Source organism: Periplaneta americana, chromosome 16 (assembly GCF_040183065.1).
Source record: "Periplaneta americana isolate PAMFEO1 chromosome 16, P.americana_PAMFEO1_priV1, whole genome shotgun sequence".
NCBI lineage: Eukaryota > Metazoa > Arthropoda > Insecta > Blattodea > Blattidae > Periplaneta > Periplaneta americana.
In genome coordinates this window covers 136,038,517-136,099,464 of record NC_091132.1, presented here as the reverse complement: position 1 = coordinate 136,099,464, position 60,948 = coordinate 136,038,517, and the positions used below count along the sequence as shown (strand labels likewise).

General features: G+C 34.3%; 1 protein-coding gene and 1 long non-coding RNA gene across 2 annotated transcripts; both read right to left on the bottom strand.

Moving 5' to 3' along the window:
• Positions 1–4,602: 4,602 nt before the first annotated feature.
• On the bottom strand, positions 4,603–41,172 carry LOC138691240 (polyamine-modulated factor 1-like). The gene is made up of 3 exons (XM_069813049.1): positions 40,925–41,172; positions 11,410–11,619; positions 4,603–5,540 (listed from the first exon to the last, which is right to left on the bottom strand). The coding sequence occupies exons 1-3, from the start codon at positions 41,017–41,019 to the stop codon at positions 5,249–5,251; spliced, it is 597 nt and encodes a 198-aa protein (XP_069669150.1). The 5' UTR covers positions 41,020–41,172; the 3' UTR covers positions 4,603–5,248.
• An 11,343-nt stretch (positions 41,173–52,515) lies between these two features.
• Positions 52,516–56,428, bottom strand: LOC138691238 (uncharacterized). The gene is made up of 3 exons (XR_011329779.1): positions 56,148–56,428; positions 55,719–55,926; positions 52,516–55,418 (listed from the first exon to the last, which is right to left on the bottom strand). It is a non-coding gene; the product is annotated as an uncharacterized lncRNA (long non-coding RNA).
• Positions 56,429–60,948: the final 4,520 nt, after the last annotated feature.

The following is a 60,948-nucleotide window of genomic DNA, read 5'->3' as shown; positions in this document are numbered from 1 at the left end:
GAGGAAATTAAACGCAGAATAAATATGGGAAATGCCTGTTATTATTCGGTTGAGAAGCTTTTATCATCTAGTCTGCTATCAAAAAATGTGAAAGTTAGAATTTATAAAACAGTTATATTACCGGTTGTTCTGTATGGTTGTGAAACTTGGACTCTCACTCTGAGAGAGGAACATAGGTTAAGGGTGTTTGAGAAATAGGAAAATATTTGGGGCTAAGCGGGATGAAGTTACAGGAGAATGGAGAAAGTTACACAACGCAGAACTGCACGCATTGTATTCTTCACTTGACATAATTAGGAACATTAAATCCAGACGTTTGAGATGGGTAGGGCATGTAGCACGTATGGGCGAATCCAGAAATGCCTATAGAGTGTTAGTTGGGAGACAGGAGGGAAAAAGACCTTTAGGGTGGCCGAGACATAGATGGGAGGATAATATTAAAATGGATTTGAGGGAGGTGGGATATGATGATAGAGACTGGATAATCTTGCACAGGATAGGGACCGATAGTGGGCTTATGTGAGGGCGGCAATGAATCTTCGGGTTCCTTAAAAGCCATTTGTAAATAAGTAAGTAAGTATTTTTTCGTGACCAGAAATCAACAAGATTCACAGATTATTTTCTAAGAAAAATTCTTTGCACCTACTACTGCTTTGTGCCACTGATTCGAGATGTGGTTTTTACAGGCTTCTTGGATGATTTGATAGCATGTGAATGGTTTAATGATCAAGGAATCACAACACCTTGCACTAATCCAGAAGCAAAAAGAATGCAGTACAAACACAATGTTCGTTTTAGACATTTTGAATATGCAAGCCAAGGAGTATAGGTCTTCAGTCACTCGTGTTTGGAGTTTCTTTTCGACTGGATAGCATCTTCTGAAAAGTCGTATTTCCATCTGGTGTCCAACAACGTTTTAATATTTTCATCTTTAGACTTCTGGTTGTTAGTGACAAACGCCCTAACCATCTTTCAAAATCATGGTTGCAGCTTCTCTCGAGAGTGGAGCATTGCATATGTATTTATGATGCTGTAGAAGAGAAGACCTGATGGTCTTAATTTCACCAGAATAAATGAATGAATCAATCAATGATGATGTTGTTTTCTAATGCCAGACGTTTGACAATAAAGTCATTTGACCTCTTGCACTCCAATATTTTTCAAAGATATTATCATGTTCAGCCACTGAAGCACAAATTTTGAGGTGAATCAATCAATGTATAAATAAATAAATAAATAAATAAAACAAACAATAATGCATAATTTGGTTTTAATATAATTTACATTTCCTTAGAGTCCCGGATTCTTTTATATTTAATTTTAAGTTTTCAATTTGTTATATAGTTCTCTTATACTATATTAATCAATATGACCAGCCTCATGGTCTAGTGATCAGAGCTTCTGGCTATAGTTCATAAGGTCCCGGGTTCGATTCCAGGTTAGAGCACAGGAATTTTTCCTTAAAGGGGATTATTCCGGTGTTCGTCCATGGTCTGGAATTTAGGTTAAGTTTAGATTTAAGACCTCTCCTGGCACCACATTATCATAATCATCCTATCACATCATCGGGGTAATGTAACTCCGCCTTCCAGGTGCCACAACCTCATAAGATAAGTAAATTTATCATTAAGTATATACATAAATGATGATTTTTTTTGTATGGGGTTTTTCAAAAAGAATGAACCGATTTCAAAGCTTTATTTCGCAGTATGCAAGCAATGCAGCGGAACAAGTCGCATGTCATTTCAAAGAGCATATTTTCAAGTTTCGAATAGTTACCCGGTAGAGTCCTCTGTCGTGTCCCCTCCTCCTGACCCAACTCGACCTGCTGCTCACAGCATTTGCCGCGTGAATCTCAGAATGGCAAAAACCGTTGTGTTCTTGAGTTTGCGAGGACCAATTCTGTAGTCACAGTGCAACGTGCATTCCGTAGGAGATTTAACAATGTGCAGTACAGTCCCTCTCCAAGAACATCCGACGGTTTAAGGACAGTGAATGTTTGTGCAAGGGAAAAAGCCCTGGCAAACTTCAGAAGAAAAAGTGGGGAGAATCCAAGAGGCATTTCAGCGGAGCCCATGGAAGTCCTTATCTCAAGCTAGCCATGAGCTTCAGATGAGCGGTTCCACTGTCTGGCATGTTCTGAAAAGATGTCTAAACATGAAACTGTTATAGACTGTAGCTGGTTCAGGCACTGACACATACCGACAAGGGGAAATGGATAGAATTCTGTGCTGCGATGCTGGACATGGAAGGTGATGATATCATTTCATGAATAATTTTTAGTGACGAAGCAACCTTCCACATCAATGGCCATCTCAATCGTCACAACGTTCGGGTTTGGGGAACAGAACACCCACGTGAAACAATTGAGCACAAACAAGCTTCCCCTAAGGTGAATGTGCTCTGTGCAGTAACATCAGGGTTTATGGCCCTTTCTTCTTCCAGAACGACACTGTCACAGAACAAAGTTATCTCGAAATGTTACGAACCTTGCTCTTCCCTTTGCTGCAAACGCACTCATGTGACTTCGTTTTCCAGCAAGATAGAGCACCACCCCATTGGAGCTTACCAGTGCGAACATTTTTGAATGGAACAGTGCCTCAACGGTGGATTGGTCGCAGGAGTGCTCAGGATCGTGCTCTCTCTGCATGTCCTCCAAGATCCCCAGGCCTCACTCCTTGCGACTTCTTCCTGTGGGGATACGTCAAGAACAATGTTTATGTTCCGCCATTACCCACTACTTTGGATGACCTTACAGAGCGAATAACACGTGTGATCAACTCAGTGGATCATGATATGCTGCAACGTGTTTGGGAGGAATTCGCCTATCACCATGATGTGGTCTGTGCTGCGGGTGGTGGTCATATTGAACACTTCTAGGAAAGAGAACAAAACTGCTACATCAGTCAAATACATGTGTCATGGTTGCAATCTTGTACTACTGCCTGTTCGGGAAATATAACTTAATGAACTTGGTTCTTTCTTTAATGTTAGTGCAAACACTCGTGATGCCCCACTTTGATTACAGTGATATTCTGTTTACTGACCTAAGCGTTACTTTGGCGCAGAGACTGCAATGTGTTCATAACATGTGCGTCCGTTTCGTCTGCAATATTCACCAGGCTGATCACGTAACACCATCCCTCGAAATGTTGTCCTGGCTCCGTCTAGAAGATCATAGAAAAATTCACTGTCTTTCCCTTCTCTTTCACATATTGCATTTCTCCACTCCTGACTATCTTGCATCTCGTTTTCAAAATTTATCCACCCATCATAACCTAGACACACGATCACAACATTCCTCAATATTATCCATTCCCTCCCACCGAACATCCTCATATTCATCTTCTTTCACTGTGGCTGTTCCTCGGCTTTGGAATTCCCTACCAAGTAATGTCAGGGACTGTCAGACATCAAACCAATTTAAGAATAGACTAATGAAATACTTTTCTAACAATTCTTGTTAACAATAATAGCTGTTTCAGGTTTATGAATGTTTAATGGTTATATATATATATATATATATATATATATATATATATCACAGAATAAATATTTAAATTATCTCATTATTATTATTATTATTATTATTATTATTATTATCACTATTTCTTACCAATGTTTATTATTGTCACACTAACATTACTTATCCGACCAGCCTCATGGTCTAGTGGTCAGAGCTTCTGGCTATAGTTCATGAGGTCCCGGGTTCGATTCCCAGTTAGAGCACAGGAATTTTTCCTTAAAGGGGATTATTCCTGTGTTCGTCCATGGTCTGGAATTTAGGTTAAGTTTAGTTTAAGACCTCTCCTGGCACCACATTATCATAATAATCCTATCACATCATCGGGGTAATGTAACTCTGCCTTCCAGGCGCCCCAACCTCAGAAGTGGGTTACAACTAAGCCACGGCCAGGAGAGAAGACCAGAAATGTCGAAAAGACAACCTGGTGGCATTGGAGATATATATATATATAAAAAAAAACCATTACTTATCCAACTGTCATTATTTACTTTCATGTTGTTTTATGGTCTAGATATTAATGTAGTAACTATGTAACCAATTGTATTCTATTAGAATTAGAGTCTGGCTGGGCGGAAGAGAAGGCCTACTGGCCTTAGCTCTGCCAGATTAAATAAATAAATTATTATTAATTATTATACAAGTTCTTATTAGCAGTGCTGTAGTTAGGCCGGAATGCAGTTCCAGTAAAAATAATATTCAAGTTCCACAGTTCCAGTATAAATAATACAGGAAACAACTGATGAAGCAATTTGGGGACTTCTCAAATAGCCAAGTCCCAGTAAAAATTTTTTTTCAATTATAGCACTGTCTATAAGAGTCAACAATGGACTGGAAAAAATGTGTAAGTCATTTTAAGTTAAGAACCTTTAGTAGTAGACAATTGCAAAGGTTTTCTTTTAAAAGATCGTATGTGGATGTAATTATGTATCCAGGATTTTAATTTTCCAAAATTAATTTCACGATTTAGGAGAGTACTCTGAACTTTTTTTTCCTCCTTGAAATTCTATTTTTGGAGACTTACCAGTTTTCACGCTTCTTGCAGAAATGTCACAGTCAAATCACTAATCACTAAGACATTTATGTATATTATATTTTTATTATGAATAATAAGTCATTACAGGCCAAAATGACATTAACAAATCATAAATTAATAAGGTGTTCATGGAAGTTTCAAAAGAACATTTATAAAGATATTGACCTTCACAAAGTTGAGCATCCATGCATTACACAATATATTTGGTCTCTGAAAAAAACAAATTGTTTATAGCCTAGAGGACCACAAATCTCAACTCTTATCACGGATAAAACTAAAAGGGTAACGTGTACGAAAGAACTCTCACATTATGGAGAAACTGGAAAACTTTCACAATGAAATCACTCACTGCAATTATTACAGATGACACAGTATATGTAGAATGTCATAGAAAATACTAAAATAATGTCAGTCTTATGTTCAAAGAGCATAATGACGATATTTTATAATCTCAACATTGGAAGGAATGTTTGTAATAGTAGTAATGCTTTCTCACCAATGTCTATCACATGGACTTCACACACACAATCGTATTCTGAATAACAACAGAAGTTAGTAACTGGGATTTCCTGATGCTAAAACACATTTACTAACAGGTGTTCACTTTTTAGATGTAATGTTTTGCAGTGTATATTTTTGAGTTTCATCGTGTAAAGACAATTTTTTCTATTGGTAACTTAATTCTAGTATTATGAAAAATTAAAAAAATGTGTGCTTTCTTTGAAACTCTGTTGAATTTGGCAGTCTAATGACTCATTCATGGTCTTTTCCTGTTGTTGCAGAGAATGAAATTTATCTATTTCTGAATTTAAGTGGCTGTCAAATTTTTGTGAGTGCCTGCGTCCAATAGACACTTTTTCCATCAATAACCCTAATTCTTCTTCCTTTCTTTTCACAAGTGCTTCTAGTTCTTGCTTTCTTTTTATTTTCTTCTCCATCTCATGAGATCTGACGTGTTCTTTTGGGTTCCCTGGTGGTCTCCTGTCCAACAGAAACAAATTTTTTTATGAAACCATTAAAGTATTTTAAAGAAGAAAGTTAGAGAGAAGAATCCAAAAAGGATAGCTGCCTTTGAAAAAGGGGTACCGAGAGGTAACAGCAACTAAATTAATTGTAGATCAACAATATTCTATTTTAAATTTAAATTTTATTTTTATTTTAGCCTATTTTAATTTAATTTATTTTTGGGGGGCAGCTATCCTCGACATGAATAATTTATTTTTCATATATAGAGCTGTACAGATGGTTATTTACAATTAACAAGGAATGCCTTAAAACATTAATGGCTATATCTTGAAGTTCCAAAAGATCGATATGGAAACAATGAAAGAAATTGATACAAAATCTTGATATAGTGCCCCTTGCACCAAAGAGCAAGCCAATTACTTCCCAGCGACAAACGGGTATGCGGTATTTCTCTTCCAGATAAGGAAAGCAGGGTTCATAATGTCTTTTCTTTTCCAGATCTACTTCTTGTGGTTGGAATTCGGCACCCTCAAATCTTATAGTGGGATCGATTATGAAGCCAATCTTTTGATTGTTATCAATTGTTATGATGTCGGCACGTTTGGTGGAGCCAGTGGATGAAATACAATGTACTTCTTCATAAATATCAAACTTTCCAGACTTCTTGAGACATTCAGCAATTCGGCTTCTAACCCAGTGATGACGATTGTTCTGCAACAGTTCCCCTTTTCTGCAGAAACCAAGAACATACGGAAAGGTTTCGTACTCGTTGCAATGGTGGCAAAGGGATTCTTGGCTCCTACCAGGGACACTATGTACTGCGATGATATTGCAATTCATTTTTATAGCATTAGTCCATTGAGAGGTGGAAAGGCCTTTCTTGGTTGATATCCAGGAATTTGACTTCGACCATTCTGAAAAATGCAAAACACCTTTACCACGGTGGTTAAGTTTTTTCCATTCTTCAAACTGTTGATTTCGTAGTTTCTTCCGTAGATTCCGCACATTAGGCTGTTCCTCGGAAGGGAAACCAAGGTGTTGTATACTGGCTCTTATTTCTTGTGCAACATTTCTTGTAGTCGCAAGAAGAGGATCATCAACGGAATCTAACAGTTTGCATACATTAATTATGTTGCAAGAATGCTTCCCACGAAGCTTTCATAATGCTCAGACCACGAACTTTTCTGGAACTATAAAGCATACTATCTGGGCTATTGATTGGCAATCCAATTATTTCCTTGACAGCACTTCTTATCAATTTATCAATATCAAGCAAAAAAACTATGTTTGAGCTTTGATAATGGAGCACCTTGTAGAGGATAAATCAGACTTGGCCATATATATTGGTAGTCTTCCTGAAGACATTAAGAATCATAGCCAAAACCCTGCATTATTTAAGACAAAACTAAAAAATTACTTAATATCTCACACTTTCTATTCTGTAGATGAATTCTTGACATTTCACAGTACTGTGTAAATATTATAATACTATTAAATGGTAAACATATTACATTGTATAAAATATTATTGTTATTAAGGTATTAATTCTGTACATATTTCATATTTGCATTTTATATGTATTGCATTTTATTGTTAAACGTAAGAATTGGACATGTTCTTTATTCTATGCTATAAAGCAAATGTAAGAATATTATGGAACAAATAAATCTATCTATCTACCTACCTACCTACCTACCTATCTATCTATCTATCTATTATATTTATCTTTTGATCTGGTTTGAGAAGTGTTGAATGTACTAGTTTGGATATACTAGTATGTAATTTATTCATAATGCCTTTCTCAGCTAAAATGATTTCATCTTTATATGTGACCCCTAAATATTTAATGGTGTCATTGCTATTTGTTGACACTATATTCAAACCACTTATCGTTGTAATGTCAGATGTTTTTAGATTTCCTTTTTCTATAACAATGGCTTTGGATTTAGAGGCATTAAGTTGTAGGCCTGTTCGCTGTAAGTATTGATTAGTAGTGTCAATTAGAAACATAGCTGATTCAATATTATTTGATATGAGGGCAATATCGTCAGCAAATCCTAGAGCTGTTAAGCTCTGGCAGTATGGACTAAGTTGGTAACCAAATTGAGAGGCATATTCAGGATCATTTAATTCCTTAAAAATGAAATCAATAGCCAGATTGAACAGAATGGGCAAACTCCTCTACGAACGGGGATGTCTTTTGTACAGGTAGCTACATCTAATTCAATGAAGACAGAGTTATTAGTTAAGAGAGATTTTATTAGGGATTTCATTTCCTGAGGAACAGAGGTCGAATTAATAGACTGTTCAATTTGTTGATGTCCAATATTATCAAACACTTTGGAAACGTCCAAAAACCTGATACAACAATCTTTCTTCTTTAATTTAGAGTGTTGAAGACAGCTGTTAACCAGTGAAGAATTAATAAATGTTCCCGGAGTTCTTACAAATCCTCTTTGTTGTTAATTTCAGCTGCAAAGGTTGTTCAGGATAAGCTGAATGAGTACTAGACAGTAAGCCTACATTATCACCATCATATGGGGACCAACAAAATGAAGTATGAAAACAAGTGAACAAAATCTTCTGGTGCATGGTGAAAAGGGCGTAAGTCAGAAATTGATGGTTTTGAGTTATGATCTCCATGTGAATACAAAAAATGTACTTCTTCAGATGACAGAAAGGTCATATGTCTATTCTTTTCCATAATGATGCAGAGCATCAGATTTCCAGCCCATAATGATATTGGTCCTCATTTCGAACTTTGCTTTTACTTTACTGAAAACTGCAATTTATGGCTTATGCCCTTTTACCGCGCACAATAGAGTTGTACATATATTTAAAAAGATGAGAACAGTAAAATAGTTAGAATAAAAATAGAATACTTTGACAATTGAGATGGGCAGGGCATGTAGCACATATGGGCGAATCCAGAAATGCATATAGAGTGTTAGTTGGAAGGCCGGAGGGAAAAAGACATTGGGGAATCCGAGACGTAGATGGGAATATAATATTAAAATGGATTTGAGGGAGGTGGGATATGATGATAGAGAATAAAAATAGAATACTTTGACAATTGAGATGGGCAGGGCATGTAGCACATATGGGCGAATCCAGAAATGCATATAGAGTGTTAGTTGGAAGGCCGGAGGGAAAAAGACATTGGGGAAGCCGAGACGTAGATGGGAAGATAATATTAAAATGGATTTGAGGGAGGTGGGATATGATGATAGAGACTGGATTAATCTTGCTCAGGATAGGGACCAATGGAGGGCTTATGTGAGGGCGGCAATGAACCTCCGGGTTCCTTAAAAGCCAGTAAGTAAGTAAGTATGACAATGTTTAATGTAGTATGTAATAATACTGTCTGAAGGAACACAGAAGGAGAGAGCAAATATATCTGCATCTTAATTGTTACTGGAAAGTGTGATGGAATCACTTCATTACAATTTCGTCGATTCATGCTGTGTTTATCGGTGACAATCTGGAGATCTGTTTAGACTGTTAAAAGAGTATGGTGGCAGTATTGGATTGAGTTTAATAATTATTATGCTGTTGTGTGAGAGTGTGCTAACATAAACACGAGTGGAAACACGTAAAAAATAATAAAAAATTAAAGCTAAGTGTAGTATCTGAGTATCACATAAGGAGAAATACGTATACCACCTGATAACTCATGCAACCCTTCCTGCCTCTATGCTTAAAATTAAATCGGCATCAATGTACATATAACAGAAATTAAATGTTATGTTACATTTGCGACATTAATTCTGTTACGGTACATAAAATTTAGCATTTCGCCAATATTGTGAAATTAAAAAATAATTTACAATGAGGGTTAATGCAAAGAATACATCTATGAGGTACATTTGAAAAGTTCGTGCCCTGACACATAGATGACACTGAAAATGTGTCAACAATGCCGCCATTGTTAGCAGTCATTTCACAATAGCTCAAGTACAAAAAATTATAATTTTCTGTTGACTACATTTTGCGTAGTTTAATTTTGAAGTTCGTATGCCAAACAGAATGGCAAAAATGGAAAATATCGAGGTTTGTGCTATCATTAAATATTTCATAAAAAAAAGGAACGAGTCCAAGAGAAATTAAAGCAGATACAGATCCTACACTGGGAGAATGCGCTCCAGTGTTTTCCTTATTTTTTAGGTAGTTTGTGACCAATGATGAAACCTGGATCCACTACTACATACCAGAGACAAAACAGCAGTTGAAACAATGGAAGCACAGTGATTCTGTGCCTCCAAAGAAAGCAAAAGCTGTTCAATAAGCTGGGAAAGTCATGACATTCGTGTTCTAGGATCCTAAGGGGAGAATATTATTCAAATCTCCTGCAGCAACTGAAAGGGAAAATTCGTGAGAAGAGGCCGGTAAGGCCAAGAAGAAAGTGCTGTTTCATCATGATAATGTACCTGCTCATACGTGTGCAATCGTGGCTGCTAAACTACATGAACTACAGTTTGAATTGTTGCCACACATCCCCTATTCACCAGATATCACATCCTCAGACTTCTTTCTTTTCTCAAAGCTCAAAACTCACTTGACTGGGAAAAAATTTTCGTTAAATGAAGAGGTTATCACAACAGCAGAAGACTTTTTTTACAGACCTCAAGGAATCTGTGTATAAGGATGGTATAGCAGCATTGCAGCAGCAGTGGACCATGTGTGTGAATCTCAGAGGAGGATTATGTTGACCATTACACTTTTACTATGTCATACTACTTTTGACCAATAAAACGGTAAGAAAGGACGTCTTTCAACCAATAATGACTGCTTATCGCACAATTTTATCGCTCCCTAGCATTTGTTTAATTTTATCGCGTCCCTAGCATTTGTTTATTTTTATCAATACCCTAGCATTTGTTTCTTTGTTTGCCAACATTTCAAACTGCACAGGTCTGGACGTCAAAAACAGAAAATTACAGTCGATGCACAGCACTTTCAAATATGACTTGCATTGGCATTCAAGAACAATAATTAATAAAGATCACTGGTCATAGCTATGCATCTTCCCTGAAATCCTATTTACAAATAAATGAAGAGCACCATTCTGAAATCCTGAATAAGTTGAGGAATACACCATGTACATCAACGAGTTCCACTTCTTTTACACACACGTCCAATATAACATCAACTGAACAACTAATCACTAAAATATTCGAATTTGAAAATTGTACATTCAATAATGTTCCTTTTAAAATTATTGATGTTTATTTTTTTTCATCATCGTTAATTAAAACTTTTCTTGTTTATTTCATCATCCCTAATTAAAACTTTTCTAACACTTATTTATATTATTTAGGTTATGTTATAGCTTCTGCTATATGATATTATGGATAGTCACGTATCAGAGATTGTTTAATATACTAAGATTTATTGAAAATCATCTGTCAAGTGACATTGATTACTGGGATCCGGATAATTGAAGTTGAATGCAACTCTTTTAATAAAAATGAAACTGAATCAACAAAGCCTTCTTGACTAGTAACCGTCCACAGATTTCAATGAAGATTCCATAGTTGCCACAACTGATAACAAGAAAATAGCTAATCATAACACACTACTGCCATCTAGCGTAATATTTGTAATGTTGAGATGGTACAACAATACATTTGAAGACAGTTGTATTTTCGTAAGTCAATTAATATTTTATTGTATTGGAGTACTTCGTTACTTCCAATCTTTATATACTTTCTTCTAATCGTGTAATAGTCAATTAAATCCCACTCGAGTTTTGATTTTCTCTAGATAAATCAAAACCTCTAGTGAGATTACTGTTGATAAATAAAGACTGTTTCAGAATAATCCAAGTTTAATTTATATGTAAGGCTATAGACTTTTCAAACAACCCTGGTATCTTTATTATTACCATGCTATTGTACATTTATCCTCTTGACAGTCTTCAATCATTTTTTCTCGCTTCTTTAGATGATCATCCAGCTTCTCATCTGCAATAACCTCATCAAAATCGTTTACCATTTGTTCCAATAGAGTATCCTGCCATATTTTGTGAATACGTCTTGCTCGTGACAATCGTCCCTCAAGAACTTCACCAAACAATTCTTCAAACTTCTCGGCACTAGATACAGAAAAAAAAAAGGGATTAAGTTTACAGTATCTCATTTCATTATGTAATATTCAAACACTCAAGAAGTCAACATTATCTTCCGGGATTTCTTATACAGTAGAACCTCAGTTATCACCGTTCTGCATGGATTTTGTTGTTTTGAAATAAATTAGCGTTTCTGATTCACAATTTCACACCGATTCCAAAAATGAAATCCGTTTTCGCGTACTACGTCAGAATTTTTTACAATTCAAAATTTTATGTTTTCAATATTTTTCGTAATATAGTAATATTACAGTGTGCTTGTCGTTTGTTAAAAAGGCACGACAGCTTATAATTTAAACTTTATTACTTAAAATGTATCATAATATATTCCATTATGTTTGTATTTGATATTTATTAAAATCTACTGACTGTATCCGCCCTTAGGGGATGTACAAAATTATACCCTTCCCCTTAAAATGAACCGACGAGGTTAAGACGTCCGTTGTTTATTCTTGGAGATTTTTATCTGTCTGCACCCAACGTTATCTATAAACAGGAAGTTGAAATGTTTAGTGTCTCAGGTCATAAAAAATTATGAAGGAAATATTTACTCTTAGAGATTGCTATTAAAACTAACAATGAATTAGAGAAATGACATAGGGTCCCTGTATATATATTTATTTATGGAAGTGCAATCCAGCTTATGAGGCTACAGATTTCCTTACCGAGATAATAAACCTATCCCCTTTGAAAAGTTGTTTTAAAATTAGAGGTTCAGTTTTGTGTTGTTGGTTGTCGTGTAAAAATGAAGTGTGTAAGTTCTCATTTTTCTCGAGAGTACAAAATAATAGTGTTGTTTCATAGAAATGTCGAAATGTGGTTGTGTAAATGATTCAAATTTGTTTTGCTATATATGTGGGTTGGTCATATATGTTAGTAAAACAGAGACAGAATATAACAACTTTTGTAAAAAATACTTACTTTCAATATTTTGGCATTAAGTTAGGAGACCAGGACAAATCCTGGTGCCCCCATAAAGTATGTCGTAATTGTGTTGAAGAGTTGAGGCGTTGAAAAAATGGAAAAAGGAAGTCATTGCCCTTTGGTATCTCTATGATTTGGAGGGAACCTACAAATTATGGAGACAATTGTTATTTTTGTACAGTTAAGGTAGCTGGATATACTGCTAAAAACAAGAAATATATTCTATATCCTAACATTCCCTCTGCCATTTGGCCCATACCTCATGGTCCTGATATTCCCGTTCCGCTACCCCCTGAATCAGATACAATGCCATCTGGATCCAGAAGCACTGAAACTGAATCTCCAGTGGATCATACTTATGAACCAGGCAATACTGGTGATGATAGATGTTTTAATCAAAATGAGCTTAATGATTTAGTGAGGGATTTAAATTTGCCTAAATAATCAGCAGAACTATTAGGTTCTAGGTTAAAAGAAAAGAAAGTATTGGCTGAAGGTACATATTTTTCATGGTACTGGCATCGTCAGAAGGAACTTGTCCCTTTTTTTGCTGAAGAAGAAAATTTAGTGTATTTCCAAGACATCCTTGCCATCTTAAAATTTTATAAAATAAACTATAATTCCAAAGAGTGGAGGTTCTTCATAGATTCTTCTCAGAAAAGTCTTAAAGGTGTTTTGTTTCATAATGGAAACATTGCGGACTATTGCTGGATGTTAAAAAGGGACTGCTCTGTACAACATGCGAGGAGATCAAAGAGGAGAAAATTTGAAGTGCAATATTGAGGTAAGGTTATGAAAGTGTTTATAATTATTAATTAATGATATTAGTAGCAAATAGCAAATTGTGGCCTAGTTTTTCTCATAAAATTCTTGTTGAAAATAATTTTTATGATGTTTCACAAAGCTATAATTTCATTTCTAGTTATTCATGAATTGTCTGAAAACCTGATGTGATGGGGGAAAATGGAGGTTATTTTCGAATTCAGCACAAAAAATCCGTTTAGAATCGCCTATCAGATTGAAAACAACAGAAAATAAGTTCTGAAATGCAGAACGGTGTTATCAGTCACCCTATTAACCAATTGCCAGATTATCCAACTGTCTCTCGCTCTTTTCTTTCTTTCTTTCTTTGCTGCGGTAAAAAAGTAGTACTATACCTTATATTATTACTTATTTTTTCTACAGTGTATTATTACAAGCCTTTACCCTTAATATAGTACTACTGCCGGCAATAAGAACAGTTACTTGAAGGTGTTTTTCCCAACTTTTAAAATAATCACTACCTGCCTTCAAAGAAATGGTCCCAAGAACTTCCGCACAATTTATAGCAAACCCGTGCAGCATTTAGTCCTTGTCCTATTGTTCGAGTGCCCGTACTTTATATTTTCAATGCAAAATATCTTCCACAGATGTCAAAAGTGTTTTGCTAAGTATCGAAATAAAAATGCAAATAATTGAGAGCTTTGGGAAAAGAGAAACCGTGGCTCATTTCGCATCAGAATAGAGATTCGTGTTAAAACTGTGCGCGATTTAATGAAAGACAAGGATAAAGTGTATAAAGTATGTAAATCTACAACCTGAGACTTCTATTACAGTCTAGTATATACAGTCACGAAGCTTGTGTTGATGAGGGTACTAGGAACAAGAGACTGTGTCGGTACTGTTTCACATTGTATGTGATGAGGCGATAGTAGCGATCCTAGTGGTTAGCAACTATCTATGCATGCATATTCCCTACATATTGAACTTCGTGACTGTATATACTAGAATGTGCTTCTACTATTCCTATCTTTCTGCGAACAAACATTACAAGGAATTTTCTTGGCACTTATAAACCTATCATTGACAACCAGACTTAAATTAGTGAACTTCTGGTTCACTATCTAGCATGTTAAACGTAACATTACGGAGGAAATTACAAAACTGTAATATGACTTAATTTATAAAAATATTTTATGCTACGGATTATCTGATTTTTTCGATTATCCGTCCAGTCCACTCTCATCATTACTACGGATAATAGAGGTTCTACTGCAGTTAACTTTTTCTTGGAACATTTACCACAGGAATTTTAAAAAAAGGCGACAAAAAACAATAACTTCTCACTAATTTCCGCATCAGTGATAAAAATTATAATAGATTATGGAGTAATAGAATGGTGGCAGAGGAAATGGGAGTACATAGGGAAAAATTGCCTGAATACTATTTCTGTCCATCATAAATTCCACTTGAGCTAACTGGATTTGAACCTATGTCTACAGCATGTGAAGTTAAAACATTAGCCTTCTGGGTAACAGTGTGTACAGATAGTTCCTATGCAAACCGGTCCCAGTTAGTCATGTTTCACCAGATTATATATGACCGTAGTGTGGAGTGCCTGCTCAAGAAGCTAAGCAGTAAAGGGTAAAGTGGGACAATAGTGCTGCAGTTAAGGCATATCACTTTAAAGCCGGAAGGTCACAGGTTTGACTCCCAATGGAGTCACGAATTTCCACCACTGATCTAATCTTTCCAGCCACACTATGACTCTGGGTTCCACTAAGCCTCTAACAGAAAAGAGGTATTTCCTGGGGGTAAAGGTGACGGGCATGTAGGACTGACATCCCTACTGTCATTAATACCGACAGTCAAACTGTGGGAGCCTTAGGCCCGTAACACACTATAGCGAGAGCTATGAACTTTGTAATGTGTGGACAGAACTTAGCTTAACCTAACGTCTTCACATCACATCGAGAAATAAGTTGCTACACAATGGAGCCATTTCTGTATAGACAATTAAAACACGAATTTAATTACGTCATGCAGATGGTAAATAATACCATACAAGGTCTTTGGGTTTGATATGCACTGATACAAATAAAGTTACATAAATTTTAACATCTCACTTTCTATTAACTGTTCAATTTCATTCACGTAATATAAATTTTATAAGCTACAATTAGTTAGGTTACCTGTGGGAGCAGGAAACACAGATGGTGGATAACTATGTTTTCAAAAAATCGCTAGCTGACCAATGTAGCTATGTCGTATTTTGAGCATTACTCTGTACTAAAGGAAAGCATTTTTCATAGCTTGACAAACGCATTACATATTTCTTGCTGTAGTGTGTTACAGGTCTAAATGTCCTGCAACCTCTTTACCTTTTATAAATAAATGTTATACTTAAACTAGCTGTAAAGGAAACCAAAATCATTATAAATCTAATATTAGCAAGATGACTGAAGCACATTCATTCTTCTCTTCTGCAGAAAGGCGACAATACTAGAGTATTGTGTTGTCACAGTAATGTAAACAAAATGCTTATAACAAAAAAACAGGACAAGTTCTGGACATTTTCCGTCCTTACCTTTACAGCATCTGCCATAGCCATTCTTTTAGTGGTATAAGCAGTGCTGTCATGGGAACCATATGGGACCATACAGTGTATGGGAACCTAATTTTTTTTAGTGAATTGTATGGGGGAAGAGAAAATTTTGCCCACACGAAGCCATATGATGTATGGGTGCCTAAGTTTTGTACAAGGAGATCTATGCTGATCTTAGATTATTTTTTGCTATTTCTAATATAGCTTTTTTGATGTTCATAAACATAAATGGTCCACTTCTACAGTGCTGGAATTCAGAACCATATAAAAGAATGGTTACAGTAATCCTTAAACAGAGCCAGTTTAATTCTGAGTAATAATAATAATAATAATAATAATAATAATAATAATAATAATAATAATAATAATGTTACTGATATTATTTAGTTATTATTAATAGTTGCAATGATAATAGTGTTCAGCAAGTCTGATGATTGATGTTACTATTTGAGATGCCAGCATACTGTAATCTTGTTGTGCTAGCATTGTTTATGTACCGGTGATTCTTATTCTCTACTTTGTAAATCTGTATGTCTTGATATTTCACATCTCATAGCACAGACACACACGTAGTGTAATCTCATGGAATTTTTTGTAGTCTTTATACAAGGGTTGGATAAAAAGTTATGGCAACACTGCTGTCACATGATGATGGTGCGTTCGAGAGCTGTATGAACATGAACTAGGACTGTTAGATGAGTTAGTGCAGGCAGCAGCGACAGTACTCTGTCAATCTACTACAGTGTGTAGAACGTTGACTTTCATAGGGATAGTGCTTTGTTGGACCAGTTGGACGAAACCTGGACTCACTCGTATGAACCAAACTTGAAATGCCAATCAAATGAATGGAAGCATCTAGGTTCTCCTCATCCAAAGAAAGTGCACCCTACACAAAGTGCTTGGAAGGTGATGTTCATTGTGGCATATGACATTAATAGGATAATACTGCACCACGCTATTTCTCCAAGGTAGACAGTAAACGCAGACTACTACTGTAGGTTCCTGCAGAACCAGCTTCATCCAGCACTCAGGAGAAAACGACGATACTTGGTGGTACAGAACTCCATTCTTCATGACAAAGAAAGGAGTCACACCACTGCTGCTGTCAAGGATCTCTTGTGCCGCTGGCAATGGGAGATTCTGGAACATTCACCGTACTCACCCGATATGAGTCCATGCGATTACGATCTTTTCACCAAAGTGAAAGAATCACTGCAAGGGACCCGGTACAATACCAAAGATGAACTTATCTGTGCTATAGGGCGGTCAATATGGAACATCAACAAAGATGGACGTGCTGATGGTGTACGCCACCTTCCAAACATTTGGAAAAAGGTGATAAATAAAGGGGAGACTATATTGAAAGTACGTAAATGTTGTACCCCTGTGAATAAAACCATATCAGAAATATCGAACTGTTGCCATTACTTTTTATCCAACCTTTGTATGTTAAGTATAATACTGTACTCTCTGAATTAAACTAATCTTATTATTTTGTTTATTTTGGTACATGCAAGGGTGCGTATTCTTCAGGCATAATACTAATAGGCCAATTAAATATTTAGAGCATTCTTGTACATTCTTTGTAGTCTTTACCATATATGTGAAGTATTCAACTGTTGCCCTAGAAATTGAATGTAATATTCAACCACTCAGACACTATATATTACAAAAGGATCTAAAAATACATTAAAAATTGCAAGCCCCATCCAGATCTCAGATGTTCTTCAAACTGTCAGATGATATCCTGTGTAATTTCTATAAAATAAAAAAAGAAGAAATGTAATCTATATCACAGACACACTCATTGCTAAAATTCCAGTTGTGAACGAAATTCCTCCATGGAAATGGGTGATTCCAGAACATAGCATACAAATTCCAGGAAATCATTCCAAAAATGACATACATTCTTAAGTTAGATACTATGGAACTACTCTGCATTAAATAAATGTTGAATCTTATATTAGTGACATTCTTTAACAAACAAAAAAGTCTATTTTTTATTTTATAGAGCCTAAATAAAAGAATTTAAGAGCCTATTTTAGGCGTAAAATGCCACTTTTTAGGGCCTAAAATTCCGCTCTCTAGTTATCACTTTTATGAAATCCCATATGGAGATACTAAAACATTGCAAAAAGTTTGTTTATTGTAATCAATGATTCCGTTATGTTATCACTTTTTTTTTGTCAATTTAAGAATTTCGCCCCTGAGTACTTATCAAAAATGCATTACTGTGACACATGTCTATGGTCAACATTACAATCTGTCAAGGACAATCACCAGTTGTGGGTTCCCTCTCCACCGAAAAAACATACATTGTCTGGACTGCACAAACTTTCAAGAAAGGGATAGAGATAGAGGTGATTGAAACACAATGCAGTGGCATTCGCCTCCTCCTTACATCTTAAAAATCTTGAAGGCTATAGTAGCTTTGTTTTTTTTAAATTATGTGCTAACAGCTGTAAAACCAAACTTAGCAACAGTTCAGCTTCAGCTTTGATTTACGAAGGCCATATTGTTGCAGTGAAACTACGATAAGTAAGAAAAATAAACTTAAAAATATAGACATTAAAAATAAACATTCAATTATTGAACAATATGACAAATAACTGGAAATGAGTCAACGAAATGAAGCAGAGCAATTACAAATTTCACAGCCACTTTTGTGCAAGCTGTTAAAAACCGAGACAATATGCTGAGATTGCCAAAGGCAAACGGAAACATAAACTGTAAGAAGAATTGTGGTGGGGAAGACAGTCAGGTGAAGTCAGCTTTAAAATTACGGTTTACCAATGTTCGTGAAAAATATGCTTGTGTTGATGGACCCCTCGTGAGACAAAAATTAAAGAAACTTGCTAAGAAAATGGGAAAAGACGATTTTGTAGTAATAGAAGGATGACTCTATCAATGGAAAAAATGGGAAAACATCATGAAGGAAGCAGATTTCTCAGTGGCAGAAAATGGATACAAGGAGAAGTGGCCGAAAAGTACTTAAGAAATTCCTTCTAATTGTGTTTATAATGCAGATGAAACTAGACTTCATTATCGTGCCTTGCCTGAGCACACATATCTGTTCAAGAATGAAAGTGATAAAGGATGTAAAACTGCAAAGGACCAATTGACAATTTTGTGTTTGTGCAAATATACGTGGTGAAAGAAAAGGCAATATAATAATAGATGATTTTTCAAGTACTGGTAGAATAATACTGTCTTTCAGATTTATACTGAGAATTAAAAACAACTACACTGTTATCCAGTGAGGTAAATGGGAAAAAAACCAGAGGTGGTATGCTACCCAGTCACTAAATTGGCAATGGCGACCACAAGCTACAGATCACAGTCTTCTATACTTGAAATGCTATCACTGTAGCATTCCAGGGGTTGACTTGTCAAATAAATGTGTCTAAATACACGTTGAATACAGTTTCAGAAGACTGTGCTTTAGATCTACGAAGCAAACAATACTTTTTGCTGTGAAGGAATGTATAAACAAATTTTTGAGGATCACATTCTTTCAGTGACGGTATGATTTTTTCACTAATGGTATGTTTTCTGGCTATAGAAACCAGTAGCAGTATTCCATACCAGAGCATACTGCCTCACTTCCATCAGTGCTGTTATCAATCGGTTAATGTTATGAGATTAGTAGCATTCCAAAGCGATCATAATAAGCGGTGAGCACTGTACCGTAAAAGATTAGTTTCAATAAACCACTCCACGCAAGCAACACGATGCTGTATACTCCAATAATCCATTTTGATTGTAGAGTGTTGTCAACCAATCCCCCAAATCTTCTCTTCAAGCCTATAACCCCTTCAACAACTATCACTGCTCATGCATATCTATTATTTGGCCTGAAAGTCTTTCATATTTCAGTGCCTGACCCTGTATTAGGTTGCTAGTGAATTGTTGAAAGACGGATAAGATGACGAAAGTGCAGAGTTCTACTATGAGAGTAGATTTGACAAGCATAAGCATTACAGAATTAAAACACAAAATAAACAGAAATAATATTAAACAAAGCTGTATTTTTTATGAACTAAATGGAAGGACTAGGTCTACTTCCAGAGCTTCCATTGCTGCCTCACCACTGATATTTCTTAAATCTCTTAATTCAGCGTTTCTCAAACTATGGTCCGCGGACTACCTGTGGTCCTCGAGGTCTGCACTTGTGGTCCTTCAAAAAAGGCAGAAGAAAAAATAAAATTCAAACGAATTGTGTATCACTCTATAGCTGAAAATCTCAGAGTTTGGAAATGACACATGGCAATAGCCTTTCACTTTTTCTCCTAGTACTAATATTTTATGAAATTTCTTACCCTACTCCTCTACCCACTTCCCACTTTACTCTTAGCAACAAAAGAGGGATTTAAAGCACTATGAACGTGGTGTTTCTCGCCATACAACTCTGAGGTCACAATTTGAAACTTATTTTCCAAGTAAATATGACGAATTTCCATGGGTTCGTGATCACTTTCATTGCGATATTGAAACTAACGAACTTTCATTGAGTGAAATAGAACAGTTAATTGAACTCTCAAATGAGACCGGACTTAAAATGGAATTCCAAGCGGAAGGTATGGTTAATTTCCGGCCTCATCATAAGTGAACTGTACAATGGTGCTTTAGAGATTATAATTCGGTTTGCTTCTACGTATCTGTGTGAGAAAGGGTTTTCATCACTAACTCTAATAAAAACAAAGTAGGCTACCAAAATCTACTTGATGTATGTGACAATCTCAGACTTAAGCTTACCAGCATACGTCCAAATATAGAACAACTGTGCAAGAATGGGCAGGCTCATCCATCTCATTAATGTATCAACATTTATTTATTTTTTTTTAGTTAATAAGTTAAAGATTATCCAAACTCTAATAGCCTTGAATTATTACGGAAACAAAAATGAATTTTCTTCTATTAACATTAGCTTAATTAGTTAATACAAATAAACAATTAATTTAATTATTTTAATTAATTAATTCTATTTTAAAATATAAGTATACTGGTATTAAAATATGCTACAAAAATGATAAATTTTCTTTCAAAGTGAAGAAGAGTAAAGTGGTCCGCGGAACTGTTCTGACTTAAAAAAGTGGTCCCCACTTCAAAAAAGTTTCAGAAACGCTGTCTTAATTAATTAAACTGAAAGCAAAATTTATTGGCAGGCAGAACTTGATCAGACCTCAGTGCAAGACAGATTTAAGAAAGAAAATATTTTATTTCCTTAAACTCCTGGGAAAATAGAGGCTTTAATTTGTTTCATTATCAGTGATTGTTGAAATATTACAAGTATTTATCAAGTAATATAAAATTTCATCAGTAGGCCTATTATTTTGCTGACACCAAATGGTAAATCAGAGAAAATAACCAATAATTACTTAGCCGAGTCTGTAACTGGCTCCTTAAATTTCTGGAACTTAACCATTCTTTTCTTTTTCCATTGTCTTCAAAACCCTAGCAAGGTATTTCCTATGTTCACTTTTAAGTTTCTTTCAACCTGATACTGAACGATCAGTAAAACATCAGTAACATAGGACTAGCACAATATATATTAAGTCATCATAATGACAACTGACAAACATCCATGCCAGGCAGGATCCAGACACAGGACCATGTCTTCAATATACAGCAAGAGCTATATTCTAATCATTGCATATACTATTCAGCTGAGACTTGAAATCAAATCTGACGTAAAACATATCTATGACAGTTGAAATGTAAGAAAAAGAGTAACAACTCATGTAGGCTAAGCTGTAACTTAAATTATTACAGAAAAAAATTCATACACGGCATTACAAACATGAATCACTTACTACTATAGAAATCGTGAGTGGAAACACTATTTTATTACGTCATTCCATTTTGCTGTCCATCTGAATTATATGAATAGCACAAGGACCATCAGGCCGGGACAAGTGCAATTTGATCAAATATCACAAATTTGCCCAAGTCACAGCCTAAAAGTTGCTTGCCTAATATTGTGTTGCTTCATTATATCCTTCATAATCACCAATCAGCACTATAAGAGATATATCTATAGATATATAAATTATTAAATGTATTAGCCGCAGACCATGTTCCACAACAACTTATAGCAAGCATGCAAATCTAGTTTTTCAGGTAAAGCTCCGTGTTAAGCAGATTTGAATAATTTCAAGGGAAAAATTGTTCCGGGGCCGAGTATCGATCCCGGGACCTCTGGTTGAACGTACCAGTGCTCTGCCAACTGAGCTACCCGGGAACTCCACCCGACACCGTCTCAACTTTTCCCTTTATATCCACACAACTCGCGTGGGCTGACGAAGCGCCAGAGACCCACATCGAGTGCACACAATCTCTGTGTGACTTGGAATTGTGGTTTTCTGTTAACGTACACAGTGACGTATGTATATATTATGCAAATCTAGTTTTTCAGGTAAGGCTCCCTGTAAAGCAGATTTGAATAATATGAAGGGAAAAATCTAATTGCAGTAAGGTGTGACAATAAATTATCGCATTGGACAGAAATTCATACAGGAGTAAGACAAGGCTGCGGCCTTTCACCATTGCTATTTATCATATATATATGACTATATTTATTTATTTACTGTGCCACCTTTGCTTATCTTAAAAAGTTAATAATTTACATTAACGTTTTCGATACATGTGTATCATCTTCAGATGTAGAGTGTTAAATAAACATTTATGATGAAAATCTTGCCTGATGGTATGAAACTTATTATGATTTTCGGATCTTGCTAAGGTGAATTGCTCTAACTTAACCTAATTTGGTTTACAATTCACATGTTACATAGAATTAAAATCATTCGCAGTCCATGTAGTACAATTTAAAAAATTTAAAATTATTTAAAAGTGATATAATAATCAGAAGAATATAAAAACGTTTTAGGACACTTTAAAACACTGTAAGCACTTGAATAATTTCAAGGAAAAATTGTTCCGGGGACGGGTATCGATCCCGGGACCTCTGGTTGAACATACCAGCGCTCTACCACTGAGCTACCCAGGAACTCCACCCGACACCGTCTCAACTTTTCCCTTTATATCCACACAACTCGCGTGGGCTGACGAAACGCCAGAGACCCACAACGAGTGCACACAATCTCTGTGTGACTTGGAAATGTGGTTTTCTGTTAATGTACACAGTAACGTATATATTATGCAAATCTAGTCTTTCAGGTGAAGCTCCCTGTAAAGCAGATTTGAATAATTTCAAGGAAAAATTGTTCCGGGGCCTGGTATCGATCCCGGGACCTCTGGTTGAACATACCAGCGCTCTACCACTGAGCTACCCGGGCACTCCACCCGACACCGTCTCAACTTTTCCCTTTATATCCACACAACTCGCGTGGGCTGACGAAACGCCAGAGACCCACAACGAGTGCACACAATCTCTGTGTGACTTGGAAATGTGGTTTTCTGTTAACGTATACAGTAACGTATATATTATGCAAATCTAGTCTTTCAGGTGAAGCTCCCTGTAAAGCAGATTTGAATAATTTCAAGGAAAAATTGTTCCGGGGCCAGCTATCGATCCCGGGACCTCTGGTTGAACGTACCAGTGCTCTACCACTGAGCACTTGTTGGCTGTGTGTGCCAGTTTTTAACATCGTTAGATGGGGCTGCTTTTGTTGATCTTGATTTTAACAACGAACTAAAACCGAGTACTGTTTATATCACTAACATGTCTATAATTATTAACGATGTGTATTATTAAAGCATTTCATTCGATTTTGGTCAATAGATTGATGTGAACATCATAGATATATGTTGCTATGCTGCTATGTGTCTGAAGATGATACACATGTATCGAAAACGTTAATGTAAATTATTAACTTTTTAAGATAAGCAAAGGAGCACAGTAAATAAATAAATATAGTCAAATATTAATAGCTTATCGGCATACCACAATATGAAATTGATATATATATGAATCAAATAATTTGAGAATGGAAACAATTGCCTCATGGATATATACAACTCAATAGATATTTACAACTAGATTCATTACTTTTTGCAGACGATTTAGCTCTGGTGGCATCCTCAGAACATGAATTACAACGTTCAATTTTTAATTTTAACAAAATTGGAATTAACTATGATATGAAAATCAATAAAGAAAAAACTAAAATTATGGCATTCTGCGGAAAATACCCTGTGCCTAGCAAAATATGTTTAGATTCAAAAATATTAGAAAGGATAAATTATTTTACATATCTCGGATACACATTATCTTTTTTCGATAAAGTAGACATTTCACAGAAAATTTCTAAATACACCAAAACAATGGGGATAATTAACACCATTATGAAACCTTCCTTAGTACAAAGGCATACTCGAATTTGCCTTTACAAGACCTTGCCGAGACCTGTACTTTGTTACGGCAGTGAGGCACGGGCATTGAGGAAGAAAGACGAAAGCAGAATAACGGCTAATGAAATGAAATTTATGAGATATACAGCGAGATATATGAAATGGGATCACAAACGCAATGAAGATGTAATGGAAGAATTACAACTAGAACCTGTAATTAATCACATAAAACATTATCAGAACAACTGGATAAATCATCTGCATCGCATGCATAGAGATAGAATCCCAAAAGTCATGCTCCACTATCGTCCAAACGGGAAGAGATCTCTCAGTCGTCCAAAGAAGCGCTAGATTGAAAATTCAACTGTGAGATCGTAACAGGTCATTTGGCCTAATACTTGAAGGGAAGAAGAAGAAAAAGAAGAAGAAGATCTATAGACCTACTTAATATGAAAGCAGAGAACTGTAGCATGCATGCTGTTAAGATCATAAATATTCAAAGAATGATCCTTTCTGAATACCAACATTAATATACCTTGTGAGGCCATACAGGACTAGAAAAGCTTTTAAAGGGATGATTAGTGACCTTAACAAACCACCGATTTCTAATACTAGGTAGGAAAATAGGTAGGTATCCCCTATAGACACCATGAAGGCGTTTGGGGGGGCATGGAGGTAGATGTACGAGATCTTAGGTTGGCTTACATCTTACTTATTAAATAGGAAACAAGTGGAAATAAAATATATCAGTCACCACGTTACTCACTCAGAATTTTAAAATATTAATCATGAAGTTCCCCAGGAATAAATTTCAGGTCCATTACTGTTCTAGTTTACATTAATGATTTAACATCAACCATAAAAAATTTATCCCACACAATCTTACTTGCAGACAATAGAAATCTGATTATCTCAAACAATAAGATCACTTTATAAACACTTCTAAAATGTACAGTGTTAAATCTAAAGAATTAATGGTTTAGAGCAGAGCTGGACAAACTTATTTACAGAAGGGCCAAATTAAAAACCAATATTTGCAGGCCAAGGCCTTTATTGTTATTATAGATATATTAATTTGTCCTACAGAATTTATCTGTAATATTGACACTTAATATTTTAGGAGAAAAATTCGCTCCGGTGCCGGGGATCGAACCAGGGTCCTTGGTTCTACGTATCAAGCACTCTGACCACTGAGCTAGCAGTGCATAATAACGGCGGATTCCTGGCCAACAAGTCACTCAGTTGAGTGCGGTCCTAGTATAATGGCAGTTGACATTGGACATATACGTCAACATATATGCCTAACTTGGAGTCAGGCCACAAAGGGAAACATCGAAGGAGGAAAGTTTGATCCGGTGCTGTGGATTTAATTCGGCATAGCTCAGTGGTCAGAGCGCTTGGTACGTAGAACCAAGGACCCGGGTTCGATCCCCGGCGCCAGAGCGAATTTTTCTCCTAAAATATTAAGTGCCTTTATTGTTAATTTTTCTAAATTCATTTTTAAACATCTGAAAACGCACATTATAAGCCTACATTGTCATGAACTCAAGAATAAGGTTAAAGTTATAAACTCCTTTTCAGAACAATGCAAATAATCATACACATCTAAAAAAATATATATATTTATTTTTTTAATCATGTTTAAAAAACATAGGCTACAAGATAAACATGCTTATTATTGTATGATGTGAAATAAATACTTCCACAACCACTCATCTTTTTAACACTTGACATTCCGAGTCAATTTTTCGTTTTCTACAAACACTGGGTATTGTTTGCAAATCAGATAGGCTATTATAATACAGTTACAACATGAATACAAGACAATGTTTGCATGCAAGCGAGTGAACTAGAAGTTGTGTGTTAACAGAGAAGTTGGTTTGGCATTGTGGTGAAATGCTTCAAGGGGAGAGGTGTCAGATTGGAAATACAGTAGAACCTCTATTATCCATGATAATGAAGGGGGTGGACTGAATGTTTCATCGAAAAAATCGGATAATCCGTACCGTAAAATATTTTCGTAAATTAAGTGAATATTTGCATTTCTTAATTTCTTCCGTGCTTTTGTGTTTAACACGCTAGGTAGTGAATCAGAAGTTCAGTCATTGAAGTCTGGTTGTCAACGACGGGTTTTTAAGGGGCAAGAAAATTCCTTGTAATGGCTGTCAGCGGAAACATAGGAATAATACAGGTCTCATGTTGTAGATTTACATACTTTATACACTTTATTGTTGATTTTTATTAAATCGCGCACAGTTTGTAACATCAATCTCGTACTTTGATGCGAGATGAGCCACAGTTTCTCTTTCGGTTCTTAGCACAATACGTTTTCTTTTGACACTCATGGAATATATTTTATATAGAAGTTGTATAGTATGGCAACTCAAACAGCAGATCATACTTTGTAAGTGTCAAGGTTTGTAATAACACACTCTAGAAAAAATACGTACTGGTACTAATATAACGTATAGTAGTACTTCATACATATGAAGAAGATAGACTATATATGTGTCTGTAGCAAAAAAAGAAAGAAAAGAAAAGAGCGAAAGAAAGATAGTCGGATAATCTGGCAATCAGTTAATATGGTGATGGATAATCGGAATTCTACTGTATAATACAACTCAATCACCAAACCGCAAGTAGCATGGAATGCAAGCAATACAGCAAGGATCAACTATCTCTACATACGTTATTTTTGACAAACAATAAAGAGTGAAAATTCTCATTAATTTACAGTTAATTTTGTCTCTTGCCAACTTCTGTTTAAAATTCGTATATTTTCAAAAATAAAGAAGCCATTGAAAACTTATTTAACCTGAAGGCTGCATTGAACACATTAGAGGGATGTATTTGGCTCACGGACCATAGTTTGTTCTCCCCTGGTTTAAACCAAATAAAGTAGCACTTAATGTTGATAAAAGCAATGTAATCAAATTTAGTACATGTAATAGTCGTGCTCTGTTCTCTTACAAAATTAAATTAAATTAAATGGTTCTGATCTCAAAGAACCTGTAAGCACAAAGTTTCTTGGTTTGGAATTGGTTAATCACTTGAACTGGAAAACATACATACAGTAGAATAATATTAATCTAATTTCAGTTATGCTCCAAGATCCTTATCTTTTGTCGAATTGAACATCCTTAAAATGACATTCAGTCGAACCTCCATGCAATAACTTTTTGAGGACTAGAAAAATTGTATTGTTATATCAAGGTTATTGATGTATTGAGAGGATATGAAATCGTATCTAAATTTATGTTCTGGAAGAGACCAATAGCCTAGTAGAAATAAGTATAAAACACTAAATTGTCGCCCTACTGGTGAAACACAAGTCAGTTTTTAGCAAAGTCAGTTTTTAGCAATTTCAGGTTTTGAATGTTCCTTAAGTAAAATTTCGTGACCTTTCGTCTGATGAAATCCAGTGTCGTATCTACAGTTCTTTATGAGATAATCAATAATTTCAATTCCCACTAAGTGCGAAATGAGCAAAAATAAACACGTCCAGTATACTAAGTCCCTTAGTGGGTTTCACCTATTAATTTCCACCTTGTTTTATGCAGTTGAAATGGAAACTTACATTTAACACTTGACATAATGTTTTTCACGTGACTTATTGGTTACGCTGAAGAGGTTTGAGTTGTGAAAGTGGAAATTCGCGTCAGATATCTTATTAATTATGTCCATTTTCGTTTGTTAATTGCACTAAAAACATGCATGTGCATATTATTTTACTCTTTATTGGATAATAATAATAATAAGAATCATATTTTTTAAATTCTTTATTGGTACTTAAAAGATGACATTAACTATCTGTGTTGATAAGTTGTATGTGTGTTTATTTCAATTTAAAAAAACTTGTTTTCTGTAAGGGATGTGACATGGATTTGTAACGATTTGACAAGTAGCACATGATGCATGTTTTTACTTTATTTTACATGGAAAATTAATGCTTAAAAAAAATTCTGTGAACACATTAAGCTATGAGATATTCAGACATTTAACTACACATTAATGTTTTATTTTCAAATCAGGGTAAATAATTTTACTTTTTTGTTTTTGGTATGTCTACTTAGGTGTCTATTATAAAAGAATAGCTGATTTACTCGTCATTTGATTATCGATTTAAAGACATTAACTGGACTATTTTTTTCATGACTTCAGCCATTTTAGGGTTGACAGCAATTCGGAAGGTGGTAGTCTGCTAGCTTTTGAGTCGAGAGAGAGAGGGCCAGCATACAACATTGCCACATCGTACTTCACACGCACGTGCAATACAAATAGTGCAGGAGAGAATTTAAATTATCAAAAGACAATAATGACCGTTAATTACTGTACGCATGACATCAAACAAACCCTCTTTCCTTCACTAACAATATTCCTTGCACGGTTCTCAATCCCACACCACATGCTTCTGCAGTCGTTTCTTGCGCGCTGGCAACGTTGCAGCCAGCATCAAGATGGCCACCAGCATTCTGCTCATCAATGTTTTTAAAATACTTATACACCTTAAACACTATTTTCTGCACCTGCCTGTGCAGTACGTGTCTTTTTACAGTCTCTTCTTTCATTTATTTATCTTACACACACACACACACACACACACACACACACACATACACATACACACACACACACACACACAGAGTAAATGAGCTGTTCAGAGCAGAAGTGGTGTAAGTCAAAAATGGGTAATGAGGGTTAAAGTAAACATTCTGTAAAATACAGCGCAAAGTAGCAATTAATATTCAATTTATTTAAACTATTAGTAGTCAGTGGATAAGACGAAGGCCATATTAATTGCTACTTTGCACTGTATTTTATAGAATTTTTACTTTAAACCTCATTACCCAATTTTGACTTACACCACTTCTGCTCTGAACGACTCAAATGTTATAGTTCTTATTCAATGTATTGAAACACTCACACATGAACAAACGAATTCGAGAAGTACTTGTTACTGACTGATTCCGATTGGTTCTACTGTACGAGCTTGTGATGTCACATACCATAAATGCTATGGCGCATATAGTAACTGACCACCTTCCGAAATGCCGTCTAGTCTAGTAGCATATCAAGAATTAGCATTGCCAATGAGAGCACATTTTTCTTTTCCAGTATCATTTTTAAAATAATCTCAAGTCTGTCTTTAAAATGTTGTAGCTAACCATTGCATGCTTTGAAATTCGAATCATCAAGCGAAGAGTCCAGGGGGAAAAACACGTTCAGTCATGTTTTTCAATTTTTTTTCAGGAGAACATTTACAGACTGCAGAACTGACAGTTTCTTTCAGTGTAAGCCTTTCCTTAATATGCTTATAATGTGGAACCAAGAGAGTCTTTCCCCTGTATGATTACAGGATCTTAAAGATCTCAACTTTAACTGCCAGATTGAATTAATTTATAAAATTAATAAATGTAGACTAAACGTGTTTTCCTCCTGGACCCTTCAAGAACAATGGCGAATTAAGTGCTTTTGACACACTTCAAGGTAGCAATGTCAGTGTCTTCTGCTGCCGTAATTTTAATTAAGTTTAGGCATACCACTTGTAGCACTGTCCTCTATATCCTTGTGTTTCTTTATGAATGTTGTGAGTGTTGACTGCACAAACCCATACTTTTAGCCACTTGAGTCTGCTTCAATCCCTTATCTAAATCACTAAATGCAGCTAATTTAGTTTCCAAACTGATTTGTTTTCATGTTACACCTGCCATCATTAACAACTAACACTCGAACATGAAACACGCTAGGCCAGTGATGTCAACTGATGCCCATAGGAGCAAGCGCAAAATCAATTGCAAATCATTTTAACGACTTCTATATAAATATTATTCGGAACTTAAACATTCAAGATTGTGCAGAAGATGCTGCACTTGGTTACCTAACTGATGCATTTAACACTGAGTTTTTAGGTCTCAAATTTATTCCCAATACCGCAGCAGAAATCATGCATGTGATAAAACAACTAAAAACAAAATATTCCTCTGGATATGATGAAATTCCAAGTAAAGTTCTGAAAGCTTGTTCTGAAATATTATCCCATCCGTTAAGCTATCTATGCAATTTGTCAATGCAATGTGGTATTTTTCCAGAAAGACTCAAATATTCAATAGTAAAACCAATATACAAAAAGGGAGATAAATGTACTATTGCTAATTACAGACCCATATCTTTATTAACAACATTTTCAAAAGTGTTTGAGAAAGTTATGTATAATAGATTATATCATTACCTGGAGTCCAACAATATATTAGTTTTAGAACAGTTTGGATTTAGAAAACAAAAATCGACAGAGAATGCTGCTTTTAGTTTGGTGGATGAAATACTAAATTCATTAAATTCGAAACTACATGTAGGTGGGATTTTTTGTGACTTGGCTAAAGCATTTGATTGTGTAGACCATAGTATATTAGTAAAAAAATTGAAGTTTTATGGTATTAAAGATGAGATGTTGGGTTGGTTTACATCGTACTTATCAAATAGAAAACAAAAAGTAGAAATAAATGTACCAAATAGTCATAAAGTTACTTATTCAGAATTTAGAAATATTAAACATGGTGTTCCGCAGGGGTCAATTTTAGGTCCATTGTTGTTTCTAGTTTATATTAATGATTTAGCCTTGACCATAAACAATTCATCCCATGTAATTTTATTTGCAGATGATACAAGTGTAATTATTTCAAGCAAACAATACGATCATTTTATAAACACTTCTAATACAGTGCTGAATCTAATGAATGAATGGTTCCATGCAAATAAACTAGCACTTAATGTTGATAAAACCAGTGCAGTCAAATTTAGTACACACAATAGTGCTCAGGTTTCCTACAGTATTCGATTAAATGGAACTCATCTCAAAGAATCTATAAGCACAAAGTTTCTTGGTTTAGAATTGGATAATCACTTGAACTGGAAAACGCATATAGAATGTATTACTCGTAAATTGAGCTCTGCCTGTTATGCATTAAGATCCTTATCTACTATTGGTGATATAAACTTACTTAAAATGTCATACTTTGCATATTTTCACTCTGTAATGAAATATGGATTAATATTCTGGGGTAACTCGTCTGAAGCTAAACACGTTTTTGTTTTACAAAAGAAAGCTATAAGAATAATGACCGGTGTGCATAAAAGGAAATCATGTAAAAATATTTTCCGAAACTTAGAAATCTTGACTTTACCTTGTGAATACATTCTTTCCCTAATGATGCTGTATATTAAGAACCAAGATAAATTCAGTACTAATCAAGACATTCATCATTTTAATACAATACATAAATCAGATCTTCATCTACCCTCTGCTAGTCTAAGCTGTTTTAAAAAAGGAGTTCGCTATTCATGTATAACAGTCTTCATTGCACTGCCTAATTATCTTAAAGATTTGAAGAATAACGAGAAAAGGTTCAGAAAAGAATTAACCAAATTTCTACATACTCATACCTTCTACACAATTGATGAATTGTTTATGCTTGTGAATTGAATTATTCTACTTAAATTACATGTACAATTTTTATATAGCTCAACTAAAATATGTTTTTATATTGACTTAATCTGTTTACTATGTATTGTATTTTTTGTTTAGCATAACTGATGAATTGTATGTACTGTAAATTGAATAGTATACTGTATAGGTCAACTGATGAATTGTTTAAGCTTATAAATTGAATTAATCTACTTCATATGAATTGTATAGCTTAACGAAAATAAGTTTGTAAATTGAACTAATTTAATTGTATATGTTTGTATAGTTTGGCTGATGAATTGTATATGTTCTTAAAATGATTACTAGTCTGTGTAGCTCTACTGATGAATTGTATATAGACCTACTGTAAATTGAATGGTAATATGTATAGCTCAACTGATTAATTGTTTATGATTATAAATTGAATTAATCTACTTGATATTAATTGCACAAATTTGTACAGCTTAATGAAAGTATGCTACTTTGTATTGTATATATTTGTATAGTTTTGGCCGATGAATTGTATATGCTTTAAATTGAATAGTAATCTATATAGCTCTACTGATAAATTGTTTGTGTTTGTAATTTGAAGTAGTTTGCATGATATGTATTATCAATTTCTGTATATCACAACTGGTTGAATTGTTTATGCCTTAAATTTAATTAAATTGTTTTGTATTATAATATAGCTCAACTTATGAATGATCGTTTGCGTTTGTAAACTTAATAATCTGATTGGCTATGTATTGTATACTTTTAGTAGAGCCATCGATGTAGCTCAGTCGGCAGACTTGCTGGGCTGCTGATCCGGAGCTGCGTTCGGGCTTGGGTTGGATCCCCCTTTGGACTTTGGTTTCTTCCGAGGTTTTCCACAGCCGTGGGACTGAAGCCGGATGGTCTATGGCGAGTCCTTGGCATCAACACCTTTGATTTGATTACCTCCTTTGATTTGATTACCTGGTTGGGTTTTTCCGAGGTTTCCCCCACCGAAAAGGCAAATGCCGGGTAATATTTTGGCGAATCCTCGGACCTCATTTCATCTCACTACATCTCGCCAAAATGTAAAAAAAAAAAATTGTACAACATTGTAAAAATTGTAGAAAATTACTAAATTGTAAAACTATAAAAATTTGTAAAAATTGTAATTGTAATATTGTAAAATGTTGACATGTTCCACATCTTAAAGCTTCATTGCTCATGTAAGATCTATGGAATAAAATAAATGAATGAATGAATGAATGAATGAATTAGAGCTCAGGAGAGCCTGAGCGCTTTACAGCGGAAAGGAAAGAGAGACGAAAGAGGTAGTATATGCCGCTTGGTCGAGCTATATACAGGGATGGCCAGCACTGATTCAATGGATAAAGGGAAGAGAACTTATTAAAACTGTATCCATGTTAATTTTTAGATTTTTCTGAGAAGTATAAGTGCATTATAAGAATGTAAGTTTTAATTTTAATGCTCATTTTTCACAAATTTGCTTTTTTATTCAAAAGGAATATTTTCTCAAGTTTTTTACAGAAAAGTTAAATTTTCAGATATGTTTGTTTAGTAGCCTTACAGCTACTAAAACAATGTTTTCGTAAATCTAATATATCGTAAATACATATTACTGAAGATAGTGTATTAAAATGTTTGAAAATATTCGCATGGAAAATGTTTGTAAGGAAATGAATTAACAAAGCAAATACTGTTACATCATAAACAAAAGATATGTGCATATATGTTGGTAAAACGTCAGCTCTATAGCTTCAGCAGATTTCGAGATAATTTAATATTCTGATAACAGAAAGTTGCGCACCAATATCACCTAAAAGCATAATGCGATAAGAATTTTATTATGTAATATTAGTTACAGTTAAAACATATAGGCCTACCTAGGCAACATTGCTTTGTACTATAATATTGTTTTGATTACTTTTATAAGGCTAAAGATATCATCAATATTAATTTCAACTTATCATGTCATATTCAGTGTCTTTCTTTGGGATAACACTTTCTTTATGAATGATGTGTTTAATTCACTTAGTACAGTATAGTTGCAGTTATTATGGAATTTGTGTGAATATTCCTTCTTTACTCTTTATTATGTTATTAATGTTTAAAACATAACTGCAATATTAGGCTAAGAAATAGGTGTTAGTACTTTTGTTTTACAGACAATATAGAAAATAACAAACAGAAAGAAGCCATATAAAAATAACGGCATAAAATTTCACGTTCCGTTTGAAGTTTGTGCACCACTGTTTTCTTAATCCAACAGGCTGCTTATTCTTCCTAGCATACCTAGCGCTTTATGCTCGCGCACAACATCAAGGTCCGAAAAATGCGCTTGCTTTGACATCACTGCGCTAGGCGGTCAGAAAGACAGTGGCAGGAACCATAAAGGCAAATTCTGCTAAAGGTCACGTGCCTTGAGGCAGGTAGAGTTCTATTGTAACACACTCCTTGCTCAGTATGCCAAGACTAGCAAAAGAAGTATGAAAAAAGGTAGAATAAATTATGGAAAACATCTGTAAGAGGGCAATACCAAGTGAAAAGTGAAATATTAAACATGAAAACCAAGTAAATGAAATACAAGTTGTAGGCCTATATTATAATGTTTCTATCGTTCCATCATGATTTCTTCAAAATTTGACCATCGTTGTAATGATTTATAACACATTTAAAAAATAGGATATATGCCAGTACCAATAAAATTTATCACTGTAACAGGGTTTATCATTATATCAGTTTTCGTTGTAGGGAGGTTCAATTGTATCCTACTTCACTTATTTTCATTAGAATGAAGGATTACTATTCTAGGGCAACTCACCTCAAACTTTACATATCTTTGTTCTACAAAAGAAAGCTGTAAGGATGAGAAGTGTCCATAAAAGGAGACGTAAAAGGTTTTCCAAAATTTAGAAATAATGACCTCACCATGCAGGTACACGATAAAAATTAGATATCCATCTACCCTCTGTTAGTTTCAGCTGTTAAGGCGCAGCTCATGCTATGTGTTCAGTAATTCACTGAACAGCCTAAAATTTTCTTTTTAAAAATTCTATTCTCATTCGCTTGTAAAAACCGAGAATAGGCCTATATGTTTTAACGTTAATCTGCATAATACCAAAAATTAGTTGAGTTGTTCTCATAGTGATATGCACGCAAGTTACTTGCCAAGTAAGAATCACTGAAAGTTACAATTGAACAAACTGGTGAGTGGTTTCAATGAGAAACAGATGGGGTATTATATGCTGTTATATATAGTGAAATACATTTCTGAAAAAGCTCGTAAAAGATTCTCCCTTCTAAAAAGATTAGCAGGAAAGAAATGGGGATGCTCTAGGAATTCTTTGAACACTACATACAAAATGTTTATACAGCCAGTGATAACATACTGCGGAGAAATTTTAATTAATTCACCTTTCATAAACGAAATAGAATATGTTCAAAACCAACCTCTCAGACTCATTACTGGTGGAATCAAAACAACTCCAATAGATTCTATGAGATTCCTCACTAATATTAACAGCATCAAAATGACAATAGAAGAAAAAGCACTGATTCAATATGAAAAATTTATCAGATTACCAGGAAACAATTGGCATTCATACAGTCCTCTCTGTAGATTGAAAACTCAAAAAAGTTTCATATCCATGGTTCAAGAATTAAAACAGAAAATCAATATCCCGAATTTAAAAGAAAGCTTACAAATTAAACCAAACCCTTTATCTCTATTAAATATAGAATATAATCTAAATTTAATACAAGAAATACTGAAATCAGAAGTAAACACTGAAATAATGAAACAATTGTCTTTAGAGACAATTAATATTAGGTACCCTCCACAAAACTGGCTTCATTTATACACCGATGGATCCTTGATCTCCAGAGAACAAAGTGTCGGTGCAGGTGTTATGTGCTGTCTCTTCTCACTTTATAGATCTCTTGGATATGGAACAACAAGTTTTGATGGAGAAATCATTGCAATAAGTGAAAGTCTCAGAAATATTCTATGTCACATCAATAAATTTAAAAATGCAGTTATATTGTCAGACTCCAAAGCAGCTATTCTATCAATAGTCTCTAAACACACACCTTCATCTCAAACAGCAGAAATAACTAAAATGCTCTCTCAATTAATATCACTCAATACAAGAATTGTATTCCAATGGATATCATCCCATTGTGGAATCCTGGGAAACGAGGATGTGGATGCTTTCGCAAAGAAGGGCAGCACTGCTACTTACAGACCTGTTACTAAATCTACGTATTACTCTGTGAAAAGATTTATTAAATCTAAATACTTTGACATCAACAAACAAAATTTGATAACACAATCTCAAGGGAAAAAATACAACTCTCTGCATCATAATCCACAGTCAATTCTCGATTTACCACGAAAATCGTCTGTACCTGCATTTAAATTGGCAACAGGCCATGATTGTTTGGCCAAACACCTGCATAGAATTGGAATATATCAATCCCCTAACTGCCCATTGTGCAACTCAAACCAGGAAATGGATTCGGAACACCTCAAAATCTGTGCTTCAGTAGCTGACCATGATAATATCTTTGAAAAATATTGGAGTGCAAGAGGTCAAATGACTTTACTGTCAAACGCTTGGCATTAGAAAACAACAACATATGGTGAAGTCACTACAATGCACTCGTAGCAATAGAGGCAAAACTACTGGACTGCGACCACTACATTCTCTCATCATCCGTCTCTTTCTACTCAATCCCCCTTTCTCTCTTTTTCATCTCCTGTGCATTTCGCATTCCAAAACTGCAATTGTGCAGTGTATTTAAGGTAAGTTTAATAATGCAAAATTGAGGACGTAACTGCAATAAGGGCCCATACTCCAAAATGCTGTTCTGAGATATTAGGGTTGAAATTTTTAAAGCACTGCAACTAAATGCACTCACCAATGAGTATGAAACAGCTGGATTAGTAGTATTGTTTTTTCTACATAATATAGGACCTAAGAGAAATGCCAAAAGCATTTTAATCCAATGTTATATATTTAAAAAATAATGTATAAAAGTAATGCATGTTATGGGCCCCTTTTCTGGAGAACGTACTTTCAATTCCAAAATAAATATAAGCTGTGTGTAGTCTTTATAAAAATTTTATTTGGCCTATATTTTTATGGTCAATTCCACTGTGACGGGTGTTACTTTCAGAAAGAGATTCTTCGAAATTTAATTGGAATACAATAATTAATAAAATATTTTTACTAGTTCTTTTATACTCCAATGAATCTCCACTTCTTGCTTGTCAGACACAACTAATTTTTTTTTTGTAACCATTATTTGCCAGGTGATATAAGTGAAATAAACAATGTGACGGGTGTAACATGAAAAAGACATGCATAAATTAATGATACAGTTTAACTGATAACTCTGTGAAGTTCACAGTTTGAATTAATTGTGTTACCTATTTTCAGTGAGAGGAAAGTTCAAGGAATCGAGTGATATAATGGATGTAATTAAAATATTAAGCCCTACACTTACAATTTAATTAACCTTATGTGACGGGTGTTACTTGTCTGAAGAAATTTCACATTTGGTTTTTTTTTTTTGGTTCAAATCATAGAACATACATTTTCTGTAGTTCACTACATAGACTTAAGAGTACTGGTAGCCTAATATCAATGGTAGACATATGTTTTCAAAGTGTGCAATTTTTTTTTAAGTTAACTTTCACTTAGTAAATTACAAATATGATGTTTACAGCTTCAAAATTGTACTTCTGACGCTCTAAAGTAAATTAATACAAATATTTAATAGAAACAATAAAAATACAGCCATAAAATCAAAATAGTGTGGCTAGAAGTACAGATTCGCTTTTGATATTAAACTGTTGTTCCTAACATAAATTTACTTTTTAGTAGGCCTATATATGCTCACTTCAACAAATGCTAAATATAAATTTATATTTCTCACAATGGAATTTAATAAATTTTACTAAAACTGTAATTACAAAACAAAATACAACAACTTAAGCAGCATCATACTCAGAGCTGTCTCAATTTTTGCTATTTGGACAGCTTTTCCTAGTGACTGGAATTTCGTTTCACTGAAAACACTAGTGTTTATTAATGCAGCTTTTCTTGCCCTTTAGTTTTAAACTTTCAGTTTTGTTTTCTTACTGTGAGCAGTAAATTCTTTTCTTGATAGCTTCTTTGTTCTCCTAAGCTTGTCCCTCTCTCTCTCCTTCTGCAAATAGTCTTCATATCTGTGTTGTTTGGGTAAAGGGAGATGTCATAAAATGAGCTTAGTGATAAGTGAAATTTAAACTTGGAACTCTTACTGAAAATACTTTTCTACACAAAACACAACAACTGCTAGTATTCTTTTCATTTTTGCACACTAACTTGTATAATTTAACTTGTGTGTTCATCTGGGGAACAAAATTCCATCTGCACAAAAAATTACTTATTCCCCTTTACTCGAACACTACAGAATTTTATCTTTATTTAATTTTCTTCGCCTAGGGCATTCAGGTTGCCTCTCAGCTGCTGATTTCCCCATTCTGCAATTAAATATATACGGTATCCAGCTATCTCAAAACGTTAAAATAAATAATTGCATGGTTAACATGCAGCTTCGTGTATCCTAAAAATGCAGCAGCTTAATCTACATTTATTTTTAGGTTATGCTAGTGGTTAATATCTTCAGTAATTCATTCCTTGTTAAGTAAGCAAGAAATAATGTTATAGAATAGAAAAGTACTATGATTAACTAAAATGGAACATAAGTACATTTACCTTTGTAGCCTATAATTTTTATGTAAATCAGAACTTTCGACCAAACATTCAGCTTAATGTAAATTTGGTGGGAAATCTTTCAGACAAGTAAGATTTTGGAGGAAACAGGTATTGACGACTGTTGATAACTTAAACTTCAGATTTACCAACATTTGAAACCTATTTAATAATGTGTTGTGGGAACTACCTGCAATAAATCAAAATACAGAATTCCTGTGTTCTCCGTGCTCTAATTTTGTAACACCCGTCACATTAAAACACTTGTTATTTTTAGTTTTAAAAAAATTTTAAAAATACTGTACTTTTGGCATCATATTTCGACTTTGCTTTCAAAAATTGGTGCCTTCAGGACAAAAACTGAGAGCAAGAGAGTAACTTTAAGCATATTCTGTGACGGGTGTTACATAAAAACAATTATTTTGAAAACAGCAAATTTTTAAACTCACTGACATTCATAAAAGTAAATTGACACTGATTTTAAAGTCTTCTCTTTCTGTTAATAGAATTACAACAGAGAACAGCCTTGTTTATTAATTTTAAGTTATGGTTTGGCAACAAATTGCCAAAGTAAATTTGACAGATCAAAAGTACACACTAAAAATATTCACTTCGGATGTATGTAAAACAAAGATGAATTAAATAAATCGAACTTTTCTGTTAATTTCTGAAAATATGAACTTTCCTGGAGAAAATGATATAAAGAACATAACTGAACACGGAATTTAATTTTTAACTTCAATGTCCAACCTATCGTGGAATTGACCTTATATAAAACACTGCAATATTGTTAATAATATTCATTAACATTATTAGAACTTGAGATATTTTCCACATAATATAGCAAATAACGAACATTTCGAAAAATTATAAATGTTTTCAAAACAAAATAACGAATCATGAATATTTAGGAATTATGACTTTTTCCCACACAAAATAACAAATCACGAACATTTCGAAAAGTTAAAAATGTTTTCAAAACAAAATAAGGAATAGAAGTTTATCAAACAAGATAACATATTATGAACTTGTTGAATAGTAAAAAATGTTTTTCAAAAAAGGTAGGACATTATTTTTGTTCATTCCACATCCATATGTTCCTCACGATTTCTCTCCTCATTTGTCACCACTTTCACTCTCCTCTTCATCTTCCATAGTCTCAGAAGATTGAAAAAGAGACTCATAAAATGAGAGGTTTTCCTCTTTTACATATGGAAATACGTCTCTGTCTTCCCTAACCTTACTTTTCTTCAATGGAACTCGAGATGCTGATTGAAGATCTAGTCTTGGTGGGCAGCTTTTCATGTATGAACATGTTCTATAGATAAAGGGTCTATAACATAAGTATATTAAAATAACAGGTTTACTAGCATTGTTGTTCAAAATTTCTCAACGAAACTTTGTGGGCAAAACAAAGAAACTGTAGAGAATCGATTTATGCATTCTCCGGAAAAACGGCCTATGGTCCCTTACTGTAGCTAAGTCATCAATTATTAATTTTTCCGAATTAGCTGAACCTCCAAGAAAATTGGTCACGAGTTGCAAATGCAGCTGTTATAATAATAATAATAATAATAATAATAATAATAATAATAATAATAACAATAATACCGATAATAATAATAATAATAATAATAACAACAACAACAAGAGTTAACTATTCGTGTATTATGGTCATCAATGCACTGCCTAATTTTCTTAAAGTTTTGAAGGACTAAGAGAAAAGATTCAGAACAGAATTAACAAAATTTCTGCATAATCAACATAACTCCTACTCAATTGATGAATTGTTTAGCCTTGTAAAATTTGAATGAATTAACACTTCTATCTATCGTATACTTTTGTAAAATTGACTTGATCCACATTTCAAAGTTACAATGCTGATGTAAGATTGGCCTATCTATGAAATAAAAAAAAGTAGTTACTCAATACCACGAAGTGATTCCCAACTTATGGATCTATTCAACATTTCTATGTAAAATCCGTAAGAAAATATCAAAAGCTTGAGCAAATATTTCAACACAGACCAGTTCTTAAGAGCAGTCACAGAGATTGTGCGACATGGTGAAAATAAACTACATTTTCACACCTCTATTGTATAGGCCTCGATGTAGCAGTGTGAATTTTACGATCAAATTCAGTAATTGGTAATTATCCAGAAAAACTACACTACATTTACATACGTATTGTTCTGCCCGATGACAGGTCTTTCACTGCAAACCCAACATTCTCCAATCTTTTCTATTTTCTGCCTTCCTCTTAGTATCTGCACATGATTCATATATAATTAATGTCGTCTATCATCTGAAAGCTGCACTAAAGAAGGCATGTCACTATGCATGTCATTCTTCTTAAAAGTAAACAAACAGTAGCATAAACTGTTAACCTGTCTACTTATAGACAAACAGTTACATATTACCATAAATATCAACAAGACCACCTAACCTTTCTTACCTTACACCATCTGCAATTTGTTTGAAAATGCCTCGCAATCGAACACGAAACAATTGAATGCTCCTCCCTTCCTGCGAACTTGGTATATCTGCCATTCTCAAATAATGTTACACGATAATTTTCTTCAAAACCTTCGAAACGTTTCAAAACAAAAGAATTGTAATCACATCACAACCTTCTCGAATCTCGATATATTTATCGATGTAGATGAACATCGCTATCTGCGATCATCACTGTTCTTTGTTCTCAAGCCCGGTCGCTTTCAGTAAACTTCAGTTCGCAACGATTTTCTCTCGTCTTGAAGCCCTACAAAATTATAAATTAATTAATCTAAGTGAATATTATTAAATATGTCTACAACAGCTTATAACATGCTCAGCTTTCATCCGCGTTATCACGTATCATCTACATTATTATTCACGAAAAAAAGTCCAGTTTCTCATATAAGGCAAATTTCACCAATGTTCGTTAAATATTATTTGATAACATCAACATCAAGTTCTAACAGATCGTTTAAATGATAACCATTAAACAGGCACAGATCAACATACAGGATGATTCAGAAGGAATAATAACTACCTTGACTCGCCAGAGCTATCTAGCGGCAGGGATTGTAGGCAGCGAGGATGACGTGACATAACCGAGCCCCTACCACGCTGTAGCGGAGAACTGACAAATATGTTCCCAAATTAAAGCAGCAGAAAGCCGCCATTTGTTTGTTAGAAAACACGCGGGATTTCGAAACCGCTATTTGAATACGTGTTGTATTGCGTATCCGAAAGCTAAATGTTTTTGTTTAAAGGAACAATACTACCTTTGCCATATATCTTTAATAACGTGTGTCTCCTGTCAGCAGAGTTGCTAGGTTTTCTGCGAGGGAAATCGGGATATCAGAAGCAAACTTAAGACATTATATTTATCATCACTTTATCAAAGAGATTTATAGTTGTTTTCTGCAAAGTAGTATTCGCGTGCTTTTAATGTAATATTCGCCTCCCTAAGTAACACTAAAATACGAAAGACACACAGTAGGCTACAGTGATTACTACAGGCTAATCGTTTTTTTTTTCTTTTATTAACCATGAATATGTTTTAACCATTCGCTACTAAATTAACTTTGCAACTTTTCTTTTTCGGAACCGGTACTGCAACAGTACATCGACGATGAGTCCATGTTTAAACATAGTTCACTGCACTACAAAACGCAGCAATTGTATGTGTCTGTTATTAGTATAAAATACAATATCAAAACGCTTATTTTTTTTTATTTTTTTTTTTTTGGCACTCAACGCACCTAAAATACACAATGTTGATTACTTGCGAGAATAGCAACTAGGTACCGAAACGGATTAATCAACAATGTGGTAGAACTAGGGGAACTATTATCTTGCGAGTAGAGTTTACCTTACGGCAATCAGCTGGGTTACCTCACAGACTTACTAAATTTCCGCGGGTTACCTCTATGTTTACAGTGTAACCATCTGAGTCAATATATATAAATAAAAATATCGGATATTAGGAAATGCAGACTAACTTGTTTAAATTGCGTTAGGCTATTATCACTCAAATCGGGATTTTTATCAATCTCGATCCGCTTTATCGGGACTCAACCAGGCTGTCAGACTTGCATCATTTTCATAGGAACTCCGAATGTGAATATTCATAACCAAGGTTAATAATGTCTACTTTTTAATTTAATCTGTGGGTTAAACTGTTGTATAAAATCAAATAGCATTGCTATTATTATTATTATTAGTAGTAGTAGTAGTAGTAGTAGTAGTAGTAGTAGTAGTAGTAGTAGTAGTAGTAGTAGTAGTAGCAAGTAGCAGGAGCAGCAGCAGCAGCAGCAGCAGTAGCAGTAGTCTAAAAAACTGTTTCATTAATCCGTAACTAAGACAAGAGTTACTTTCAATCAGGGATATTAAAAATTGTTGTAGTTTAACTTTTTGTAGTTTATACAGTTTCTGTTGGGTTGTCCAAAGGAACGATGGTGTGAAAATTCCTTCCTCTAACAGGCTATGTGGCCTAATACTTGTTCTGGGAGTTGAATTTGAAATGTGTTATGCCATTACTTAATGAGTGGATAGTACATGCAGTATTAATGAACATGTTTCAGCTTTTAGGCTCTGAAATTTGTTTATATATATTTTTTAAACAGGATCTATTTCTACCGTCCCGCGCCGTGGCGTGTTGTTCTAAGGCATACTGCCTAGGACTCGCATTACGGAATGCGCGCTGGTTCGAGTCCTCATGGGGAAGAAATTTTGTCATGAAATTTCGGCCAGCGTATGGGACCGGTGCCCATCCAGAATCGTGATGCACTTGGGGAGTTACGATAGGTAGCAAAATCCGGTTGCGAAAGCCAGCTGTAAAGGCTGGGGGGATCATCGTGCTAACCACACGATACCTCTATTCTGGTCGGATGATCGTCCACCTCTGCTTCGGCATGTGGGCGTGAGGCCAGCAGCCGGCTGGTCGGTCTGGGGCCTTCACGGACTGTAGCGCCACGGATTATTATTATTATTATTATTATTATTATTAATTCTGTATCTTCGAATTCGGCGAATAATTTTATTATTCGTGTATGCACTGAAGCAACAGATGTTTGAAGAAAGGGAAGGATATGGAGTGGATGAAGGACAATAACAATGTATACGGTAATAACGTAGTTTGAGAGGTAACAACTATCTTCGAAATGAGTTGAAACACTGAATGATTCATTGTAGGGTAGAAATTCTCTCTGCGGATTGCACCTATCCATTTTCGGTTAAGGGAATCTTTACTCAGAGGAAATCTGAAGCACAAACAGCCGTATAAGTACAATAGTTTGTCTTCTGTAACATAATACGGGCCAAAAATATTGTAGAAATTAAAGATTAACTAATCAGTGAAATGTAACATTCCTTCCTTCTTTATCTCTACATCTGTGTGCATTGCTGCAATTAAAAATAGCACACGAACTAAATCTGTACTTATTCATCTCAACCAAGCAAATGGCCGCCCGTCGGCTGTTCAATTTGGGAGCATAACACCAGCGCCAGTGAGCGGTCTAGCGGTTATTTAGTAAGTCTATGGGCATAACTACAACGTCTTTGGACGTGACGGATAGCTCGATGAACTGTGATATGAGCTTTGTTCTTGAAAAAAAAACGTGATGTCGTAACGATTATTCTCATTATAGTTGCACACAATGTCACTTAATGTGGAATTGTTTCTTCTGTGTTTTTTAAAAACTACGCTTAGCAAAATATGCTAAATCTTTCTTCAGATTTCCAAAAGACATAGATTGAGAGTAGTCGTATAAGCATCAGTACAAGAAGAAGAAGAAGAAGAAGAAGATGATGATTATTATTATTGTTATTATTATTACTATTATTATTATTATTATTATTATTATTATTATTATTATTCTACAGTTATTTGTTTTTTTTCTTTTAGGTGTGTCATGCCAGGTCATGCTCACAATTATGGGTAAATAAACGCAAAAGACAAACGTTAGTTAGTGAGGTTTAATAGGACGCGTCAGCTACTATCGCTATTTGCGTCCTTATCTAAAATTCTTTTGAAAACAAAACAAAAACAATATCATAAGCAAAATGCGAGCACTAACTAAATACGTTGTCTACAGCTCCAGATGAAACGTTTAAACTTAGAGGGACAGAATATCTGTACAAAAATCACAATATATATTCAGATCACTTTTGATTATCGGACTTCAATAACCATAATTTGAAACATTAGGGATAAATAAAAATAGAGTGTAATAAATTTGGAAAAGTTTACCTGAGTTTCAAATCAGTCGTAGTGCTGTTCATTTTTAATACTCTGCTTTTAATAAAAGACTGAAGATAACAGTTATTCCTGCACTGAATTTAACAGCTCCTTCTTCCGAAAATATGAGTCAAAATGGTCAAAATCAAAGCACAATGAAAGAATCGCGAAGGTCCCAAAGAAACACATTAGATCTTGGATCGAGGAGGCTACGGGTTTTCTGATATCAGACAGAAACGACAGACGATACTCCTCCATCATGTAATTATATAGTGGATTAGCAATTACACATTCCCTATGTTAACTGAAACAGTTATGTACTAAAATGCATAAATATACTATACGTTGTTCATACAAAACACAATTTCTTTATAGTTTCTCCGTACCAAAAAATTAATCTTTACTTTTTTTAACCAAGTAGTGTGCCTTGGGATGCGTAACATAAAAATGTGAATTGTTGATTTTGTGAAGAAAGTGGACTCATGTTTTTTTTTTCATAGTTATTCGGACAAATAATTTGCCTAGTCCTATACTTTAAAGGCATTATTCATATTTCACTAAATTGATATTTTTTTTACGATGCAAGAAATCCTAAAGAAAATGGCTCAAGAGGAAATGACAGCTTTGAACACAGGAAGTTCAAATGCCGGTTTAATTAAAATTGTTCAATATGATGAATTCATTAGTCACAAGCGTGCTTAAAAAGAACAAAATGGAGAGACGATATTCCAGTTACGACAAAAGTTTTGCCGCAACTTTCCATTAATGTTCACCTCAAGGCTAAAGATTTTTAAGAAGAAAATTGAGGACGTAGTTGCAATAAGGACCCATACTCCAAAATGCTATTCTGAGACATATAGAGTTGAAATTTTTAAAGCAGTCCACTAAATGCACTAACTAATGAATGTGTAACTGCTGAATAAGTGGTATTGTGTTTTTCACATAATACAACAGGAATGCTCAAAGCATTTTAATCCAATGTTATAGATTTAAAGAATAATGTCTTAAAGTAAAGCATATTATGGCGCCCCTTTTCTGGAGAACGTACTTTCAATTCCAAAATAAATATAAGCTGTGTGTAGTCTTTATAAAAATGTATTATTATTTATATTTTTACATAAAATACAGTAATATTATTAATAATATTCGTTAACATTTATAGAACTTGAGATATTTTCCACATAACATAGCAAATAACGAACATTCCGTAAAGTTAGAAATGTTTTCAAAGCAAAATAACGAATCATGAATATTTAGACTTTATGACATTTTTTCCACACAAAATAACAAATCACGAACATTTTAAAAGGTTAAAAATATTTTCAAAACAAAATAAGGAATAGAAGTTTTTCAAATAAGGTAACACATCATGAACTTGTAGAATAGTAAAAAATGTTTTTCAAACAAGGTAGGACATTATTTCTGTTCACTCCATATCCATATTTTCCACATGATTTCCCTCCTCATCTCTGTCATCACTTTCACTCTCATTTTCATCTTCCACAGTCTCAGAAGATTGGAAAAAAGACTCATAAAATGAGCGGCTTTCCTCTTTTACACATTAAAATAAGTATCTGACTTAACTTTACTTTTCTTCAGTGGAACTCGAGAGCCTGATTGAAGATCTAGTCTTGGAGGGCAGTTTTTCATGTATGAGTATGTTCTATACAAATGTTAAATGTTATGATTTATTTAACGACGCTCGCAACTACCGAGGTTATATCAGCGTCGCCCGTGTGCCGGAATTTTGTCCTGCAGGAGCTCTTTTACATGTCAGTAAATATACTGACCTGAGCCTGCCGCATTTAAACACACTTAAATGCCATCGACCTGGCCCGGGATCGAACCCGCAACCTCGGGCATAGAAGACCAGCGCTATACCAACTCCGCCAACCAGGCCGACTGTTCTACATATAAAGGGCCTATAACATACATTAAAATAAACAGGTTTACTAGTATTGTTGTTCAAATTTATCAACAAAACTTTGTGGGTGTGAGAAAGAAACTATGGAGAATCGAGTTGTGCATTCTCCGGAAAAAGGGGCTATGGGCCCTTATTGCAGCTACGTCCTCAATTATGTTTACCAACAGTTAGATCTCTCAAAAACTGACTTCATGAATTTAGTATAGGTCCCGGTATAAATCGCACCATTTTACAATTAATTATTAAAAATAAAATCCGATATTCTACCATTGAATGAAAAGGTTCTTGTTGTCGATGAAATGTTTTTGAAGGAAAATAGACACTTTGAGGGATTCATTGAATTAGGTATAGAAGGCCTAATCAACAAACTTCAACTGACGTAAAAATTTCAGAAGTGCCATTTGCAAACTAAGGAATGATTTTCATTATTCGAGGAATGTGAAAAATTTTAAAGCAAGCTATAAGTTATTTTCTATCAAAAGATACCATGCCTGCAGAGATTTTAAAATCACATCTGCTTGATGTAAAAGATAAAATACAAGATACAGGCTTCATCCCTAAATCAGCGACTGTGCTAGTCATAATTACAGCTGAAAATACGAGAATTGTCTCACTTCATTTCTATTCCAATAACTTTGTAACTTATTATTAATTTAAAATGTTGTGAATCTTGTGACTCTAAATAATGTTATTGATTTGCACCGTCCTGATTTGCATTTTCTTATTGACATCAAATGCATACCGTACCTAGAGTCTGTGTGATGTATCTTGTCTCACTGTGAAAAGAGAGAGAAAGGAGATATGTCTTACTTCGTCTGTGTTGTTATGGCAATGGGGGAATGAAGCGATGTCTTCCGTCCATCCAGTAGCGGAAAGGACCAGCTGATACATTCTGCAGCGCAAAATAAAATTACAAAATCTCTCTCTTCGTACTGTGTAGTTCCGTCACTGAGCTTGTCTTTCAAGAAATTGAGTTCCGGTAGCCTGCACAATAACAAGGTTTTGAAAGGAATCCTGAAAATTTACAACCTTCCTATAATCTCCACCCTCATTTGAAGGGACTTAGTTTTATTGCTACTGAGACAAGATAAACCTTACCAGAACGTAACCCAACACGCTGCAATCCAAGCCACTAGGGAGCAGCATAATCACTTTTCGCCGCCGCTTGCAATGCTAAACAGGCAAGCTTTCCAGTATTATTGTTAGAGAGTATTTGCTATTATTACAATATGGATTTGTATTTCTGTTCGCTCTATATGTTGTCAAATAATTACAGAACATCTTTGGTTACGGTATCAAATTGTTACAGTTTTCTTTCGTTTCATATCAAACTGACGGTAACTAAAGCCCGGTTTCTGTGATGGATTCCAAGGTGGCTGCGCGGATAGGTCGCCTGCGTGGTCACTCACCGTTAATAATGCGCTCTGGTGGCTCCGTGGATGGCTAGCTTGCTGGATTTCGAGGGTAGATTCCTTGCTATTTTTCCTGCGTGCTTCTGTGCTGGTTCAGTGTAACCAAAATAGTTGTTCTCCAACTAAATCTTTTTTATTTATGTATTTCTTAGTTTCTAAGGATAGAATAATCAAATATAGAATTTTAGTTGTTTTAAACTTCTTGTTTAATTGCTTTGTTGCAACATCTACTATTGTTAATGTAGAATTTTAGTTGTTTTCCACTTATGGTTAGTTTCTTATTTATCGTGAGTATTATCTAGACTGTTCTGGGACCTTGGGAGCGAGAAAACAACAGTGTGGATCAACCTCGGGAAGGTTGCAGAAGCTACTATTTTAAGGGGAGAGGATGATATTTTTGATGAAAAATTACTAAATTTTCAAAAAAAAAAATCTTTAAAATACTCTGTGATATGTGTGAATCGCCATTTTTAAACTTCCTGCATTATGGATTTTTAAATCACTCGCCCACTTTTATTGTTGTTTCCGGTAAATTAAATTTTCAAAAAATTGTTTTTTTTTTCTTTAAAATACCCTTTGATATGTGTGGAATACATTGCATAACATTTTGTGGGTATTTGTGCCCTTATCGGATGTTGAGACGTCATTTTTAAACTTCCTGCGCTATGGATTTTTAAGTCACACGCCCGCGTTTATTGGTTTCCAGTAACTGATTTTTTTTTTTTTTTTTTTTTTGCTACATTGCCAGACAAAATGAATATAATTTCTGAACTATTAAAGATACATGCATGATATTTAGAACACACATTCTTTAGACTATTAGGAAACTTTTCTCTGTAACAGAATTTTGTTAATTGATTCCATTTTAAAAATACGTGCGTTTGTTTGCAAGAAAGGAAATCAGAAAATTGTTATTAAATTTTAATTGTTTATTTTACCAAAATTCTGTTACAGACAGTTTGTAGAACATACCTTTGCAAATACATTGCAACAACTGTTTGAATCTATCTTTGAAAACGGTTTAGATATATCGGTTTTAGTACAATCCTGCATTGGGTATTTTTTTTTTTCAAATTTGGGTCCCCAAATCATTTTTTTTTTTTCAAAATATTTTTAATTGGTTGAGTTGCCACAGCTATGAGCTCTCTACATACAAAAAATTAATAATTTACACCAAATAGGAAAAAGAGTTTTGAAAAATACCATCCTCTCCCCTTATGAGAGCAAGTCGAAGATTTTGATTATGAATTCCCACGGTTGGACCAAAACCAAGTTAGAACTTTAATTGAGGCGTACAGAGAAGAAACATGTTTATATGCTATACAAACAGCATTGTTAAGACATCTTGGCCCGTATTTCTACGTAGTAACCATTTTCGGCTCCACATTCTACTCTTTTTAATTTGATCCGTCTCCTCAGCGTTCAAAGTTAGCAAAACAGCAAAGCCTGCTAAACGTCTTCTTCGTACAGCTTCACAACCAGCTTCCATATTTGATGTTTACAAATCGTACCGCGCCAGCATCTCCAACTTCCAAACTGGGATCCAGCCAAAGAGTTTGTAATACTTCAAACTCTTTGGATCCAGCATGCAAGGCAGCTCGCTCCGTATGAACGAAAACCATCACCGCAACCACCACGGCACCCAGCCTGCTATACTAAAAGCCAGGTTATGAACCGACTAAACCGGAAGCAACGTTCTGTTGCTCTCTTTCTGAGCTATGTTGCACATAGTGGCGCGAGATTCAAAGCGTGTTCAGCGTTTGTCACCGATATGTTAAAAATAACTACTGTATATAGTTCTCGATAACACTATCCACAATATTAGTAATTAAAATTACTGTTTTTAAGAAAGCACGAGCTAATGACGCTGGTACGAAATGCGACTCGTAATGCACGTGGTACTGCAAATGAATTGGCTACACTGTTTCCGTGATTCCGTTGCCAGATTTTCGTTAGCAGACGACATTTTCACGCGAGACCCAATGAAAAGCTCCGTTCTCGTTCTCCCCTCCACCCCCACACTCAACGTGTCATCACTGCACAGGCTACCCCTCTAACCCGCACTTTCCTCTCGCCATCCCAACTACTTCCTGTTTAGTCGGTTCATAACCTGGCTTTTAGTATAGCCACCTTGGAATCCATCACAGAAACAGGCACCGTCTGAACCAGGCTTAAGCTTGATTATGTCCATAATGTGGTCGCTTTAAATGTTAATAGGATTTTTTTCATTTATTAATTCAGATTGATTTATAAGAGACAATAAACATATATATTAAACATTCAACATTGCATAGTACAGCCGTGGATAAATTATATATTCATCCATGGTACAGCCGAGCCCCTACCTCGCTGTAGCGGAGAACTGAGAAATATGTTCCCAAATTGAAGTAGCAGAAAGCCGCCATTTGTTTGTTAGAAAACGCGCGGGATTTCAAAACCGCTATTTGAATACGTGTTGTATTGCGTATCCGAAAGTTAAATGTTTTTGTTTAAAGGAAAAATACTTCCTTTGCGATATATCTTTAATAACGTGTGTCTCCTATCAGCAGAGTTGCTAGGTTTTCAGCGAGGGAAATCGGGATATCAGAAGCTAACTTAAGACATTATATTTATCCAGTGGCGTATACTGGTTTAAGGGTCTGGGCTATCACTGACCCTATTATTACGCGAAATATATTTTAAAATCCCTATAATAAAATTCCTTGCCTATTTATATGTGAATTGATTGGGACGAAAATACTTTGATGACTTCGTCATTGAAATGACAGTTGGGCAGCTTGCGAAGTTTCTGTAGAAATGACTTTTCAATGGACATCAGTGCCAAGCCGGATAAACGTTCTTGTGTATGAGTTGATCTACAGTAGGATTTAATTCTCTTCAACGCAGAAAATGTTCTTTCTACCGTTGCTGACGTAGCTGGTATTGTCACAATTAATGTTGCCAATTTAAGGACTTCAGGAATAACTTGGTTCAGCTGGTTTTCATATATGGCAGATAATATTTCATGGATAGGTTTGTTCGAAAAATCAAAGATTTCTGCTGAATATATTACACTTAATTTATTTTTCAAACCCACTTGATCAAAGTGACTATTATAGGACTGAAATAATTTGTTTAGTGCCTCATTCGGGAAGTTTTCTCTATAAGCAGAAAATTTTTGAGAATTTAGAAGATGTGTGAACTGAAGCTTTCCATAATCAGAAAATCTGTCAGTAATTTCCATGTGCATACGACCTAGTATGCTGTAGTACAGCTGCCTGTATTTCAATTCATCATCTCCTTTTCTTCGTTTTAATGGTGGTTCCATTGTATTGGCTGAAGAATTTTCATTTTCCATATTACTCCATATGGACGGAAACCCACTACGTCTGAACTCGGATATAGTATTTTTTAACTTTGATACCTCTTGCAAGTAGTATGCTATGTCTAGACTTTTTGTCTGAAGAATATTGTAGAGCACATCTGTATGTGCGAACACTCTAGCATAGACTTCAAGAAGAAATATATTCTGAAACTGTGTGAAAAAATACAAATATCCTTGAGCCTGCACAATTACATCAGCATCCCAGTTTTCTTCAGAGTCATTACAAATGATATTTTCAAAAAAGCAGTCAGTTGTTCTCTGTATTCCTTTACTGTATTTACAAGCCGAGATGTAAAATCCCATCTAGTTGGTGCTATAGTGAGGATCACGTAAGTTCAGTTCCCAAACAGCAAATATTTCCGCCTTGTCAGTGTTGCCAACTGTTACCAGATATCACCACATGTAGTAAAATCACGATCCTATGTACTGAATGACTTCTTTACCCACCGTACTTTACCTTAATGTTGGAAGGTTATTCTAAATAGTTTCAATAATAATGAGAATAATAATGAGAAATGTATTGCTATGTTCTATTCTTTTATTCCTTTACATTATTATTAGTATTAGCATTAATAGGTTACTAGACGTAAATATACAACAAAGTATAATATATAATATTCAAGAATCAAATCTGTTCCAAGACCAATTAAATTATTGTCACTTCACTTCAAAGATTCCAGCGTACATATACTGTACTTCCTAAAGGTAGATAAATTAATAACCAATTGACTTTTGGTTGGAATTCGAATGAACTTCTAATTATCTTTTGAAATTAGTAAGGAAATGGATAATACAACTAGGCTAAAACTCAAATAATAATAAATCAACTTACAAAAATAATTTTGGTCCTTAAAAGCCATAAGTAATTTCAGTTCTAGATATCTTTTTAAAGATTTCATTTGTTTGTAAATTGCTTAATAATGTTACACTTACACTTATTATTTCTGCAACTCCACGTCTGTCATTGAAAAAATGTATGATACATAACTGTGAAGTCTCTTTTTGGCTCTTGTGTCCTAAATTTAAATAAAAAAAAAAACAAATAATTCAAGAAATGTGAGCTGGTGAAAATTAAATACTCAATTAATAAAATAATTACTACCAAAAGAGTATTTTATTAATTCTATACAAAAGATGGATTACACAGAACAGATGGCCAGAAATCATTGATTTATACACAGCATACAGCATGAAACGATCATCAAAAAATGCTTTTTGTACACAATAACATCTTTCAAACGAAGTGAAATAGCCAATAAGTTCAATAAATATTATGCTAATAAGTAATAACTATAATTAATAATTATCTACAAGCTGTAAAAGGGAATAAAATAGTATATTGTTGAAATTAGGGGGTTATGGTTTATTACGTGTATTTATAATTTTAATTACTTTTTCTACATTTAATTATATTTTAATTTCTATTAGATTAGTTGGTGGTGTGGTTGTTAGTTTTATCTGTGTACGTCAGACTATTAAGGAAAAACTGAAAGAAATATTAAATCCACAATCTACTTTATATAACAATATTTAATCAAGAACTGAATATTACTATTAATTTAATAATATAAGACCCAAAACATCTCCAAGTCCAGACAATACACATGCTGATTTTCTTAAACATGTTGGCAAACAAGCAAACTCACTACTTTTATCTTGTAATCTCATCTAAAATACAATATCTGTCTGGAGAAAATCTATCATAACATCAATTTTGAAAAGCAATTATTCAACTAATATCTTTTCGAGTTATCGACAGATACCACTTACTAGTATGATAGCCAAAATTATGGAAGAGATGATTTCATAGATTGAATTGGTTCCTGGAATCTAGTAACTAACTTTCATCTTATTGAGTTGACTTTAGAGAATTGCATTCAACAAATGGACAGATTTTAAATTTTAGTCAAGATATTAAAGATATTTTAAACAGAAAACAAAACACCTTAACAATTTTAATTTATTTTCAAGGATCATATGGCTCTGTAGATATATATCACTTAAGAAATTGCAAACTTAGGGTGTCCATGATAAAGTGTTACACTGGGTCAGTGACTTGATTATTTGATTCATTGTCACAAATATGTAAATAGAGACAGATTCATCTGGGCTTCCCACATTGTTGTTTTCAGGAATACATTTTCCAATATTAATGTCGATGGTCTAACTAAAGAAATAGATCTTATGATAATCTCATCATTTGCAGATAATATGGTTGTCTAGAACAAAAAATCACAGTCCACAAATATTAATAAACTGAGCCAAAATCCCAACAGACTTTTTGACTCTACTTGGAGAACTCAAACTTGCTCAATTAAGGGAAACTTTACTAATAAAACACAATCCCAAGTTATTTCAAAATGAATAGTATATAAGTTAACTTTAACAGATGATGTTAAGAAATGTGATACTTCTCCAGACATTTTAAAAATCATTAGAAACGATAAATGATCTGGTCAGTGAGTGACTACATACAGTATTTTTTATAGATGGATCCCGTTTACCAAGCCATAGATGTAGTGGTGTTGTACAATACCAGTATATTCCCTTTTACAGGGAATTATATTCAAACACTTGTTTGCCCCATTTTAACCGTGACAACGCTTTTTAGTTTTTTAAACATTCTGGTTATTGTATTGTGTTTGTGTTTAGTGAAAGATTTTAGATAAGGGCGCAAACAGCCATAGTAGCTGACGCGCCCTTTTTAAACGCCACTAACTAACTAACTTCAAACACTGACTAATTTTGATAGTGAAAATTTAGATACACTTTTAAGCTTACAAAATCTCCAGTATCGACTTCATAAATCTGAGAAGGCTGTCATACTATCAGATTCAAAATCAGATATTCTTGCTGCAGTATTGGACGTAACAGCATGAAATCTCAATATTTTACAGTGTTTTAATATTTTAAGCAAAATGGTCGAATTACATCGACGACTGGTACTTCAGTGGATCCATGAACTTTATGGAGTGGGAGGTAATGAGGTAGCTGAAAGGTAGCAAAATTACTGTAAGGTTATCTATACCTGCATCTTACCACACTGTTAAAAGAATAACAAGATCAGAACATGACAATGTGGTAACAAAAATCGGAATGATTCTAAAGCAAATGAAAAAATTGCAATAGGCCATCCGGCATCCGCTCCACGATGCAGGAAAATCCTCAGAAGAAACCAACTAATCAGACCAAATGGGGGATCCAAACTACCCTCCAGTGCAGCTCTGAATTTGCAGGCCAACGAGTCTACCGACTAAGCTACATTGGTGGCTCCACTAAAAATATGAAGTACATGGCACTCAGATTATTAAATTGACAAACCTAAACAATTATTCATCAGTTAAGCTATAAAATATAATACATAGCAAGCAAGTTAATTCAATTTAAAAGTATAAACAATTCAATCAGTTGAAATATACAGAAATTGATAATAAATATCATGCAAATTACTTCACATTACAAGCATAAACAATTCATCACTTATGGTATACAGCCTACTATTTAATTTACAGCACATACAATTCATCAGTTAAGCTATAGGCCTACAGTCTACTATTCAATTTACAGCATATATAATTCATCAATTAAGCGAAACAAAAATATAGTACAATACATAGTAAAAATAATACACCTAATTTAATAACTGAACTTCTATGAAAATCTACAGTGGCAGTACTCATATTATCACAGGCCATGATTGTCTCAAATATTTACAAAGAACTGATATTTCAGAATCTCCCCATGCCATTTCTGAAATCTCAATGAAGATGTGGATCATTGTCTTGACTGTTTAACTTTACACAGCTTTCAATCATCTGGTTAAATATTGGAGTGCAAGATAACAAATGACATCAACTGCTGAACACTTGGTATCAATCAACCAACAACTTCATTACATTAAAGGGGAAAAAAAAACTGAAAGAATTAATTGTATATAGACACAACACATAAGACAAGGCCGCTTCAGAACAGTAATTGGCAAGGCTCTGTTGTTTTAGGATTCTTATGTAGATTCAATTTCACCTGAAAGAAAAAAGTAGCATCTATAAGTATGCCTAATTATGAGAAATAAGAGAAACGGTTGCAATAATAGTAGTAGTAGTAGTAGTAGTAGTAGTAGTAGTAGTAGTAGTAGTAGTAGTAGTAGTAGTAGTAGTAGTATTAGTAGTAATGATAATAATAATAATAATAATAATAATAATAATAATAATAATAACTGTAAAGTATGGAAATTAATATTGCAATGTAATATCAAAAGGTGATTTCACACCATCAACTCTTATAATTTAGTACAACAAATCTATTATATTCAGTTGCAATCACCAGTAGCTGTTCTTTGCTCCATTTTGTTGTTGGCTGATTTTTCACAAGTCTGCTATGATATGCAGCACTATCCATGACAATAACGCATTGCCCTAATGTTCTCAGGTCAACAACTGTGTTTGCACCCACTTCTCAACTACAGGGCTATTCATAGCACTATGGTAGTCCTGACTTTTCTTTCAATTGCATGAAAAAATTAAATCAGCACCTGCAATAAAAATTATACCTGGGCATGTAATTACCTCACATGAATTCACAGCATTTAAATAAAGAAAATAAAACATAACATAACATAATATGACATGAGATCCTCTTTGGTGAAAGGCTTTCCCACGTTTTTATTTAGTCACCAATTTTTATATTTTTGTACCCTGATTAAAAAAATTACTCTTGCCAAATTTATGTAAAATATAAATCAATATAACTTACCAAGTATAAATCCACCTTTCGTTCCGGCATCTAATCTTGTTGGTCTACGAATAACACCATTCATGTCACTGGAAACTTCACCTGGTTTATTTAATGAATAAGTGGGTGATCCTACTTAAAAAAACAGAGAGAGAAAAGCAATTCACATTGACACTCTAAGAGACACAAAAATTTTAAAGACAGGAAAACCGTTCAAAAATTTTATAACTAACCTCTAGTTATAATATGAAACTATTAATTGCAAAACATGTTGTTCCCACCTGAATTCATTACTAGTAGCCTATATTAATTGCAATTTCATATTCCACATAAGTGTTAACCTATTTGTTAGTAAAAAATTCAATCACTCAATGTCTCACAATACAGTGAAATTTACCATTCATAAAAATCCAAGTATCATCCAAGAATACTATGGGTTTAGGGTTCTCACGCTTCACATTTCTTATATATTCTCTTAAAACCGAATAACATCACTTTCTCGTACATGTATATAAGGATCCCCTTTGCTCCATAGAAATTTAATCTCTTTCAAAATTTTTTTCACCGATGATAAGGATACTCTAAATAAATATGTTTCATAATCATCATTCATATGTTCCAGAACTTTTGCTGCTGTTAGTACTTCCTATGTAACAGTAAATGAAAATTATGCCATATTTTTATACATATGACTAATATCAGAATTACATTGCATAAATCAACACAATAATTCCTGTAACTTCCCTACCTTTATGTAACTTGTCATAAATAAATCTCGCAATTGCATCTTTCGTAAAATCATCAGCATCAGTCACTGGATGTTTACGTAGTCTATGTTTTCCTGGTGTCACAAGTGGGGTCCCCTTCTGTGAATTTATCACTTTCGTGGCTGTAGTAAAGCCAAGCTGTAATAACAAACAATAACATAACACTTCTAAAAATTGTTATATCATAAAATTCATGCATGATACCAAGATTTACAGCTATATGAATAGAAAATGATCAACATGTTAGGTTGGGTCTACGATAGGTTTAAGTAGGCTAATATTTAGGTAATTCTCCAGAAAAGCTACATCAAAGAAGGCATAATTTTATTTTGTTTAATTGATTTCTGTGATATTTACATAGTAATGAACACGTGGTTTTAGTGCACAGCCACAAATACTTTCAGCACAAAAATCCTTTGACACTTACCTGTATATTCTAATGCATTGTTGTAGTCCCTCCCTCAAACTTGTTACTAATTACCAATAGGCCTATAACATGCGAGAGGTCCAGGACGAAGAGAAATGGTTAGTTTCCCAGTAGTGCGTCCTCGTCCTCTCGAGTGTTATATCTTAACAAGTACTTTGGGTGGGGTAGCTTTTCTGAAGAAACACCATATTTAATATTACTTAGACCAGTCACGAATAAATTATTCAGCCAGAGTCAACGTTCCTATGCTTTATAGAGTATGTTATATAGTTATTATATAAAACTGAATTATTTTTAAGCACCATAACAAGTCAACATTCATGTAATATTTGCTGCAATATCAAGTTAATAATTACAATATGACTTGTATTTTCTTCGGCCGAAGTGGCATGTAAATTGTGATCTGAACGGTTAATTTAATACCAAAAGAGAAAACTGGAAATTTACTTTCGTGCTGTTTGATTATTTGTTCGTCTAATTTGTAAATGTATTTAAGGTATCACCTACTGCAGTATTACAGTATCTTAAATGTATTTAGTTTGGCAATATGAAAATCACTGGCTTGATTAAACATCTAGGCCTAACCTAAAAATTTGTTTTGTTTGACCACAATCATGAAATTATTAGTGCAAACTCCTAAAATTGAATACCACTTTGAAATGTATGCTTAAGAATACTTACTCCTAATAATTTTGCTATTCTGGTTGTAATTGCTGTCCCCGTTAGCATAATTCCTTCTTCATTATCTTCTTTCTTCAACTCATTATACACGTGAACTACAGATTACTGAAGCGTACTCTGAATGCCACACATTTTCTTCCTTGGAGGAGTCACTGCAACACTATTTCATTTTTTTGACATAGTAATAAAAATCTAAACACGAAAGAAATTCATTAAAATTTGAAATAATATTTCTATCCATTACCCACGTGCATTATCACGCCCAAGTATATTATATTTATTCGTACTTATCTGACTCTTCTTGAATTATAACCACAAAGCAACACATAAAATAACTATTATGTATTAATATTAATACTAATATTAATTAATTATTAATAAGTTCGAATTTCACTATCTTCCAGTAACCTGCTGAGAAATCTAGTACAATTTTAATTTCATGGAACTCCAGTACCGGCAAATATTGTCGATATTTGCCTCTGCTGCCAACATACCAGTTACAAAATCACTACCATTTATAGTATTTGTCCAATGAGCACAGAATACAATAGAGTAGACACTAGCATCTTAATACCATTGGACGGAGTGAAGCCGATTTTATAGACCTGACGCCATCTTGTTGCTACCAAAACATTGCAAAATAGCTATTACGTTATAGAAGATCTTATGATAATAAGAATTCCATATGTCCCTAATTTCTTGTAGGACTCACACTTTCTTGTTTGTTTCGTAATACAGAATCGCTATGCACGTATTTTTTAGCAAAAATTACGAAACTGTCATCGATAAATCACATATATACAGGTTATTTAAATTGGCAGCTCTTCAAATTGCAGTATGGTATTTAATAGATAATCTGGGAGGTTAAACAAACAATAATGATAAAAAAGGAAGATAACAGTTTGACCTTATTTTGCTACTAGTCCAATAAAAATGCTACCCTATAACAATTACTTTTATAGGTTGATCCATTTGCTTCGATTTAATAATGAAACTTCTTAACGCAAATTATCATTCTCTTCCTTTTGCCAGTATTTCGTATAGATGTCCCGATTTTGTTTAGAGAAAAAATAGAATGCTCTTAACCATATAATATTTGATAGGCTCTTCGTTTATAGTATATAATTAGATTATAACGGCGAACAAAAGTGAAGTTTTATTACCAAGTGGGTCAAGTCAGTTCACGACCGAGTTAATGAAGCTACTAAGTCTGCAAAGCATAAGTCTGATTTCGTGATTATAAAAATTAATTACAATAATATTAATACACTATTTCTTTTTCTTCATCAAACGAATACGTGCATTCGGTTTAAGAGAAACCTCGGTACGCCCGTTTTCTATAGCACTCGACACAAACTTCCAACATGGGTTGTTAGGTTAGCTTCGCTCGTAAATGCTAAGTTTACAAAGCGTGTCTGATTTAGTGATTATAAAAATTAATTACAATAATATCAATACACTAATCCTTTCTCTTAATCAAACAAATACGTGAACAATACGAATCTAACCGACTAACCTAGGCTAAATCATTCATTATCTACCGGTAATAAGTACATTTCACACATGCATATTTACCTGTGAAAAGTTATTCCAGGAATTTTTTTTGAAAACCTGTTTGTGCAGCCATACGCAGTACATGTAGGCATATTGAAATTACTTCATTTATTAATTAAAACAACGATGCAACATCACAATCAACTGCCCATGTGCTAACCGGGAGCCCAATGTTTTGGTAGCATCATAATGGCGACGGTCTACAAAAGCGGCTTCACCTCCAAGCTATTCATGTCTACTCTATGCATTCTGTGCTCATTGTATTTGTCAGTATCGAAATTCGAAACGAAGTTGGCAAAAGAAAATTCAACCTTCAAACTAGAAAATCACCATAATCCACTAGCATTTGTAGTAATGGGGGAAAAATGGTTAGGTTTCACCCTTAGGGTATCAAGTTACCTGGTCTTCCCTATACTTTTGAGAGTTTCTGTTTCATAAACTCCTTGAGTTTTTCTGATCTTTTAGGAGATGATGAGAAAAATGCAGCTAAACCCGACAGTGTTTTGAAAAAAAAATGCGGCATTCTGGAATGGATGAAGTAGTTTGTTGCAAAACTAAATTGAGAACATGGCTGTAACAATGGACAATTAGTGCTTGAGGACACTTTTCTTGAACTTTTGTTTTTAAGCCATTAATATTTCCAGCCATAACTGAAGCACCATCGTATGTCTGTGCAATTAAGTTATTGCCGACATTGTATTCTGCTATAACACCTTCCACACGCTGAAACAAAGCAGCAGCAATTTTGTCCGAACTGACATTTGTGAATCCTATAAACCGTTCTTGAACATAGGCAGAACTATCGACGTATCTTAAAACAGTGGACAATTGACTCTGATTAGAGCAGTCACTTGTTTCATCAACAACAATGGCCACAAAAGGTGTTTCTTCTATTTCAGAATTTATGTTCTTTATCATAACCCCACTTCTAGCAAATATTAAGTCATTCTGAATTGCAGAAGTACCACGAAATACTGTTGAACTCTCAAGATGATTGGGCAGTAAATGGTCAAATTCACTTAAGGAACTTAAATATTCAATATAAATTCCTCTATTGTCTGATTCCACACTCTCATTATGACCCCGAAAAGCCAATTATTGTTTTCCTAGAAAGCAGACTGCGTTAATAAGACGCAGTAAAATCTCCCGATTTTTTTTTCACAAGATCATTGTGTTGATTGATGTGTAGAGCTTTTTGCTTATCTAGCTGTAAATCAATTCTTGTCTTCCCAAAGTTTACAAAGTTCATGCTACTACAAATATGAGCTTTTGATTTGTCGTGTTTTAGGACTGCCGTTCGAAGGGAGTTCATATTAGAAAACCCTTCTTTTTACCACACATTAGTTTCGCGGGCTAAATAACAAACATGGCCAGCAAAATAGTTTAGACAGTT

Coding starts and splice junctions, on each gene's coding strand:
- LOC138691240 (XM_069813049.1), bottom strand. CDS start 41,019: ATGGCAGATATACCAAGTTCGCAGGAAGGGAGGAGCATTCAATTGTTT. Junction 11,620..40,924: donor CAAATTGCAGATGGTGTAAG/GTAAGAAAGGTT, acceptor TTCTGTATCTAG/TGCCGAGAAGTTTGAAGAAT. Junction 5,541..11,409: donor GATAAATGTACAATAGCATG/GTAATAATAAAG, acceptor TCTGTTGGACAG/GAGACCACCAGGGAACCCAA.